This window comes from Bufo gargarizans, chromosome 3 (assembly GCF_014858855.1).
Source record: "Bufo gargarizans isolate SCDJY-AF-19 chromosome 3, ASM1485885v1, whole genome shotgun sequence".
Taxonomy (NCBI): Eukaryota; Metazoa; Chordata; class Amphibia; order Anura; family Bufonidae; genus Bufo; species Bufo gargarizans.
Window position 1 is genome coordinate 204,314,350 of NC_058082.1, and position 60,948 is coordinate 204,375,297.

At 44.8% G+C, this 60,948-nt stretch overlaps 1 protein-coding gene across 4 annotated transcripts; it reads left to right on the forward strand.

Annotated features, from left to right (window-relative positions):
• The first annotated feature begins 38,134 nt into the window (after positions 1-38,134).
• Positions 38,135-60,105, forward strand: LOC122933112 (probable uridine nucleosidase 1). Of its 4 annotated transcripts, none has more exons than XM_044287895.1 (7): positions 38,135-38,199; positions 45,832-45,882; positions 50,829-51,027; positions 52,596-52,775; positions 54,723-54,834; positions 56,822-56,958; positions 59,746-60,105. In XM_044287895.1, exons 3-7 carry the CDS (start codon positions 50,845-50,847, stop codon positions 60,052-60,054), a joined length of 921 nt encoding a protein of 306 aa, XP_044143830.1. In that variant the 5' UTR covers positions 38,135-38,199; positions 45,832-45,882; positions 50,829-50,844; the 3' UTR covers positions 60,055-60,105. The 4 variants fall into 4 exon arrangements, with proteins under 4 accessions (XP_044143830.1, XP_044143829.1, XP_044143832.1 ...); XM_044287894.1 differs by lacking the exon at positions 38,135-38,199 and adding an exon at positions 41,851-42,159; XM_044287897.1 differs by lacking the exon at positions 38,135-38,199 and adding an exon at positions 44,467-44,827 and having other exon boundaries at positions 50,841-51,027.
• Positions 60,106-60,948: the final 843 nt, after the last annotated feature.

Below are 60,948 nucleotides of genomic sequence, written 5' to 3' on the forward strand. Positions count from 1 at the left end.
TGCGATCTGACACTGATGTTCCTTGAGCATGAAGTTCACCTTGAATCTCTTTAGAAGTCTTTCTAGGCTCTTTTGTTACCATTCGGATTATCCGTCTCTTAGATTTGTCATCAATTTTCCTCCTGCGGCCACGTCCAGGGAGGTTGGCTACAGTCCCATGGATCTTAAACTTATGAATAATATGTGCAACTGTACTCACAGGAACATCTAGTTGCTTGGAGATGGTCTTATAGCCTTTACCTTTAACATGCTTGTCTATAATTTTCTTTCTGATCTCTTGAGACAGCTCTTTCCTTTGCTTCCTCTGGTCCATGTCGAGTGTGGTACACACCATATCACCAAACAACACAGTGATTACCTGGAGCCATATATATAGGCCCAATGGCTGATTACAAGGTTGTAGACACCTGTGATGCTAATTAGTGGACACACCTTGAATTAACATGTCCCTTTGGTCACATTATGTTCTGTGTTTTCTAGGGGTACCATCATTTTTGTCCATGCCTGTTTCATGAGTTTATTTTTTTACATAATTCTGTTGAAGCATGGTTGAAAAACAATGTCTGACTTTCATTGGTTAACATTTATAGAATTTTAATTTATTATTACTTTTGTCAGATTAAAGTTATTTCTGTGACCATTGTGACTTTTTCTTTCATTGACCAAAGGGTACCAACAATTTTGTCCACGTCTGTATATTACATAGATTCATTACATACAGTGATCTATTCCGTTTATTTATTTTAATGTTCATGAATATAGCTTAATGAAAACCCAAAAGTCAGTATCTCAGAAAATTTAGATTAAAAAAGTTCAATATTGTAGACACACTTTAATCAGCTAACCAACACTAAACACCTGCAAAAGGTTTCCTAAAGGAAGAGACCCTGATGCCACAGACGATTGACGGAAGGGAAACGTTCCCTCACGGCAATTGTCAGATAGCTAGCAGAGGACACCGCTGCTATTACATGCAGCAATGTCCTCTGTGGCATGGGGAGGAGTAAACACAATACCATCACTCATCCCTATGTAGAGCAGCGGTGTGCCAGCGGCAGATCGCTATTACACATCTTGTCGCCAGCACCATTGTGATTTTTAAGCATTTGGAGGCAGTATTACACTACTAGATGATTGCTTACGAGCGTTCATAGGAATGCTTGTTAGCGATTGTCTGCCAGAAAATCTGGCAGTCTAATACACCCTTAAGCCTTTAAGTGGTCCCTCAGTCTGGTTCAGTAGGCTACACAATCACAGGGAAGACTGATGACTTGATAGTTGTCCAGAAGACAGTCTTTGACACCCTTCACAAGCATGGTAAACCTTAAAGGCAATTTTTAAAGAAGCTGGCTGTTCAGAGTGCTGTATCCAAACATATCAATGGAAAGTTGAGCCGAAGGAAAAATTGTGGTAGAAGTTGCTTGAGGTCAAATGTGAAGTTTCCACAGTCAGTGATGGTTTGGGAAGCCATGTTATCTGCTGGGGTTGGTTCTAACACACTACACTCTTCACTCCCAATGCTGCAGTATATTTGAATAGAGTTATTTACCTGGTCACATGACCCGCCATCAGTAACCAGATTTCTAAAACTATGTTCTTTCGGCAAACAAAACCAAAGTGGAGATGCTTGACCATACTGCACAGCACCATGTTTGGTGAAAACCAATCACAGCATATCAGCACAGACACCTCATACTAAATGTCAAGCATGGTGGAGGAAGGGTGATGATTTGGGCCTGTTTTGCACCTTGCAGTCATTGAATTGTCCATAAACTCCTCTGTTTACCAAAGTATTCTAGAGTGAAATGTGAGGCCATCTATCCAACAGCTAAAGCTTGGCTGAAACTGGGTCATGTTACAGGACATTACTCTGAAGAACATCAGCAATTATACAACACAATGGCTGAAAAAGAAAAAAAATGACACTGTGTAATTTGTTATGTGTTGTCCATCTGATGTTGTTTTTACCTAATCTTAAGACCTATAGATCAGATGTTTATTATGTCCTGAAATGTAAAACCATAGAATTGAATAAGGCTGTACATGTTGTTCACATGACGGTACAAGATAAAAAAAAGTCTTATTCAATGTGAGCTCAAATGTGGTTCTATGCCAACTACTAATATTTAAGCACTTTAAGAGTACTTTCACCAAAAGGGCTCAATGCTGGAAAAGAACTGATCAGTTATATCCCCATGCATTCTGAATGGAGAGCATTCCGTTCAGGATGCATCAGGAGGTCTTCAGTTCCGTAATTTTGACTGATCAGGCAAAAGATAAAACCGCAGCATGCTACGATTTTATCTCCGGACGAAAACTGAAGACTTGCCTGAATGCCGGCATTTTTTTTCCATAGGAATGTATTAGTGCTGGATCCAGCATTCAAAATACCGGAATGCCGGATCCGCCCTTTCCGGTCTGCGCATGTGCAGACCGAAAAGAAGGAGAAAAAAATAAATGCCGGATTTGTTTTGCCGGATGACACCGGAAAGACGGATCCGGCATTTCAATGCATTTTTCTGACTGATCAGGCATTTTTCAGACTGATCAGGATTCTGATCAGTCTTAGGCCTCTTTCACACGGGCGTCATGTTTTTTGCCCGGATAAGAGGCGGGTGCGTTGCGGGAAAATGCGCGATTTTTCCGCGCGAGTGCAAAACATTGTCATGCGTTTTGCACTCGCGTGAGAAAAATCACGCATGTTTGGTACCCAGACCCGAACTTCTTCACAGAAGTTCGGGCTTGGGATTGATGTTCTGAAGATTGTATTATTTTCCCTTATAACATGGTTATAAGGGAAAATAATAGCATTCTGAATACAGAATGCTTAGTATAATAGTGCTGGAAGGGTTAAAAATAATAAAAAAAAGTTAACTCACCTTCTCCTCTTGTTAGCGTAGATCCCGGTCTGTTCTTTAGCTGTGGACTGAATGACCTGAGGTGACGTCAGATCACATGCTCCAATCACATGGTCCATCACCATGGTGATGGAGCATGTGATCTGACGTCATCAAAGGTCCTTCAGCCACAGCTAAAGAACAGACCGGCCTCTACGCGAACAGGAGGAGAAGGTGAGTTAACTTTTTTATTATTTTTAACCCTTCCAGCACTATTATACTAAGCATTCTGTATTCAGAATGCTATTATTTTCCCTTATAACCATGTTATAAGGGAAAATAATACAGTGAATAGACTGTCACCTAGAACCCATGCGTGAAAATCGCACCGCATCCGCACTTGCTTGCGGATGCATGCGATTTTCACGCAACCCCATTCATTTCTATAGGGCCTGCATTACGTGAAAAACGCACAAAGAGGAGCATGCTGCGATTTTCACGCAACGCATAAGTGATGCGTGAAAATCACCGCTCGTGTGCACAGCCCCATAGAAATGAATGGGTCAGGATTCAGTGCGGGTGCAATGCGTTCACCGCACGCATCGCACCCGCACGGAAAACTCGCCCGTGTGAAAGGGGCCTTACAAATGCCATCAGTTAGCATACCTTTTGCCGGATCACTCTGCCGCAAGGGTGAAAGTAGCCTAAGGCAGTAATCAGATGGCTGTATTAAAAGCTATATGAATAGTTTTTACTGATTCAACGCTGCATAATTACTACATATTTGTCCTGATTTACTTCTTGGCAACTTCCCAAAATGATTAATTCATCTCCTGCTTCTTGACTCATTAAAGTCTTCTTTCAGCCCTCAGAAACATACTGTAAAGAGCACATTAGCAGTAAACAAGTAGGCAAGGATACAATGTATCTCATGATTACTCACACTTAGCTTGGAAGCATCTATATCAATGGTAGATACAGTCCTGATCAAAAGTTTAAGACCACTTGAAAAATGGCAACAAATCATATTTTACATTGTTGGATCTTAACCACCTCCCGACCGCTGTACGCACCGATGCGTCCGGGAGGTGGTTGATTAGTTCCTCCTGGACGCATCGGCGCGTCCTCTCGCGAGACGCGAGATTACGTCACAGCCGGCCCGCGCATGCGCATCGCGGGCCGGCATTTCGCAGAAGAGTATTTCGTCAGCAGCCTGCCGGCCACGATCATTGGCTGGCAGGCTGCTGATTTTTAAAAAACCAATCAGCAGCCATATAACCCCACATATTAGTAAATATGATGGGGTTATATGGCTGCTCCTTCTTTTGGTCGGTTGGTTCCAGCAGAGGAGCAGAGGAGCACATCATTACTGTGAGTACCCACCACACCACATTTAGCCCCCAGATCACCCCAATTAACCCTTTGATCACCCCTTTTATCCCCCCCTGTCAATCACTAGTGAAAGGAAAAAAGTGATCAGTGCAAACTGTCACTTTTTTTTTTCACTGTTATTGACCGTTAGGTTTTAGGTATAGTTTAGGTCCCTTGGTTAGGTAGTTAGCGATCAGTTAGCGCCCAGCCCACCGCACCGCAGTCCGTTATTCGCTGATTAGCGTATCGCTAATCAGCATTTGTACTTTTATAGTATCTGGAAGTGATCAAAACTGATCACGGTCAGATCTATAATTGTACTAGTGTCACTTTAGTTCGCCCTCCACCCAAAACGCAGTGTTTGCCCGATCAGGCCTGATCGGTCGCCCACACGTGCGTACACCCACGCCCGCCCCACCGCAGTGACAAAAAAAAATTATTTTTTTTTGATCGCTGCACATTCACTTTACACGCACTGCGGCGATAAAAAAATCTGTTTTGATATTTTTTATCAACCGCAGCAGCCTCCGGTACTTCGCTAGCCTCCCATTTGTAAGACAGGCTTGCTTTTTTTTTCTTGGGTAGTCTCAGGGAATACCCCGAAATTTAGTTGCCCACATGTCTAACAGGGGGTATTCTTCTGAAGAGGCCTACAGGCTTCTGACCCAGTCGGATGAGGAGTGGGAACCCTCATCTGATGAATCCAGCGGGTCAGAATACGAACCTGTAGAAAGCAGTGGCTCTCTGACCCAAAGTTCGGACGAGGAGGCCGAGGTCCCTGATAGCACCAGGCGTACCCGGCCCCGTGTCGCTAGACCGCAGGTTGCGCAGGATCCGCTTCAAGAGCAGCAGAGTGGGGCTGGTGCTGTCGGATTACGTGGTGAGGCATACACCAGCAGCCCAGCCCTTCCTGGACCTAGTACCAGCACTGCCGTACAACCTGGTGAAGTAGCGAGCACCAGAAGGGCAGTTGAAGCTGGTACGGTGGCACGTGCAGTAGTGACCCCGTCGCAGCCACCGCAAAGACGTGCCCGTAGAGCCCCTAGAATCCCAGAGGTGCTGGCAAACCCTAATTGGCAGTCCCCAACTTCAGCCGCACCCGTAGTTTTCCCTTTCACCGCCCAGTCTGGAGTTCGTGTTGAGACGGCTCAGATCGATTCGGCCCTGGGATTTTTTGAGCTGTTCTTGACTGCGGAGCTTTTAGACTTAGTCGTGGCAGAGACAAACAGGTATGCCACACAATTTATCACCGCTAACCCGGAAAGCTTTTATGCCCAGCCTTTCCGGTGGAAACCAGTCCAAGTTTCCGAATTTAAAACTTTTCTGGGCCTCCTCCTCAACATGGGCCTGACAAAAAAGCATGAATTGAGGTCATATTGGTCCACGAACCCGATTCATCACATGCCCATGTTCTCTGCTGCTATGTCCAGGACACGATTTGAGGTCATCCTGCGTTTCCTGCACTTTAGCGACAACACCGCCTCCCGTCCCAGGGGCCACCCTGCTTTTGACCGGCTCCACAAAATTCGGCCCCTCATAGACCATTTCAACCAGAAATTTGCAGATTTGTATACCCCTGAGCAAAACATCTGCATAGATGAGTCCCTAATACATTTTACCGGGCGCCTTGGCTTCAAACAATACATCCCAAGCAAGCGCGCCCGGTATGGGGTCAAATTGTATAAGCTCTGTGAAAGGGCCACAGGCTATACCCACAAATTTCGGGTCTATGATGGAAAAGATCAGACCCTGGAGCCGGTCGGTTGCCCTGACTACCTGGGGAGCAGTGGGAAGACAGTTTGGGACTTGGTGTCACCCTTATTCGGCAAGGGGTACCATCTTTATGTGGACAATTTCTACACAAGTGTGGCCCTCTTTAGGCATTTGTTTCTAGAACGGATTGGCGCCTGTGGTACCGCGCGAACTAGTCGCGCGGGCTTCCCCCAACGGCTCGTTAGCACCCGTCTTGCAAGGGGGCAGAGGGCCGCACTGTGTAACGAAGAACTGCTCGCGGTGAAATGGAGAGACAAGCGTGACGTTTACATGCTCTCCTCCATTCACGCAGACACGACAATACAAATTGAGCGAGCAACCCGTGTCATTGAAAAGCCCCTCTCAGTCCACGACTATAACCTCCACATGGGAGGGGTCGACTTCAATGACCAGATGTTGGCTCCGTATTTAGTTTCCCGACGCACCAGACGCTGGTATAAGAAGGTGTCTGTATATTTAATTCAATTGGCTCTGTACAATAGTTTTGTTCTCTACAGTAAGGCTGGGAGAACTGGATCCTTCCTCAAATTTCAGGAAGAGATCATCGCGAACCTCCTGTATCCAGGAGGTTCCGTGGCCCCATCCACCAGTGTAGTTAGCCGTCTACACGAGCGACACTTCCCCAGTGTCGTTGCTGGTACCTCAAACCGACCGCCACCCCGAAAAAAATGTCGTGTCTGTAGCAGGAGTGGAATAAGACGTGACACCCGCTATTTCTGTCCTGACTGTCCCGACCACCCTGCCCTATGCTTAGGGGAGTGTTTCCGAAAGTACCACACACAGGTACACCTAGCATAGGGATCACATCTCACCAGGATAGGCACACAGGGCTATTAGGGCCCATTCACTCACAGCTGCTGCAAACGTCTCCTTTCACATGGGACAAAGTGCATAACGCACTTCGCCACATCTTTGGGCGATTTGCGCTTTGCACATTGACCCATGGGGAAGGAGAGGTTTGTTCTATAAAGGTAAAAAAAAAAAAAAAAAAAAAAAAAAAAAAACAGGTAAGCAAACAGGTTAATGTTTAGTTCCAAAAGTTAAAGTTACATGTTCTGTTCCAAAGTTAATAAAATTATTGCGTTGTGGCCTGGTTTTTTCTTTTTTTGTCTTTTTACCTTCCAGGTGGACCAACCGATCTACTAGCTGCAGCACCGATGTGCATTCTGACAGAAGCATTGCGCTGCTGTCAGATTACACGCAAGTCGGTGTATGCGGCGCTGCAAGACGGGATTTTCTCCTCTGCAGTGACAGATACGTTTGCCGAGGCATACAAGCTGAGGAGGAGGCGGCGTTCCTATGCTTTGGCAAGCACTTTGTATATATATGTATAAAAAAAAATCCCGGCAATGATTTATTCATCCACATCGATTGATGCGAATGGAGAAATCTGGTTTGCCAGGGCATACGAGCTAAGTGGGTATGGAAGTAGGGCGGAGCTCCTATGTCCTGGCAGACGCCTTTCCCCTCCATTTTTTTTTTTTGGCAGAGATTTTTTCATCCACATTGATCGATGCGAATGAAGAAATCTGTGCCGTTCATTTTTTTCTTTCAGCCCAGAGGCTGAACGGAAAAAAAAATCTCATTACCTGTATGCTCAATATAAGGAGAATAGCAGAAACTCCTAATGCTGGCCATACATGTAATGATTGCGGAGACCCTCAAATGCCAGGGCAGTACAAACACCCCACAACTGACCCCATTTTGGAAAGAAGACACCCCAAGGTATTTGCTGAGGGGCATATTGAGTCCATGAAAGATTGAAATTTTTGTCCTAAGTTAGCGGAAAGTGAGACTTTGTGAGAAAAAACAAAAAAAAATCAATTTCCGCTAACTTATGCGAAAAAAAAAAAATTCTATGAACTTGCCAGGCCCCTCATTGGATACCTTGGGGTGTCTTCTTTCCAAAGTGGGGTCACATGTGGGGTATTTATACTGCCCTGGCTTTTTAGGGGCCCTAAAGCGTGAGAAGAAGTCTGGGATCCAAATGTCTAAAAATGCCCTCCTAAAAGGAATTTGGGCCCCTTTGCGCATCTAGGCTGCAAAAAAGTGTCACACATGTGGTATCGCCGTACTCAGAAGAAGTTGTGGAATGTGTTTTGGGGTGTCATTTTACATATACCCATGCTGGGTGAGATAAATATCTTGGTCAAATGCCAACTTTGTATAAAAAAATGGGAAAAGTTGTCTTTTGCCAACATATTTCTCTCACCCAGCATGGGTATATGTAAAATGGCACCCCAAAACACATTCCCCAACTTCTCCTGAGTACGGCGATACCAGATGTGTGACACTTTTTTGCTGCCAAGGTGGGCAAAGGGGCACATATTCCAAAGTGCACCTTTTGGATTTCACAGGCCATTTTTTACACATTTTGATTGCAAAGTACTTCTCACACATATGGGCCCCTAAATTGCCAGGGCAGTATAACTACCCCACAAGTGACCCCATTTTGGAAAGAAGACACCCCAAGGTGTTCTGTGAGGGGCATGGTGAGTTCCTAGAACTTTTTATTTTTTGTCGCAAGTTAGTGGAATATGAGACTTTGTAAGAAAAAAAAAAATAAAAAAAATCATCATTTTCCGCTAACTTGTGACAAAAAATAAAAAATTCTAGGAACTCGCCATGCCCCTCACGGAATACCTTAGGGTGTCTTCTTTCCAAAATGGGGTCACTTGTGGCGTAGTTATACTGCCCTGGCAATTTAGGGGCCCAAATGTGTGAGAAGTACCTTGCAATCAAAATGTGTAAAAAATGCCCTGCAAAATCCGAAAGGTGCACTTTGGAATATGTGCCCCTTTGCCCACCTTGGCAGCAAAAAAGTGTGACACATCTGGTATCGCCGTACTCAGGAGAAGTTGGGGAGTCATTTTACATATACCCATGCTGGGTGAGAAAAATATCTTGGTCAAATGCCAACTTTGTATAAAAAAATGGGAAAAGTTGTCTTTTGCCAAGATATTTTTTCACCCAGCATGGGTATATGTAAAATGACACCCCAAAACACATTCCCCAACTTCTCCTGAGTACGGCGATACCACATGTGTGACACTTTTTTGCTGCCAAGGTGGGCAAAGGGGCGCATATTCCAAAGTGCACCTTTCGGATTTCACCGGTCATTTCTTACACATTTTGATTGCAAAGTTCTTCTCACACATTTGGGCCCCTAAATTGCCAGGGCAGTATAACTACCCCACAAGTGACCCCATTTTGGAAAGAAGACACCCCAAGGTATTCTGTGAGGGGCATGGTGAGTTCCTAGAATTTTTTATTTTTTGTCGCAAGTTAGTGGAATATGAGACTTTGTAAGAAAAAAAATAAAATAAAAATCATCATCATTTTCCGCTAACTTGTGACAAAAAATAAAAAGTTCTATGAACTCACTATGCCCATCAGCGAATACCTTAGGGTGTCTACTTTCCGAAATGGGGTCATTTGTGGGGTTTTTCTACTGTTTGGGCATTGTAGAACCTCAGGAATCATGACAGGTGCTCAGAAAATCAGAGCCGTTTCAAAAAGCGGAAATTCACATTTTTGTACCATAGTTTGTAAATGCTATAACTTTTACCCAAACCATTTTTTTTTTTATCAAAGACATGTAGAACAATAAATTTAGCGAAAAATTTATATATGGATGTCGTTTTTTTTGCAAAATTTCACAGCTGAAAGTGAAAAATGTCATTTTTTTGCAAAAAAATCGTTACATTTTGATTAATAACAAAAAAAGTAAAAATGTCAGCAGCAATAAAATACCACCAAATGAAAGCTCCATTAGTGAGAAGAAAAGGAGGTAAAATTCATTTGGGTGGTAAGTTGCATGACCGAGCGATAAACGGTGAAAGGAGTGTAGTGCCGAAGTGTAAAAAGTGGCCTGGTCATGAAGGGGGTTTCACCTAGCGGGGCTGAAGTGGTTAACAAGGTTCCAAGTAGAGCTTCAACATACAACAAGAAGAAATGGGAGTGAGACAAAACATTTTTTGAGCATTCAATTAATTGAAAATAACGATTAAACTGAAACAGGCTATTTTTCAGCTGATCCAAATTTTAGGACCCCATGCCTTTAAAAGGCCAAATCTGTGCAAAGATGTGGATTCATTGTCATTTTCTGTCAGGTAGTCACACGTTGGGATGGCAAAGGCAAAAAAACTCTCAGTTTTAGAACGTGGTCAGGTTGTTGAACTGCATAAGCAGGGTCTCTCACAGCGTGTCATCGCTGCTGAGGTGGGACGCAGTAAGACAGTCATTTGGAATTTCTTAAATGATCCTGAGGGTTATGGAACAAAAAAGTCAAGTGGAAGACCCAAAGAAATTTCATCAGCACTGAGCCGGAGGATCCAATTGGCTGTCCGTCAAGACACTGGACGATCCTCGACCCAAATTAAGGCCCTTACTGGTGCTGACTGTAGCCCCATAACCATCAGATGGCATCTGAGACTGAAGGGCTTCAAAAACAAAAAACATCTTTAAAGACCTCATCTCCTTAAACGCCACAGAACTGCCCGTTTGGACTTTGCAAGAGAGCACCAAACATGGGACATTCAAAGGTGGAAGAAAGTTTTATTCTCTGATGAGATGGTCCTGATGGTTTCCAACGTTACTGGCATGACAAGCAGATACCACTTGAGATGTTTTCTACGCGCCACAGTGGAGGGGGCGCCATAATGGTCTGGGGTGCTTTTTCCTTGAGTGGAACAATGGAGCTTCAGGAAGTGCAGGGGCATCAAACGGCCACTGGCTATGTCCAGATGTTGCAGAGAGCATTTCTTATGACTGAGGGCCCTCGTCTGTGTGGTAACGACTGGGTTTTTCAACAGGACAACGCTACAGTACACAATGCCCGCAGGACAAGGGACTTCTTCCAGGAGAATAACATCACTCTTTTGATCCATCCTGCGTGTTCCCCTGATCTAAATCCAGTTGAGAACCTTTGGGGATGAATGGCAAGGGAAGTTTACAAAAATGGACAACTGTTAAAGACAGTAGGTGGCCTTCGTGCAGCTGTCTTCACCACTTGGAGAAATGTTCCCACTCACCTCATGGAAACGCTTGCATCAAACATGCTGAAACGAATTTTGGAAGTGATAAACAATAACGGCGGAGCTACTCATTACTGAGTTCATGTTTGAAAGTTGGATTTCTGTTTTGGGGGGGTTTAGTTTTTCTTTGGAGGTGTGGTCCTAAACTTTTGATCAGCTGAAAAACAGTCTGTTTCAGTTTATTCGTTGATTTCATTAAATTGAATGCTCAAAAAAAGTTTTGTCTCACTCCCATTTCTTCTTGTTGCATGTTGAAGCTCTACTTGGAACCTTGTTAAGATCCAGCCATGCTAAATATGATTTTTTGCCATTTTTCAAGTGATCTTAAACTTTTTATCAGGACTGTATCTGCTAGTAGCAAGATTTATTAGAAAAACCATTAAAACTCATTTTATTTGTATTGTCAGAACACTACCACCATGTACAAGTGTAAGTGTCTCATGAGATCGAGACTGATACTGTCAGTGACAAATGTAGAATTTCACCAAATCTGACAGGAATAGAAAAATGTCACTTACCTGGAGCAAAGTAAGTTTTCATGTTTATCTATTCATCAATTTGCCTCAATTTTATGTAAAAAATTACAGTGTAATTCTGTTTATTAAATATGAAGCATTTATGTTATATACACGAGAAGTGGGGTCCACTTTATTGATGGCATATCTACAGGGTGTGGTGCTATCTCCATTGAAGTGGACAACAAGGGGGATTATAGGATACTGAAATTTCATTTAAACTTTGACATATTGTACTGTGATTATGAATAATACACTGGTCCTCTAAGGCAATGGCCTCAGATGCGATGCGATATACAGCCTCAGGATTCAATCTCTCAGTGATGTTCAGCAGCACACACAAAATCAGAGTGCACCGTTCATGGACAGCACACATGCAATTTTCTGACAGATAACAACTAGTCAGTGTTTTCAAGGATTTCCTTTTAACCAGTCAACATCACTGTTTTTCATCAGAATGCTAAATACATAGACACATAGCTATAGTTCACCTGATTAAAAAAATGAAAATTAGGCCTTTGGTGCAATGAGGGTGTCATCATTGCCATTGTTTTACCCAAGCCCCGCTCCTTTTTATGGCTAGCCTCTCCCTGGCAGCTTAGATTAACCGAGCCAGGCACTGGCAAAGCAGAGAGGGAGGGGCTAGCCACAGAAATCAGCTTGGATACAACAAGAGCAATGGTGATGCACTCATTGCAACTAAGGCCTTATCTTCATATTAACAAAAAGTATCATCACGAGAATGAAGCCTCAGAACAACAAAGGAAAAACTGTTTTTCAATCAGGTGAACCACAACTAAGTGCAAACCACTGGATAGGGAGGTCACTATTGACAGATTCCCTTTAAGGAATACCGCCATAACAGTGCCAGACAATGCTCTCCATTACAGTGTCATCCTTAGTGCCCCATAACAATTCCAGCTAATGCCCTCCATTACAGTGTCAGGGCCAGACAATGCTCTCCATTACAGTGTCAGGGCCAGACAATGCTCTCCATTATAGGGTCAGCTATAATGCCCCCATAACAGTGTCAATCTCCCATGACATGGACAGCTAATATCCTCTATTATAGTGTCAGTCACTGTGTCCACATAACAGTGCCAGTCAATGTTCGGTTTCCTGTAGCTCCTTCGGACTGCTAAAAGTAAGAACTTGCTTTGTCTGTAATAAATTTCTTATTTTCATTCAGTCCTCAAGATGACATTTAAGGAGCCAATTACTCGTTTTCTAAAGAGTTATAATTTTAACATAAAATGGTTGTAAAATTCACCAGAACCAACTCGCATAGTATTTTCAGAAACCAATGTATTTGCTACATAATCATGATTCAGTGCATGATGAGGGTTTTTATGCCAACCAACCAAGCCCAGGCTGGTCAACTTGTGAACCTGGACACTGAGCCAATCAGTGCTCTGGCTCAGTGCCCAATCCCAGAGCTAGGCAAGGGATTTAAAGAGGTTTTCCGAGATATTTTTATTGATGACCTATTCTGTGCCACCGCAGCTTTCCCTTCATTGTTTAGCTGTTTGCTGTCGACAATCAGGGCCAGCCTTTGGGGTGGGCGGGCTGTGCGGCCGCACAGGGCGCCATAGCGACAGGGGCGCCAGTGTAATGGCGGCGGCTGGGCACAGGGAGGAAGCGCTCATCTCCAGTCATCTGTATCGCCGTCCTCAGGAAAGCGATACAGATGCCTGCCTGTGCTGCGGTAGGGGAGGGAGAGGAGTGTCCCTTTCCCTTCCTCTGATAGGCTGCAGGCACTAGGCCGGCAGCCTATCAGAGGCCGGCGCAGGCGGCGTGATGACGTCATCACGCCGCCTGAGCCATACAGCGTGGGACACAGGCCAGAAGAGGCCTGCATCGCATCAAAAGTCCCATCAACAGTAATAATTCTCTGCCAGAGCATACTTAGTAGTAATAGTGCCCCATCAATGCCCTCAACAGTACTAATGACCCCACTGTGCCCCAAAAGTAATAGTGCCTCCCATAGTGCCTATACTAGTAATCCTGTTCCCTATAGTTCCCCATAAAGCTCACCATAATGCCCCCCCCAGTAGTAATAATTCTCCTTATAATGTGTGACAATAGAAAAATACTCCCTTATAACATATGCCAGTATAAAAAATGACCTCTTATAATGTGCTCCAGTACTAAAAAATTCCCCTGTGTGTCAGTGCAAAAAATACCGCCTTATGTTTGCCAGTACAAAAAATGCCCCCATAATGTGTGCCAGTACAAAAAATACCTCCTATTAGTGTCCCCAGTACAGCCATTGTCCCCATAGAGCCCCCATAATGTGTGCCAATGCCCCTTACTGTGTGCCAGTACAGAAAATATCCTCTTAGAGCCCCAGTAGAGCCAATGTCCCCATATTGCCCCAATAATGTGTGCCAGTTCAAAAAATATCACTCCTAGTGCCCCCAATTGAGCTAATGTCCCCATAATGTCCCCATAATGTGTGCCAGTAGACAATGCCCATATATAATGTCCCCAGTAGATGTCCCCATATTGTTCCTCTTCCCCCTTTCCCATAGTGCCCCTCATAATGTGTGCCAGTATATAATGCCCATATATAGTGCCCCCAGTATATCCAGCCCCAATCCCCATTTTTAACCAGGCCCCAGACAATGTTGTACATAAAGAAAAAAATGTGCACTCCCCGACTTCCTGCAGCTCCGCTCCAGAGCAGAGGCTCCATTTGATGCTGCTTCCAGTACCCAGCATGTAAACTTCCATATGGAATTGACATGCCCTATTGCAGCCATTCAATGCATTCACCTTTTCTCTTCTGCTCTGATCCAGCCCACGGCTCTGTTCCATGTTCCTCCTATTCTTGCTGTGTAAACATCCAGATGGGGTAAAAGGCACCACTGCAGTCATTCACTGGCCAAAGCAGGGATGTGTCCCAAGAGTTACGTGACACAGCAGTGATGTGCCTCTTGAGGACAGAGGCACATCACTGCTGAGGCCAGTGAATGGCTGCAGTGGTGCCTTTCACCCCATCTGTATGTTTACACAGTGAGGATAGGAGGAACATGGAACAGAGCCAGGGACCGGACCACAGCAGAAGAGAAAAGGTGAATGCATATTTGATTTTATGTACAACACTGGCCACTACCTAATTAAATGGGGTTTGGAAATGGAAAAACCCAAGCGGGCCACCACCCTTCCCTTAAGTAATAATCAGCACAGCCAATTCAACATAATACACCAGGAGGATTTGTCAGCCCTATTGATTACATTAACTTTTATCAACTGTAGTGGTAAGATCCAGCCACTAGATGAGGCTGTTGCACAAGAAATGGAGACACTGGACTGCTCTATGGAGGAAGCGGTGCAGAAGAATAGGTCAGACCCTTTGATGTGATATTAGCAGGATGTCACCGCCAGTCCTGTGAGAAGGTCTTGCAGACGTTCTTCTCTATCTCTTGTATGATGTTCTTTGTTTTGGTTTCACTTTCTCATCTCCTTTCCTTCTGCCAGGTGCCACTTATTCAGACTAATCCTTTTCCTGTATATTCCCTCCCATACTGCCTCACTTTGCGGTTTATATTACTTCCTGGATGAAGTGGTCATTGCTGGAGGTTGTGTCTGCTGTTTGTTCAGATAAGTCCTTTACTTTATTGTATTTCCTTGCTGGCTTGATTCTAGGTGACCCTGACTCCGTCCGTATTAAGTGCAGGGAGCCGGTGGTCGCGTCCCCTCACTATTATAGGGTTTTCCGGTGTCACACAGACTTAGGTACGTGGGCATGCAATCGTCTACTATAAAGACCTTTGCATGGGCATAGCAGTCAGGGAGAGCTCTTAGGGTTTTATAGGGCTCACCGATCTGCTCCTTAGTTTGGGATCAAGCCAGTCGCTCGTTTATTTATAAGTTCCAGCTTTCTGCTAACTTCATCCGTGACACAGGTTGAGGAAGCCTGTATGTAAAGAATGGAGCAGCCATCTTAGGGGAGTTTGGGCGCACAAAGCCACATGGTGTGCACTTATCTTCTGGCTGGGGGTGAGCCCTAGAAAGGCCTGTGAAAGAAGATAGAGTCCCTGCTCCAGTGACAAGGAAACAGGCATCCAAGAGAGTGCCCTTACATGAAAGTAGTGCAGGGACACCATGAGCTGCACATCCCCCCAGCCAGGGGTGAACCAACATAAGGACCAAGTCACTAGTGATGCCTCAAGGTACATGAGTGTGGTGTCCTGATGTAGAGTCCCTGGCTAGGGAGGAGTAGCCACTGAATGAAAAAAAACCCACACAATTTGTGTACCCTCTGTATTTAAGAGACTGGGAATGTTTGCCATGATGCAGTGTTACAAGAGACGTGCTCCCCTTTGGAGTGACTATACATATAAATGTGCACAGTAAAGTTGTGCTATACGTGATTAAAGTGCCTTAGTTTGCCTTATTTTTGCACCATGAAAAATGACTCTTTAAGGCAAGGATGGCCAACCTGAGGCTCTCCAGGTTTTGCAACACCACAACTCTCAGCATGCCCACACTGCCTACAGCTATCAGCCTACAGCAGGGCATGGTGGGAGTTGTAGTTTTGCAACAACTGGATAGCCGCACGTTAGTCATCCCTGCTTTAGGGTGTGCTCTGCCCTACCACCTCCATCCACGGTGGGGTTCCCTTTATAGAAGAGGCAGAGGCATAAGGATGTTGCACTCAATGGTTCTAGGAGTCTGAGTTAAAGGGGATAAATAGCAATGTAGTTGCCGCTCAAAGTTGCTGGGCATATAGCAGCTTAGAGAACCTAATTCATAGCTTCCCCAGAGTCCCATATACAGCCTCCTCTGTGCTACATACTTAAACATTAAAAATATCAAATATCAACATTAAAAATATATATATTCAGAGACTGTGTTCCTGATAATTTTATGTCTTCGCCATCAATTATGTTACATTTGCAATAGCAAAGAAAGAAAATGTACATTCTGTTAATGATGGGGATTTGCAGTAGATACGGTATAATATAGTGTACAGAACATTGCTTTTTCTAGATGACATTTGCCACAGTCTAAGGTTATATGATGACATGTATGGCAGCAGTGACATCTACTGGTCAAACTGTGAAATCACGTCTGAAACTGATCAAACAGAAGGTCACCTTTTTTATTTCCAAGACGAAAGTACTTAAAGTCGGTTAAAAATAGCGTACTTCTTTATGCCGTCATATTTCATATAAATGTGCAAGAAATTATTAGGAATGGAAGTTCACCTCAAAAAGCATAATGAGTTTTACTCACAATTTATTACAGACAAAATATTTGAGAGCTTATATATATATATGACATGATCAGGACTCGTACTGCATTTTCACATGTGAGAGTTTTCCAAAAATACACTTTATATGACAGGAAACTTTGTATATATTTCCAAAAGTAATTTAATTAACTAGAAATGTCCCATATGAAGATCTTTAAAGCTGTCAGATGTCACATTGCACATTTTAAATGGAACTGATCTAGAACTACAGTATTATACATTTTCTGTTCAAATGACTCGTTGACCATATGATAGACATAGTTATACTAAGCTCTCCATAGCAGCAGCGACCTTCCTTTCTGGCTAATAGAGGGATATAAAACATTTAGTGTATTCCTATGGAGCCCTGTCATCTTCAGGCCTCCAAAGCAACTACAGCTGTGGCATGCTGGGATTCATCAGTGGGACCCAGCCTAGAACAGCGAAGGAACAGCTTCCCCGATTGTCACAATTTGCCCATGGCATCTGATGGGTTACTTGACGATCTCAGACAATAGCCCCAGCTGTCTGCTGAAACAGCAGAAACCTGGCCGCTATGGACCCGCTCTGCTTGTTTAGTAGCAGTTCTGAAATGGTTTGTTTTTAATGTGGTCCTAATAAATATGGTCCTATAACCTTTTACTATTCCTAACCCTAATACTAATTCTAATACTGACTCCTAACTGTAATACTAACAATATTGGCCCTAATACTGGCCCTAATATTAATCCTAACTATAATGATCCTAACCCTAATACTGGCCCTAACATACTGTACTAATCCTAACCCTAATACTAACCCTAACCTTAACTACAGCCCCCAATACCTCATGTACTGAACTTAGTGATCATAATATATGGCTGTCCACATATATCCACCCACTGCATCTTTTATACCTTGTATCTGATGTACAAACCGGATTCCCAAAAAGTTGGGACACTAAACAAATTGTGAATAAAAACTGAATGCAATGATGTGGAGATGGCAAATGTCAATATTGTATTTGTAATAGAACGTAGATGACAGATCAAACGTTTAATCCGAGTAAATGTATCATTTTAGAGGAAAAATATGTTGATTCAAAATTTCACGGTGTCAACAAATCCCCAAAAAGTTGGGACAAGTAGCAATAAGAGGCTGGAAAAAGTAAATTTGAGCATAACGAAGAGCTGGAAGACCAATTAACACTAATTAGGTCAATTGGCAACATGATTGGGTATAAAAAGAGCTTCTCAGAGTGGCAGTGTCTCTCAGAATCCAAGATGGGTAGAGGATCACCAATTCCCACAATGTTGCGCAGAAAGATAGTGGAGCAATATCAGAAAGGTGTTACCCAGCGAAAAAATTGCAAAGACTTTGCATCTATCATCATCAACTGTGCATAACATCATCCGAAGATTCAGAGAATCTGGAAGAATCTCTGTGCATAAGGGTCAAGGCCGTAAAACCATACTGGATGCCCATGATCTCCGGGCCCTTAAACGACACTGCACCACAAACAGGAATGCTACTGTAAAGGAAATCACACAATGGGCTCAGGAATACTTCCAGAAACCATTGTCAGTGAACACAATCCACCGTGCCATCCGCCGTTGCCAGCTGAAACTCTACAGTGCAAAGAAGAAGCCATTTCTAAGCAAGATCCACAAGTTCAGGCGTTTTCACTGGGCCAGGGATCATTTAAAATGGAGTGTGGCAAAATGGAAGACTGTTTTGTGGTCAGACGAGTCACGATTCAAAGTTCTTTTTGGAAATCTGGGACGCCATGTCATCCGGACCAAAGAGGACAAGGACAACCCAAGTTGTTATCAACGCTCAGTTCAGAAGCCTGCATCTCTGATGGTATGGGGTTGCATGAGTGCGTGTGGCATGGGCAGCTTGCATGTCTGGAAAGGCACCATCAATGCAGAAAAATATATTCAGGTTCTAGAACAACATATGCTCCCATCCAGACGTCATCTCTTTCAGGGAAGACCCTGCATTTTTCAACAAGATAATGCCAGACCACATTCACAACATAATGGCTGCGTAGGAGAAGGATCCGGGTACTGAAATGGCCAGTCTGCAGTCCAGATCTTTCACCTATAGAGAACAATTGGCGCATCATAAAGAGGAAGGTGCAACAAAGAAGGCCCAAGATGATTGAACAGTTAGAGGCCTGTATTAGACAAGAATGGGAGAGCATTCCTATTTCTAAACTTGAGAAACTGGTCTCCTCGGTCCCCAGACGTCTGTTGAGTGTTGTAAGAAGAAGGGGAGATGCCACACAGTGGTGAAAATGGCCTTGTCCCAACTTTTTGGGGATTTGTTGACACCATGAAATTCTGATTCAACATATTTTTCCCTTAAAGGGGTTGTCCCACTTTGCTGTTTCAATCTTACCAGCAGTAAATGTCCTGATAACTTCCTGGTTCTCAGGCAGTTGAGTGAAGGCCACGCCTCCTCATGACTCACCCTCAGAGCTCAGTCCGTGCTCGTTCATGTGGATGAGTCATCCACATGGAGCCTGCAGAGTATGTAAAGCCCATCCCCCTGCTGGGGAATCACTCAGTGACCACTGACCAATGCTAGTGAACTAATGGAGTAACTTGTGGCTGTCCTGCATTCTAATACACTTACACATAAAACCTGTGTTACAAACCCATTCTGTGCAGCAAAAACAATAAATCACTACAGCCCAAATGCATGTTAGCTAGTAGCCATATGATCTGTGCTAGATATAGATAGATATATTCACTGACTTATTACCCAGCTTTCCCGGTGTACAATATTATTACAGACTTATTACCCAGCTTTCCCGGTGTACAATATTATCACTGACTTATTACCCAGCTTTCCCGGTGTACAATATTATTACAGACTTATTACCCAGCTTTCCCGGTGTACAATATTATCACTGACTTATTACCCAGCTTTCCCAATGTACAATATTATCACTGACTTATTACCCAGCTTTCCCGGTGTACAATATTATTGTACACCGGGAAAGCTGGGTAATAAGTCAGTGATAATATCTGATACCGGGAAAGCTGGGTAATATCACTGACTTATTACCCAGCTTTCCCGGTGTACAATAATATTGTACACCGGGAAAGCTGGGTAATAAGTCAGTGATAATATTGTACATTGGGAAAGCTGGGTAATAAGTCTGTAATAATATTGTACACCGGGAAAGCTGGGTAATAAGTCAGAAGTCAGTGATAATATCTGATACCGGGAAAGCTGGGTAATAAGTCAGTGATAATATCTGATACCGGGAAAGCTGGGTAATAAGTCTTATAGACTTATTACCCAGCTTTCCCGGTGTCTGATATTATCACTGACCTATTACCCAGCTTATATGGAACTCGGCCACATATCAGTGTATTACCCTATCTCTTCACCATTCTTTATATGACATATATTGATAATCCCCACCTCACCAATCACTGAGAATGCACCAGCGCATACCTAGCTCTGCTACATATCCATTTTATGTCAGTCCTACACCTGTACTATCTCTCCACCATTCTTTATATGACATATATTTATAATCCCCACCTCACCAATCACTGAGAATGTACCAACGCATACCTAGCTCTGCTACATATGCATTTTATGTCAGTCCTACACCTGTACTATCTCTCCACCATTCTTTATATGACATATATTTATAATCCCCACCTCACCAATCACTGAGAATGTACCAACGCATACCTAGCTCTGCTACATATGCATTTTATGTCAGTCCTACACCTGTAATATCTCTCCACCATTCTTTATATGCCATATATTGATAATCCCCACCTCACCAATCACTAAGAATGTACCAGCGCATACCTAGCTCTGCTACATATGCATTTTATGTCAGTCCTACACCTGTAATATCTCTCCACCATTCTTTATATGCCATATATTGATAAACCCCACCTCACCAATCACTGAGAATGTACCAGCGCATACCTAGCTCTGCTACATATGCATTTTATGTCAGTCCTACACCTGTACTATCTCTCCACCATTCTTTATATGACATATATTGATAATCCCCACCTCACCAATCACTAAGAAAGTACCAGCGCATACCTAGCTCTGCTACATATGCATTTTATGTCAGTCCTACACCTGTAATATCTAAAATTCATATGGTTGCCCCCAGCCTCCATAAAATACATATAGTTGCCCCCAGTGTCCATAAAATACATATATTTGCCCCCAGCCTCCATAAAATACATTTAGTTGTCCCAAGTGTCCATAAAATTCATATGGTTGCCCCCAGCCTCCATAAAATACATATAGTTGCCCCCAGTGTCCATAAAATACATATATTTGCCCCCAGCCTCCATAAAAAACATATAGTTGTCCCAAGTCTCCATAAAATTCATATATTTGCCCCCAGCCTCAATAAAATTCATATATTTGCCCCCAGCCTCAATAAAATTCATATATTTCCCCCCATTGTCCCAAAAATTCGTATGGTTGCCCCCAGCCTCCATAAAATACATATAGTTGCCCCCAGTGTCCATAAAATACATATATTTGCCCCCAGCCTCCATAAAATACATATATTTGCCCCCAGTCTCCATAAAATACATAGTTGCCCCCAGTGTCACTAAAAACCCTATATTGTTGCCCCCAGTGTCCCTAGAATTCATAGAGTTGCCCCCTGTGTCCCTAAAATTAAGATAGTTGCCCCCAGTGTCACTAAAAACCCTATATTGTTGCCCACAGTGTCACTAAAAATGCCCCCTTTATTGTCCAATACTCGATATTCGGTGGTGAGTGGGCAACTAGATCTTATACTTACCTTTTATGAAATATCCAGAGCCTCCGACGTCCGTCCTCTCGCTCCGCAGACTCTCCCGAACTGTTCGGATGTTCGCGCATGCGCTGCGCTATCTCCGACACACGGGATAAACAGCGCATGCGCGAACGTGCGCGTACTCAGAGGAAGGGAGAGGCGGCACGATAATTTGTAGTGCCGTTGTGCGCAGGCGCGGCACAGCGATTCGGCCGGAGGAAAGTGGCCGTATCCCAGGGAGACAGAAATCAACAATGGAATCGCTTTTCAAGATTTTTTGAAGGAAAGGTAGCTTTTGGGTTATAAGATGAATAGGAAGATTTGTTGTTTGGGGGTAAATAGGTTAGATAAAAGCTATTTTATGAAGTGGGACAACCCCTTTAAAATGGTACATTTTCTCAGTTTCAACTTTTGTTCCGTGATTTATGTTCTATTCTGAATAAAATATTAGAAGTTGGCACCTCCACATCATTGCATTCAGTTTTTATTCACGATTTGTATAGTGTCCCAACTTTTTGGGAATCCGGTTTGTATCAATACACAGCTTTATATACTATATATCTGTACCCACTGCATCTTTTATACCTTGCACCTGATGTATCAATACACTGCTGTATATATCAGGGATGAGGTATTACAGTGGTTACAGATATACAGAATGTACAGCATTGTACTGCTGTGGGGTACGAGGTATAATTTATACCTTGTACCACACATCAGTAGACTGCTGTTAATACTATATATCTGTACCCACTGCATCTATTATACCTCTAACCTGATATATCGATACAGTGCTGTATATGCTATATGTCAAATATGAGGTATAATAGATGCCGTGGGTACAGATATATAGTATATGCAGTAGTGTACTGATATGTGAGTTACAAGGTATTATAAATGCAGTGTATGCAAATATATGGTATATACAGCAGTGTACTGATATATGAGGTATAATAGATGCACTATGTACAAATATATGGTATATTTGTGGTCGTGGCAACCAAGAGAATGCACCCCGTCCCACCTGAGACTACCCTGCCCCTAAGCGGTTAGAGTTATGCCGCAACCGCGCCGTAGTAGGGACACCTGAAAGAGGGCATCCCCTTTAAGAGTAGTGGATAGTAAGGGTGGATGGGTGGGGAAAACGCTGTAACGACATACAGAGTGAGAGGGACGCTGGCTGTTAAAGAAGGCAGCCATGCCCCTCCCACAAATACAGGCCAATAAATCGGCCTTACACTTGTGGTCGTGGCAACCAAGAGAATGCACCCCGTCCCACCTGAGACTACCCTGCCCCTAAGCGGTTAGAGTTATGCCGCAACCGCGCCGTAGTAGGGACACCTGAAAGAGGGCAAAAGACATACCGAGTAGCAGGAGTAATTATTACAGCAATCACAAAACCAGACTTTGGAAAGCCATTGACATCTTAGTTTTGGGGTAAGGTATATAGTGGCTAAAAACACGAGGGGCGCCAACGACCCAACTTCTGGATGGCATGCGCTGGTACCCGATTCTTGTAGGCTGTGGATGCTGCACCTATACGAATAGATGTCCTGAGATCGTAGCTGGGTCGCCGCCCAAACTGGCAACTGAGGAGCGTATGTGAGACATGAACTGGTGAGAAGCGAGCGGTACCACCCCGAATGGCAATAGTGGACTATCTGGCCTGAACCTGCAGCTGATGAAGAACTCTAACAGGGCACCATCGATGAGACATAGGGAACTAGGACGTTGGGACTGGGGGACCTGTCTGCGAGGTCTTGGATGTCCTCAGCAGCAGCACGTAACCCTCGGGACCCTGGACCAACTGGCTGACTGTGAGAAACTTGCTACTATCCCCAGGCCTCAAGAAACCATAGAAGGCTAAATAAACAGCGGATTTAAGCACCAGGCTGGGCAAAACCCCGAAAGGTTCCTATCCAGAATGTCAGATAGTTTACGAAAAGCAGTCCAGTACCAGCTTGTCTGCGTACTTGGCCTCCTGGTCCGCATCTGCTCAAACCCCTCAACGTAGCTTTGACAGCATGCACAGAGAACGCCGATGCCCGTTCAGGATGACTGACAGAGAGGAAATGCTGCACCCCCGACAAGTACGACTTCACCGTGTTATGGGACAGCTTGAGCTCCGAGTGGCAGTAGCCAATGAAGGCAAGGATGTATTCAACAAAACTGGACTCCCTTTGAGGGCATATTCCCTAAAACCTGCAAATGCCCCCCACCCAGTGCGATACGCCCTAGTTGTATACGGCGAAAGGGGCTTGGCTAGTAAGGAGTGGGCCGTCTCTAGGTGACCATTTAAACCAGTATTAGTGACTCGTGAAGGGGGACGGTAGCGCCCACAACATCCGCCTATGGCATGACCTGCAGAAAGGGAGATTAGCCCTTGATAAAGCATCAGCTGCCACATTTTGAGAACCTGGCACATGCGTACTACTAACACAAAAATGATGTCGCAAGGAGAGTTGAACTAGACGTCTCAAGAGACATATGACATAAGACGACTTAGACAACCCATTGGTTAAGATATCTACCACTGCAGCGTTGTCGGTTACAAACAAAATAGTGCGATTTACCCAGCTGCTGCCCCAAACACGGGCGGCCACCACAATGGGGTACAGCTCGAAAAGTGCTGAGGTTTGCAGGAAACCTGGGATTTGTCTCACCTCAGCAGGCCACTCGCCTGCGACCAAGTGGGTGCCAAAATAGCAGCAAAACCTGAGCTAGCAGGTCTCTTGGGGGAGACCGGGACACCTAACTGGGAAAACAGCTCAACAATCTGCCCAGCCCTAAGGGGGCTGACCCTGGCCTCTAGATCAGCAGGAAGTAATGAATAACAAATTCAGAGTTTACCTTATATTCTAAAACCCAATGGAGGCCTGAGCCAACTGATGAAAGAGCCACGGGCTGCTCCTAGAACAGAAAGTGAGTTTGGTGGAAAAGTAGTATCGGACCTTCCACTTATCAATAGAAGAATACCTCATGCCCACTTCCTCTGAAGGAATGAGGGAGTTTAAGACTAGGGACGTGGTAACCATGTGGGGCTGACAGGTCGATGATAAGTCTCTCCTTCTTGCTAAACTTACCTGTGACCACCCCATCGGGACTAACTCTCCACCTCTGAAAGGGGGGCACTTCAAAAAGACCGATCAAAACCCTTTTCCAACTCGAACAGACACCCAGAAAGTAACACCCAGAGGGTGACCATGCACTTACCTGCTCAGAATACCTACGGACTGACAACCGCAGAACGGTAGTAACACAGCACGACCTGGACGTGAGACAGTGCATGAGATACAAACCAAGCTTCCTCCCCCCTCCCCGACGTGTACCCCTACTACCTTGCCGATGAGCCAAAATTCAGGATGTAACTTGAGACAAGGTTTGGACCTAGAAACAAAACAATTAAGGCATCAACACTGGATTGTGCACATGTCGTGAGGAAACCCTGCGAATGTGTAAAACGTGAATGATGGAACAAGAGCAGCATTTTTAATTTTTTTAATTTTTTTACAAATTAACCCTTTACTAATTAAAATTTATTTAACCTGGAAACCTAGGGAGGGTAAAATACCAGGGCAAGCCGCATCTACTAAGCCCCCGTACTGGCTTAACACTGACACCAGCGAACCTAGGCTTGGATTGTGCATTCGTCGTAAACATTAACCCTGGATTGTGCATTCGTCGTAAAGAACGACGCAAACAAGTAAAAAAATAAAAATAAATTTTTGTAATTTTTTTTTTAGATTTTTTTTTTTTTACCATTAACCCTTGCCAATAAGAATTGCCTAACCTGGGGGGAAAGCTACCACCACAAGCTGCGCCTACTAAGCCCCTGTACTGGCTTGACACTGAGACGAGTGAACCTCGGCTCCTGACCAGCAATCCCAGCTAGGATTTACTACGGTGGACCAGGTCTGTAGACCGTGCAGTACTCTGTAACACACCCCTCCCCGGAGACCTAGTACTCACCTGTATGGACTAATTAATCCCCCGTGCCTAAATGACCCTCTTGGCGACCTTGTGTGCAGCCGGCAGAAGGAAGCTAGCCACCGGCTATGACCTGCTCCCCCTGAACGGCCTGGTTCTCTCATCCCTGATCCCTGCCTCACTAACGGCACGGCGGCCCGTGTCAGACTTTAACAAAGATAAGGAGCGGGGCCACGGTGTCCCCTGTGTCCCTACATGATAACCGCGTGGGGAGCCATGCAGATCCCTGGCAGAGTGCACCAGTGCGGGGGAACCCCCATCAGCCAGGGGCCGACCCACCGCCGGCTGGACACCCGTACCGCGTGGGGAGCTGCGCAACTCCCTGGCACCATGAACCGGGCCAGGGGGAGCCCTTCATACACCGTGGCCCCCGCCCCCTATCAGCAAAATTTGTGTGCCGCGTGGGGAGCTCATGCTGCTCCCTGGCAGAGTGCACCAGTGTGGGGGTGACCCCCATCAGCCAGGGGCCGACCCACCGCCGGCTGGTCACTTCTGCCGCGTGGGGAGCAGTGCAGCTTCCTGGCATTATGAACCGGGGCAGGGGGAGCCCTACTTCCATCAGGGGCTCAGCCCCCCACCGGTTTTGAAGTCGATGCCGCGTGGGGAGCCACGAAGCTCCCTGGCAGAGTGCACCAGTGCGGGGGTGCCCCCCATCAGCCAGGGGCCGACCCACCGCCGGCTGGTCACTCCTGCCGCGTGGGGAGCAGCGCAGCTCCCTGGCATTATGAACCCTGGCATTTTGAAGTCGATGCCGCGTGGGGAGCCACGAAGCTCCCTGGCAGAGTGCACCAGTGTGGGGGAGTCCCCATCAGTCAGGGGCCGACCCACCGCCGGGTGGACACCCGTACCGCGTGGGGAGCCGCGCAACTCCCTGGCATTATGCTACGGTGCGGGGGAGACCCCCCTCACCTAGGGGAACGAGCCCCCCACCGGCCGGACCCTAACACTGTGCGCTGCAGAGAAGCAGCTTCTCACCCTCACCGACGTCAGGATATCCAGGTATGCTGAACTCCTCTCACTGGGAAGCCAGATGTGGCTCATCAAACGCTGTAACGACGTACAGAGTGAGAGGGACGCTGACTGTTGAAGTAGGCAGCCATGCCCCTCCCACAAATACAGGCCAATAAATTGGCCTTACACAAAGCAGACAAAGCAGACTTTTTTCAACGCTACGTTGAAAAAAGCATTAATCCTCGTGGACTTAGACTTAGAAAAAAACCTACCACTCTTTACTCAGACACTTTTGCAATCCAGTGGCATAATATCCTATCTGATTGTTCCTTTAAACTCATGGGTCTGATAGTTTCACATGAGGAAGAAGTCCTAAACCTGAGAGAGGAAATGAAAGCCACACAAGAATCAATCACTCCTTTTGCTAACATGGATACCTTTAAGAAAATGGATGCCAGATTATAAAGGGAACACGGTTTATAGTTGGACAAAAATAAGAGCAAAGACACCGCGCTCGATTATGAGAAAAAGCTATCGCGGAAAAAAATTATTTAGCTCAACAGATCCAGATTCATCTGATTCCGCTCCAGAGTCGCTGAATGTACGAGCCTGCGATACACAACCGGCCACACAAAGCGTCTTTTTTTAACAAGACGCCTCTATGAAAAATAGGTAAAAAAACGCAGGGCCAGGCGCAAGCATGCCAGGAAACAATCGCTACCCATCGCGCTCAAAGAAACCGTGAGTAAATCACAAGTTGTGAATATTTATTCACGATCTCTGAGTCAATCACAGATCAACGTTTTATCCAAAGGTCTCTCTTTCTCTCCTACCGGTCATTTCAATTTATACCATACCATCATAGATGTTAACTGGCTCGTAACCTCATGTTGAAAAAAAACTTTGCCCGAAAAAAAAAGCCCCTGAGTGCTCCTAGTATTGCGGCTTTTTCTTTTGAAGAACTTGTAAATCTTTCCCATATGCAACAGTTTCGTCCTCTTCAAAATGAAAGAGATAGTGATGATTTTGCTCATAATTTTGTCACCTTCAATTGCGACTTTTACCCAGTGCAGTCGCGTTCTTTTTCATTCGATTGTTTTCAAGAACTTATTGAGAGGGACTTTGTCGCCTTAAATGAGGAAATATTTTCATTTGATAAAATTCACAAATGCGATAATCTATGTCATGGGGAGAAAATATCATTCAAAAGCATCAGCTCCTTTAAGGCTATTGTTATAAAACAAGCAGATAACAGTGGTCTGTGGTGGTTCTGGATAGTAATATATACACTCACCTAAAGAATTATTAGGAACACCTGTTCTATTTCTCATTAATGCGATTATCTAGTCAACCAATCACATGGCAGTTGTGGTCCTGGTCAAGACAATCTCCTGAACTCCAAACTGAATGTCAGAATGGGAAAGAAAGGTGGGCTACAACAGCAGAAGACCCCACCGGGTACCACTCATCTCCACTACAAATAGGAAAAAGAGGCTACAATTTGCACGAGCTCACCAAAATTGGACTGTTGAACCAAAGTCTCGATTTCTGTTGAGACATTCAAATGGTAGAGTCCGAATTTGGCGTAAACAAAATGCGAACATGTATCCATCGTGCCTTGTTACCACTGTGCAGGCTGATGGTGGTGGTGTAATGGTGTGGGGGATGTTTTCTGGGCACACTTTAGGCCCCTTAGTGCCAATTGGCCATCGTTTAAATGCCACGGGCTACCTGAGCATTGTTTCTGACCATGTCCATCCCTTCATGACCACCATGTACCCATCCTCTGATGGCTACTTCCAGCAGGATAATGCACCATGTCACAGAGCTCAAATCATTTCAAATTGGTTTCTTGAACATGACAATGAGTTCACTGTACTAAAATGCCCCCCACAGTCACCAGATCTCAACCCAATAGAGCATCTTTGGGATGTGGTGGAACGGGAGCTTCGTGCCCTGGATGTGCATCCCTCAAATCTCCATTAACTGCAAGATGCTATCCTATCAATATGGGCCAACATTTCTAAAGAAAGCTATCAACACCTTGTTGAATCAATGCCACATAGAATTAAGGCAGTTCTGAAGGCAAAAGGGGGTCCAACACCGTATTAGTATGGTGTTCCTAATAATTATTTAGGTGAGTGTATATATAAAAAAAAAAAAACCTCGCTATGTTAGAGGATAGTAATACTTATCTTGAACTTGACACAACCCCACCCCCAGTATCAACAAGAATTACTGCGCCTTTTGTCCTATGGCTTTATAAACAACTGGATTTTATGTTTATTCAACACCCAATTATCGCAATTTTCCATTCCTTACCTAAAATTCATAAGGGTGGCTTTCCACCAGCCATGAGGCCAATAGTCACAGGCATTGGCTCCTTTTCTGAGAGGCTGTTCACTTGGGTAGATAGCATCCTGCAGCCTTTAGTTCAATCTCTACCTGGTTATTTGCAGGATTCCCGAGCGTTATTACAAGCGTTTTTTTATTTCAAATGGGAACAGCATTTTTCTTGGATTACAGCAGATGTTACATCTTTATACACGGTGATTCCCCATGATTTAGCTATTGTCTCCTTTAGCTGGTTTTTGAATATTTATTCTGATTTCTCTACAGCTTTTCAGGATTATATTTTTCGGGTCGTGTGGTTTCTGCTAAAACACAATGTTTTTATGTTTGGCAAGCGTTTTTCTCTGCAATTGACAGGGGTTTCCATGGGGGTAAAATTTTCGCCCTCTATGGCAAATATTTATATGGCGTGGTGGGAGTGCCATTCATTATTTTCGCCAAAGAATCCTTGGAGTGGCTCCCTGAGATGGTACGGCCGTTACATCGACGACCTGCTGTTTGTATGGTCGGGCGATTGTGCGGCCGTGCCCTCTTTTGGGAGATTTCTCAATAATAATAAGTTTTCTATGTCACATGGTACTTCCACCACTGCTTTCCTTGATTTGTCCCTTGAGGGTGATTTTGTCACACAGCAGGTTTTTTCCAGCACGTTCCGCAAAGATACGGCTGGCAATACCACTCTCATGGCTACATCTTGCCATCCCCCGCATGTAGTGCACAATGTTCCTAAAGGAGAGTTTATTCGGCCCAAACAAAATTGCTCCAAAGATGATATATTTAAAAAAGAGATGGAGGTTGTGGCCAATAGACTCATAGAATGAAAATATCCCCCTTGGACCCTTAATCGTGCAAAGGCAAATGTATGTACTAAATCCAGAGATAGTCTGGTTTTTCCGGAGACCACACGATCCGATAATAAAACATGTCAGAACAAGTGTTATGATCAGACTGCACAATGTATTCCTTCATTTGTCACCAATTACAGTATTGCATTTTTGCAGATTTGTCGCATTGTCCGAAAGCATTTATCTGTCCTTAATTGTGACAAGCAATGGTCTGACATCACCTCTGTTGGTGTCAAATGCATTGCTCACCGCGCGCCAACTATAGCGCAAAAGATCAGTCTTTTTTCTGACAGCGACAAAAATACTAATAATAAGTTTACTTGGTTGAGACACAAAGGTACTTTTAAGTGCGGTCATCGCATTTGTACATGCTGCAATTTTATACAAATGGGTTCCTCGATATATTCTATGGCCACACATAACAGTTTTGATCTAAAACAATATGTTAATTGCAACACCAGTCATGTGGTGTACTGCATCACTTGTTCTATATGCAGCCTCCAATATGTTGGCTGTACTACTAAGAGTTTAAAAGTGAGAATATGCAAACACCTTTCTGACATTCCACATACAAAAGTTAGAAATGTCTCAGAAGTCAGTCTTCACTTTACGGTTTCACATCAGGGCATCACTGCAGGATTCCAGGTTCAAGCCCTGGAGAGGGTTAATCCTCCCACCAGAGGTGGTGATTATAAGCGGAAACTTTTGAACAGGGAATCCTATTGGATGTTTTGCATGGGTTCCTGTGTTCCAACAGCATTAAACCGTAAGCACAATTTAATCCTGCATTACTAATTCCTTTCCATAAAGTATTTTTGATTTAATATGTACCTTTAGTGCATCCAACTTTATATTGATATTTGGCATCTGACTTGTGTGCTCATTCCTGCTGATCGCAGTCATCTGTGATCCGCAGGATTTCAGATATTTAAGACCCTAGCCAGTCAGCAATAAACCTGCCATGAGTAAGGATCAGTATCAGAGGATCCGAAACGCGTAGACCTGTTTGCTATGTTGGATTTCTAATGTTCTTGTGTGCATTGGAATAAAGAACACCATTTTTTTTGGAAGCTGGACCTGCTCTTTATTTTTCAAGTGTGTGTACATTGTATTCAGATGGCACAGCAAAGAGGCACTATACATAAGGCCTAAGGCTGGGTTCACACCTGAGCGTTTTACAGCGCTGTTCCTACGCGCTGTAAAACGCTCAACAGGCAAAAACCAATGTTTCCCTATGGGCATGGTTCTCACCTGAGCGTTTTACAGCACGTACGAACGCGCTGTGAAACGCCCTACGCCCCAAGAAGTACAGGAGCTTCTTTGGGGCGTATGTCACGAGTCACACCTCTGTTTTTCATTGTACTCATCTGTGTTCAATAGTAAGAATGCGCGTGCAACGAGCGTTTCCAAAATACAAAAATGCCCCAAAATATGCCCGATAAAAACGCCTGTAAACAGCGCTTATCGAATACGCTCAGGTGTGAACCCAGCCTAAAGTAGACTCCTGCTATCTATCTGGTGTCAAATGGAAATGTAACATCAAAGTACAAATACAATAGGTACAGTATAAGAAAGACAACTGTTCTCTGTAGTTACAAGCAAGCTTTGAGGGCATGGAGACTGTGGATTTTCTGCAGTGGAAATTCATATTTCCTTATGAATAACTAAAGCCTCATTCACACATCCGTGTCTGTACTAAAATCCGTGAGAAGGTGGTCAGTGATGCATCCATAGAGCAGTCCGTGAAGGATTTGTGTTGGGTCCGTGTGTCTGTTTTTTGCTGTCCGTGTTGCATCTGTGTTTCACTGACACTGAACAGCTGGAAAAGAAAAATCTCTTCTTAATAATACATGAAACACAGATGCAACACGGATGGCATCTGTGTTGCATCCGTGGTTTTCACGGACCCATATACTATAATGGACGTGATGGCTCCATGAACACGGGCAAAATAGAGCATGCATCCATGCTAAAAACACTGACCCACAGGCCGTGCCAAAACACTGATGTCTGAATACACATTAAAGGGGTTGTCTGAGTTATTTTTTTTGTTCTTTGTATGTTTCTAACTAGGCAAATGTAAGGACTTTACAATTCACTTAATTTATCTCCAGTTGCTGCTTTCTCAGATTTCACTGAGGGTCACATGACCAGTGATGTCAGCTTCTCTCCCTGCTCTGATGATGTTTCGTGCACAAGCCTGAGAGAGCAGATATATGTCTGTACACGAGAAAGCACTGTGCTGGCCACACCCCCTTGCACTGCCGGCAGCTGCTTATTGCTCTCTCTGGGCTGAAGGCTTTACTCAGTAGCTGCAGGCAGTGAGGAGACAAATGCTGGGCACAGGAGCTGACAGAGGAGTTTGCAGAGCATTGCACAAGAACAGGTAGGGGGAGATCCTGTGTGTATCAGCAGTGTCATTGTACAGCTGGGACTTGTAGTCCTAAAAATACACATGCTGCTAAGTATCCCAGCAGGCAGACATGTCACTCGGGGCAGAGATTGTTGTTATTGGAGGTAAACAAAGGGCCAGAAGAAAACCAGGGAAAGTAGGAAATTTATATATTTTTTTTGCCTAAAACTTGCTTAGCTCAATTATATATTGCTGCCCATCAGATTTACAGTGCTACATATTTTTTTCATAACTCGGACAACCCCCTTAAAGTGAATGGGGATGTGTGCTGTCCGTGGAGAACACATACAGCACACGTCCATGAAACACTAATGTGTGAATGGGGCTTAAAGGGCTTCTGTCCCCCCACTAAAGTTTGTTGGCTACTTAAAATCCTCATACTGTGATTTATCAATATATAGTTCTTACTCTTTTTCGTTCAGTAGTTTCTTAAAAAAAACACACTTTTATAATATGTAAATTACCTCTCTACCAGCAACCGCATCCTCCTTTCAAATAAACGCCCCCTCCTCCTGTTGATTGACAGGGCCAGCAAGCACTCTCGTCCTCTGGCTAGCCCGGTCAGCCTTCTAAATCTCGCGCCTGCGCCGCACCGGTCTTCAGTCAGCGCAGGCGCACTGAGAGGAGGACGCTCGCTCGGCCGCTCCATCCTCAATGCGCCTGCGCCGATGACATCACATCTACACCCTCAGTGTGCCTGCGCCAACTGAAGACTGGTGCGGCGGAGGCGCGAGATTTAGAAGGCAGACAGGGCTAGCCAGAGGACGAGAGCGCTCGCTGGCAGTGTCAATCAACAGGAGGAGGGGGCGTTTATTTGAAAGGAGGAGCCGCCCTACTTGCTGGTAGAGAGGTAATTTACATATTATAAAAGTGCGTTTTTTTAAGAAACTACTGAACGAAAAAGAGTAAGAGGACTATATATTGATAAATCGCAGTATAAGGATTTTAAGTAGCAAACAAATTAAAAATGACTTTAGTGGGGTGACAGAAGCCCTTTTAGTCTGTTACAGAGCAAGCTATTACCTCTACACCCCTGTTAAATAATAATATCTAGTCACATCTGCTATTACCCATGTTCAAGATTTACAGCTTTTTGAGAAATATAAACCACATTCTATCACTGAGGTTAAATGTTCCGCTTTACAGCACATACACGGAGCAAAACTCAAAGCGAACAAATACATGGACGTCTAAATACTACGAAGAGGGGAAAGGTCAGCAGCTGCTCTGCTGCACCACGAATCCCAAAGGAGCAACCATCTAAGATGCCTGAACTATGTTAGGCCTCATGCACACAACAGTATTTTCATCTGTGTGCTATCCACATTTTAGGTGCAATGTAGTAGCGTTATATATTGTGAGCTTATGTTACGTGACTACATGTCATCCTGTGGCCTCAGCCTATGGGCTCATTCAGACGGCCGTATGCTGTCCGCAGAAATGCGGATAATTTTTTTTGTGGATTAGATCCTGTTTCATTCACTTCTATGGGGTCCTTCCATTGTACTGCTCAGCAAAAAAAATGAAACATGTCCTATACTTATCAGTGAAAATCAGGACATGGCCCTATTGAAGTCTATGGATCAGTAAAAAAACGGAATGCAATCCGTTATTTTTTTGCGGACATGCTGAACTGTCCGCAAAAAAACTGATCCGCATTTTTGCGGACAGCATACAGCCGTCTGAATGAGCCCTTAGGGCTCATGCACATGAACGTCTTTTCTTTCTGTGTCCGTTCAATTTTTTTTTGCGGACCATATGCGGAACCATTAATTTCAATGGGTCTGCAAAAAAAACGGAAGTTAATCAGTGTGCATTGCACTTCCATATGTCTGTTCCAAGGATAGTACTCTTCTATTAGGGGCCAGCTGTTCTGTTTTGCAAAATACTGAAAGCACAGCGGACGACATCTGTATTTTTTGTGGATCTGTTTTTTTGCGGACCGCATAGGGGCTCATGCACACGACCGTATGTATTTTGCGGTGCGCAAAAACAGATCATTTTAAAAATCCATGATTGCTCAAAATTAAACATAAAAAAATTGATTTTGTACACTCAAATATTGTCATGCCCTGCTCGGACGGTGTGCGGAGCTCTGTCAGATTGGCAGCACGTGTCTAACCTTTTGTTTGTTTTGGAATCATGCTGGATCCGCCTTCCTTCAGGTGCTCTGGGTGGGGTCATTGGCTTAAATTGCCTTCTATCCCAGAGGGCATAGCGGGTTATAGATTTCTGTCTGGCCTTGGATTCAAGGAAGGAAGGAAGGAAGGAAGGATTGTCTGTCCATCTCAGATAAGTTTTGTTTCTGTTTGTGGGGTTTGCGGTCTAGGCTATTTGTGTGTCTTCTGTCCCTTCTCCCCTTTCACCATCTCAGGGATTCTAGGGTGTTTGCAGTCCAGGCACGAGGACACTTCATACCTACCATCAAGGTCTGAATGTGGGCTTAGCAGCATAGGGAGAGAAGTCAGGGATGCGCTAGGAGGTGACCTGTCCCCAGCATCTAGCCTAGACACTTGTGTATTTGGTTGTCTGTGTATCTGAGATCCTGTCCGCAGTGACAAATATGAGCTTTAAAATCATTACAAAAATGGGAAAAAAAAACTTGTGTATATATATAAAAATATATATTAAAAAAAGTTTTAATCACCCTCCTTTTCATATAATAAAAATAAATAAATAGCTAAATAACAAAAAATTTAGACATCAGGGGTAGGGATGAGCGAATCGACTGCGGATGAATCATCTGAAGTCGATTTGCATAAAACTTAATTTCAATACTGTAAGCAGCGAGCCGAAGTGGTACTGTGGACCCGAACCCGATTTCAGGAAAAGTTTTTTTACAGTATAAATCGACATTTCTGAACTTATTATGCGAAGTCTCATAGGAGCCAATACATTCTAATACTGTACGGAGCGCTCGCTCCGCACAGTATTGAAACAAAGTTTTATGCGAATCAACTTCGGATGTTTTATGGGCAATTTGCTATTTTTTTCATTACTTCTCTTACCCCTGAAAAATTTTATAAAATGTGATCAAAAAGTCACTCAGTATCAGTAAAAACTACAGATTGTCCCACAAAAAATGAGCCCCCACACTGCTCAATAAATATAACTATAAAAACAGTTATGGGGGGTCCAGGGGCAGACTGACAACTCATGGGCCCCCGGGCAATAGGAGATTATGGGGCCCTTTGTGTCCCTGCCCACCCTTAAGCCACACCCACACACAGCCCCACCCACATATCACGCCGCCCACATTACCTACACTTGGTACAGAATTTCTCCTCACTATGTTCAAAATAAAAGTTAATTATAGTTAATGGGGTCGGCAGGCATTCTGTCTGCATCCAGCGGTGCCGGATGCAGTAAATTCAGGCAGGCTGTTCTCAGCTGGAACAGCCTGCCAGAATCGCTAACACATATGTGAAGGCAGCCTAATACAGCGCCACATACCTCTTTCATCCAGTGATGTCTCCTTTGATGTAGATGTTCTCTTTCTTCATCTTCTCCATTGACCAGATCGCCATGATGATTTCTTTCAGCCATCTCTCATCTCTGCAGAGTTTGACAGACAGACATCTTAGTTTTCTACTTTTCCTCCCACCTTCTCAACATCCCATCATGCACCCCTAATACTGAGACGCTGTGCCACTCAAAACTATACTGTAGAAACATATAAACCACCTGAAAATATTAGTTACAACAGATAGTGCCCCCTTCAATAATTATTGGTACACAATGCTCTAAAAAAATAACTGCACCCAGTAAATAGTGCTCCTGACACTAATAGTGTAACCATAAAGTCCCCAAAAATAACTGTGCTCTGGTGCCCCCACAGTAATAGTGCTCCCCAAAATCCCAGCAATAGTAATAATTCTGTGCCAAAGTGCACTTAGTAGTAATAGTGCTCCTACAGTGCCCCCAACAGTAATTGTGTCCCAGAAGTAATAATGCTCCCATAGTCCCCCAGTTGTAATAAAGCCCCATTATAATGTGCGCCAGTACAAAAAATGACCCGTACTGTGTGCCACTACAAAAAACACTTAGTGCTCCAAATTGAGCTAAGGTGCCCATAGTGCCCGTATAATTTGTGCCAGTATAAAATACTCCTATATAAGTGCCCTCAGAAGATGCCCCCATAGTGCTCCTCCCCGTCCTATATAGTGCCCCCAGAAGATGCCCCCATAATGCTCCTCCCCCATCCCCATAGTTCCCTTCATAATGTGCCAGTATAAAATGCCCCTATAGACTGCCCCACATAGATGCCCCCATAATGTTTCTCTCCCCCCTTCCCCATAGTGGCACCAAAATGGGTGCGAGTATTAAATTCCCCTCTATAATGCCCCCATAGTGCTCTTCTCCCTCACTTCTTCATAGTGCCCCCCCATAATGCATGCCAGTATATAGGGCCCCCAGTAGATGCCCCCATAGTGCTCCTTTCCCCCACACTTCTCCATAGTGTGCCAGTATATAGGGCCCCCAGTAGAAGCCCCCATAGTGCCCCCCCCATAATATTTGCCAGTATATAGGGCCCCCAGTAGATGCCACCATTGTGATCCTTCCCACCTTCTCCATAGTACCCCCCATAATGTGCCAGTATATAGAAACACCAGTAGATGACCCGATAGTGCTCGCCCCCCTTATCCATAGTGTCCCCCCATAATGTGCCAGTATATAGGGCCCTCATTAGATGCCCCCATAGTACTCCTTCCCCCCTCCCTTCTCCATAGGGCCCCTACCACCCTTCTTGCCATGCTATACTAAAAATAATGAAAACAATAAACACCTCCATGACACTCTCAGTGATGCGATGCAGGCCTGGCCTGTGTCCAGCTCTGTGCGGCTCTGTGCGGCTCTGGCAGCGCAATGACGTCATTGCGCCGCCTGCAGCGGTCTCTGATAGGCTACAGGCAAAACGCCTGCAGCCTATCAGAGGAATGGGCAAGGGAGACGCCTCTCCCCTGCCCTCCACTGTTCATCTGTATCGCCGTCTGGAGGACGCTCATCTCTCCCTGCCCCCTAGTGGCCACGGGCCCTTGATTCATGACCGAGTGCCCAAATGGTCAGTCCGCCCCTGTAGGGGTCAGAATATGATGTTGTAAAAAAAATGTTGTAAAAGTTTTAATTTGTCTTTACATTATTTAGACAGAAAAAAACCTATACATATGGGGTATTGTAATTGTACTGACCTAGAGAATGAAAGGCATGGGTGAGTTTTGCCGCAAACAAAATACTGTGGAAACAAAACCCCTAAAACGGTGGAGGAATTATGTTTTTGTACCATTTAGAATTTTTGTACCGCTTCCATCTACATTGTATGCCATAATTAATGGTGCATTAAAAAGTACAACTTGTCCCGCAAAAAATAAGCCCTCATACAGCTATGTGAACAGAAATATAAAAACGCTATGGCCAAGAAAGATAGGGAAGAAAAATTAAAATAAAAAAATAAAAAAAACTCCAGTATCCTAAGGGTTAATGGACATTTCTGTCGTGTGAATTTAACCTTAGACATGTAACTGACACTATCAAGGCACATATATGTGCAGATTTTATGTTTTGTTTTGTTTTTTTGTCCTAGTTTTATGTGTGGTTTTATAATATTTTAGATTTAGATACATTAGATATTCTGCAAATATGGCTGTATTACTTTCATATGAAATTGTCCTTTTGTGTTTTCCCATCATAGTTAAATATTGCGCATGCAATTACAATACGACTACAATAAAAATCCATAAAGTACAAGGATTGTTCTTCTGCCATTGGAGATGTTAAAGAGTAGAATATCTGGTTTGGAGAAGTGATCAGCCTACAGCACCGTCTCTTGTCTTTCTCCATTCTACTGTGGAGGTTACTACAATAAGGCAGGAACTAAGGAAGGATCAGGAAGTTACAGTCTTCGAATGTGACTGTTATACATTTACAGACAAATAATGTCCCTTGAACTGTGCGTTACTTCATTGTCAATCATTGTGTGGCTTGTAGATAAACATTAATGAGAAATGGGATTAGGAAATGAAGGACGTGATCAGGATGTCAGCCTGCCACCTCCACCCACTGGAGATCCTGAGTGAGGACCTTCTCCTGCTTGGACACACAGGTCTGTACGCTCATGTGATAGCGAGGGTTAATGCATCCAATCTAGTCTTCTCTACTGTGTCATTTTAATGGAGCTTTTGTTTGGATTGTAGGCAAAATAGATACAAAATTGAGTTTGTTTCATAAGTTTTTATGTTGTGAAGGAACACTGGTGTATTTCCTATTCACATACTACTGCATTAAAACTGCACCGAATGAACAAAAAGAGAGGTAAGAATACAAGGCGCACTACTGATACCAGAAAACCTGAGTATGAGGCATCCCTGGTTCGGTTTCCTTTAGAAATGTAAATAGTATCAATTATAAAAGACAACAACAATAAAAACCTATTTCCCCTCCTGTAGTAGACTTCATGCCTACTATTTCCTGTTAGGTTTTCATATGAATGGGTCCATCCTCCGTATGTATGAAGCACTGCTCCTCGGCATAAGGCTTCATGCACAAGATCATTCAGACAGGGATATTGTACCCACGTTTAAAGGGGTTGTCCAGACTACAGATATTGATGACCATCATCAATATCAGATCAATGGGGGTCTGACACCTGGCACTCCACCAATCAGCTATTTGAAGGGGCCACCCAGCCACAACACCTGTGCAAGCACTGCATCCTCTTTAATGTTTACCCGCACAGATTAGATAACCGTGTAGAGTGCTGAGACCCCAAACCAATCCCCAGAACTAGGGGAGAGACGCACTCCTCACTGCACAAGATGGGCCCCATAGAAGTCTATGGGTCAGTCCCGATTCCATCCTCTGCAGCGAGGAGAGAGAGCACAATATGCAGGCGCTTGTCTCTCCTCGTTCTAGAGATCAGTGGGGGCCTCAGCACTCGGACCCCCCACCCATCGAAACTTTTCATATGTCTTTATGAGCTATAAAAAGTTTTTTTTATTTTTAATTAAGTTTGTGATTTGAGGCATTAGGCTGAATCCACACAAGTAGTACTGAGCACAGTTTTTTGCCAAAGCCAGGAATGGACTATGAAGAAAAACGCAGTATAAGGGCCCGTTCACACGAACGTGTGAAGCCCATGCTGTGGACCGCAAATTGCAGTCCGCTATGCACGGGCACCTTCTGTGCGACAGGCGCATGGAGATTGCAGAACCATTTATTTGAATGGGTCCATGATCCGTCCTTTCCGCATAAAGAAAGAGCATGTTCTATCTTTTTGAGGTGCGGAGTCACGGAACGGAACCCCAGAAAGCACTCTGTAGTGCTTCTGTTCCGCATCTCCGGATTTGCGGACCCATTGAAATGAATGGGTCCGCATCCGTGATGCGGAAATGACAACGGAACGGTGCCCATGTAGTGCGGATCCGCAAATGTGGTCCGCAATCCGGGAATGGGACACCAACGTTCGTGTGAACGAGCCCTAAAGGAAGGACTAATATTTTTTGTGTGTGCTCATCTGGCTTAGGCTACTTTCACACCTGTGTTCGTTGCGGGTCCATCTTGTATGTGCACAGAGGGGTCCGCATCGATAATGCAAACGCAAGTATCCGTTCAGAACGGATCCATTTGCATTATTCTTTAAAAAAGAAGTCTATGGCCTCTTTCACACGGGCGAGTATTCCTCGCGGATGCGATGCGTGAGGTGAACGCATTGCACCCGCACTGAATCAGGACCCATTCATTTCTATGGGGCTGTTTACATGAGCAGTGATTTTCACGCATCACTTGTGCGTTGCGTGAAAATCGCAGCATGCTCTATTTTGTGCGTTTTTCACGTAACGCAGGCCCCATAGAAATGAATGGGGTTGCGTGAAAATCGCAAGCATCCGCAAGCAAGTGCGGATGCGGTGCGATTTTCACGCATGGTTGATAGGAGACGATCGGGATGGAGACCCGATCATTATTATTTTCCCTTATAACATGGTTATAAGGGAAAATAATAGCATTCTAAATAGAGAATGCATAGTAAAATAGCGCTGAAGGGTTCTAAAATAAATAAATAAGTAATATAACTCGTCTTAATCCACTTGCTCGCGTAGCCTGGCGTAGGACCTTTGGTGACGTCATGCGCGATGACGATGTTTTGCACTCGCGTGGAAAAATTGCGGGTGTTCCCGCAACGCACCCGCACATGTTTCCACAACGGCCGTGTGAAAGAGGCCTAAGTCAAAACGAATCCATCCTGACTTACATTGAAAGTCAATGGGGGACGGATCCGTTTTCAATTGCACCATATTGTGTCAGTGAAAACTGATCCGTCCCCATTGACTAATTGTAAGTCAGGACGGATCCGTTTGGCTCAGTTTCGTCAGACAGACATCAAAACGCTGCAAGCAGCGTTTGGGTGTCCGTCTCCAGAGCGGAATTGAGGCTGAACGGAGGCAAACTGATACATTCTGAGCAGATCCTTATCCATTCAGAATGCATTGGGACTGAACTGATCCGTTATGGGCCGCTTATGAGAGCCCTGAAACGGATCTCACAGGCGGACACCGAAACGCTGGTGTGAAAGTAGCCTTAAGCTACAAAAAAACAAACCGGACATTACAAAACAGCAATAAACTGCATTTGTTAGGCCCCTTTCACATGGCAGTATTTTAAAGCCAATACCAGGAATACGTCCAAGTCTTCCCAATATAGCTTTTTGTGTTTATTCTCCTCTGCTGGTTCATAGATTGTAAGCTCTTGCAAGCAGGGCCCTCACTTGTGGGCCCCTTTCACATGGGCGAGTTTTCCGCGTGGGTGCAATGCTGACATGAACGCATTGCACTCACACTGAATCCGGACCCATTAATTTCAATGGGGCTGTGGACATGAGCGATGTTTTTCACGCATCACTTGTGCGTTGCGTGAAAATCGCAGCAGGTTCTATATTCTGCGTTTTTCACGCAACGCAGGCCCCATAGAAGTGTATGGGGCTGCGTGAAAATCGCATTGCATCCGCAAGCAAGTGCGTATGCTATGCGATATTCACGGATGGTTGCTAAGGAGATGATGTTATTAAATAGGGATGAGGTCCATTCACTTATTCCATTATTACATGGTTATAATAGAAAATAATAGCATTCTTAATACAGAATGCTAAGTAAAATATCCCTTGAAGTAAAAAAAATAAATAAAAAAAATTACTCACCTCATCCACTTGATGGCGCAGCCGTTATCGGCTTCTTTCTTCTTCTTGCAGGACCTGCGCTGACGTCATCGCACTCACCACATGTTGAGCGCAATGACGTCATCGCAGGTTCTTTTGCAGGTCCCCTCAATGGACATTTTACTTAGCATTCGGTATTAAGAGCGCTATTATTTTCTATATAATGGAAAATAATAAAATCTACAGAACACCGATCCCAGACCCGAACTTCTGTGAAGAAGTCCGTTTTCGGGTCTGGGTACCACATTCAGGTTTTTATCACGCGTGTGCAAAACGCATTGAAACACTTTGCACTCACGTGGAAAAAACTGAACAACGCAATCGCAGACAAAACTGACTGAAATTGTGCACGCACTCGCGCGGGTTTCCCGCAATGCACGCGGACCTCTTCCGCGACGCCCGTGTGAAAGGGGCCATAGTGTTTCAGTTGTATATTAGCCTGTTACAATGTGATGGCTTTTGTTTTGTATATGAACCCTCTGAATTTGTAAAGTGCTGCAGATATGGTGCCGCTATAGAAATAAATATTATTATTTGGCAAAATACTAATCAAAGTACGAAAGTGGCCTAAATAAAATATCCCAGAACTGATCTATGAATTGAGAATGGCGCTGATTGTGCCAGTGCTGCAGCATGGGCGCAGTCCGGAACACCATATAGTCTCCAGAAGTCTTTCTTTTCATAGGTTAGTAAAGCACATGAAGTGTGTGCGCCCTGTAATGCATGTCAGTACAGCATAGTCACCAGTAGGGGGTGACCTGGGTTCAGTTATTGCCAATAGAGGTTAGACTTGTAAACAAGGAAACTTCTTTTGGCATTCAGCTCATATTACATGACAAGGGGACATACAAGCCGGTGAGTGTAAGACACCCCTCCTGTGTAGCATAGGAATCCTCAGCTCTAGTCACAAACTAGCCACCTTTTATAATCCCCAAAAGAAGGACACCACACGCCGGACAGTGGGTGACAATACAACACACAGAATGGAAACTGTAATCTATATACCAGTGTCAGAGGACATTACAGGGAGGAGATGACTACAACTCCCAGCATGTCTAGGCTAATATTATGGGATATCAGAGGAAGGGAGGGGGTATAAGAGGAGAGCATAGGCGTCGCTACAGGGGGACAAGAGGGGGGAAATTGCCCCCCCCCCAGGTTATTCCTTGCCAACCCCCCCCCCCCCCCCCTCCACACACACACACACACACACACACACCTACACACCTGATTCCTCTTTAAAACGCTGGCCACCGCCGCTAGTACATCAGCGATCTGTCCAGGGCTTTAACGCGGGGCAAAAGGGGCAGCTGCCCCGGGCCCAGTTGCTGCCTCTTGAGCCCCGCTGGCCACTGGTGATGTGGGGGGTGGCGGCAGGGCACAGGGAGATAGTCATCTGTATCGCCGCCCTCAGGACAGCGATACAGATGGAAGTGCAGGGGAGGGAGAGGCGTCTCCCTTCCCCGTTCCTCTGAAAGGCTGCAGGCACTAGGCCTGCAGCCTATCAGAGGTCGGTGCAGGAGGCGCAATTACGTCATTGCGCTGCCTGAGGCGTACAGCGCAGGACACAGGCCGGAAGAGGCCTGCATCACATCGCTGAGGTAAGTATAAGTGTTTATTTTTTTATTGGGGGGCACTGTGGGGTTATCTATGGGGGCACTTCTTACTGGCACATTATTGGTGGCACTATGGGGGCAACTATAGGGGCATCTACTGAGGCCACGAAGAAGGGGTATTTTATATTGGGGAAGGGGGGAGAGGAACACTATGGGGGCTTCTACTGTGGCCACAAAGAAGGGGTATTTTTATGGGGGGCACTGTATTGGGTATTTTATACTGGGGCACATTATGGTGGGTACTATGGGGAAGGGGAGAGAGGAGTACTATGGGCTTATCTATGGGGGGCACTACGAAGGGGTATATTATACTTTCAAATTATGGGGGATACTGAGGGCATCTACTGGGGCACTATATATGGGGCATTTTATACTGGTACATTATAGGGGACACTAGGAATAAGGGGGAGAGGAGCACTATGGGGGCATTTACTGGGGCACTATATAGTGGTATTTTATACTGGCACATTATGTGGGGCACTATGGGGACATTAGCTCAACTAAGGGAATTAAAAGGGGGTATTTTTTGCACTGGCACATTATAAGGAGAATTATTACTACTGGGGGGCATTATGATGGGCTTATTACTACTGGGGTCTATGGGGAACATGATTACTAGTATGGGCACTATGGGAGCATTATTACTTCTGGGGCACAGTGGGGACATGTTAGGGGCACTGTAGGAGCACTATTACTACCATGTGTGCTCTAGCAGATAATTATTCCTATTGGTGGGACTTTTGGAAGCACTATTACTGTGGGGGCAACTTGGCACAGTATCAGCTTACCACAATTTTTTGGGGGGGGACATTATGTTTACACTATTGGTGTCAGGGGCACTATTTGCTGGGCGCAGTTATTTTAGGGCACTGTGTGCCAATAATTATTGAAGGGCACTATCTCCATGGTACTACTATTATCAGGGGGTTTATCTGTTTCTGTAGTATAGTATTGGAGAGCACAGTGGCACAGTATTGGGGGTGGTAGGATGATTTGCCCAGAAGATGGAAGGATGATGGAAAAGTACTAAACTAAGATTTTGTTTGTCAAACTGCAGAGACGAGAAATGGCTGAGAAATGGTGGTCTGGTCTGAAGGTCTGAAAGGAGAAGATGAGGAAAGAGAACATCTACATCACAGAGACGTTGCTGGATGTAAGAGGTATGGGGCGCTGTGTTACCCTGTATCTAGGGGTGGATGGAGGGGTTAGTAGTACAGTACTATCTACACATTGTAAAGAAAAAAAAAAAGAATCTGCAAAATACTATATATTTGTGTCAGCAGTTGTGCTTTTTTAATTTTTAGAATAATGATACAGCCATTTTATTTGATACTTTTGTGCTGATTCTTTTTTTTCTCTATATACTCTATAGTCACCAGAACCACAACAGCTAAACGTAGTAGTTCTGGTGTCCATAGCATGTCTCTGCAAGCTTTTTAATGTAAACACTGTCTTTTCAGGAAAAAAGGCAGTATTTACATTACTGCCAATGAACACCTCTAGTGGCCACTCATCATTACTAAAGTTTACTACTCTACGAGGTGTGTGGATTATTATTATTTTTTTGTGTGTGTGTTGTGGTGGAGGGGGGCCCAAGTAAATTCTTGCCCAGGGTCCAATTAATATTAAAGACGGCCCTGGATCTGTCATTTTTTCCAAACTGAAAGTACTGCCCATGCTGCCCACCGGCAGTCAGCAGCCAAGTGAATCTTACCCTCAGCTGCTATTGGCTGGGAGAGAGAGGGCAGCACTGCCATTGGCTGCCTGTGTATTTCAGCCTAGCAGGGCCTGCAGAGGCAGAAAAGAATGTGACTTTGGGATTTAACATCAGGAAACATCGTTGCGCGCCCCTCCCCCCGCCACCACGCCTAGAGGAAGAAGGCATGAGGACAGAGTACATCAGAACTGTAAGTATCTTTTCTATCTGCGATGCACCCTGCGTTACATGCACCCCTGACCAGCGCCCCCTGCGTTACAAGCACCCCTGACCAGCGCCCCTTGTGTTACAAGCACCCCTGACCAGCGCACCCTGAGTTACACTTAACCCTGACCAGCGCACCCTGAGTTACATGCACCCCTGACCAGCACACCTTGCGTTACAAGCACCCCATACCAGCGCACTCTGAGTTACACGCACCCCTGACCGCCGCATTCTGCGTTACATGCACCCCTGACTAGCGCACCTTGCGTTACAAGCACCCCTGACCAGCGCACCCTGAGTTACACTTAACCCTGACCAGCACACCTTGCATTACAAGCACCCCATACCAGCGCACTCTGAGTTACACGCACCCCTGACCGCCGCATTCTGCGTTACATGCACCCCTGACCAGCACACCTTGCGTTACAAGCACCCCATACCAGCGCACTCTGAGTTACACGCACCCCTGACCGCCGCATTCTGCGTTACACGCACCCCTGACTAGCGCACCTTGCGTTACAAGCACCCCTGACCAGCGCACCCTGAGTTACACTTAACCCTGACCAGCGCACCCTGAGTTACATGCACCCCTGACTAGCGCACCTTGCGTTACGAGCACCCCTGACCAGCGCACCCTGAGTTGCACGCACCCCTGACCGCCGCATTCTGCGCTACACGCACCCCTGACTAGCGCACCTTGCGTTACAAGCACCCCTGACCGCCGCATTCTGTGTTACAAGCAGAATAAGTAGTATTAGTTGCACCCACCCACAGGGTTATTTCACAAAAGGGCGAATTGTTTGGCGAAGTCAGGAGAAGTGAACAATATAGGACAACAGCTGATTTGAAAAAAATTCTCCCATTCAGCTCACTTCCCTATTCAGTTATGTTGTCCTAGATAGATTGTTTTGTGAATAAGCCTGTGAGCGTCTGATCATTGGTCTTCTTTAGTGACATGTTTAACATATGGGATTATTTACACTTTCTCAGGTCTGAAGCAATACCGTGGACGAAAGGAAAACTCTTGAAAGCTTGTCTTGGGTTAGTACAATCAAAAAGGTTATCTCTGCATACCGCAATACTCTCATATTTTGTAATCTTATTTATATATATTTAAATAGCTTTTTTTTTTTTCAGTAGTATGATTAAGTGGTGAAAATTATTAGTGCCCCCCATATTTGACTGTGTATCTTATGTGCCCCCCCCCCCTATATATTGTTCCTAGAGTCGCCACTTGAGGAGAGAACTACAACTTCCAGCATTTTCAGGTCGTTATTATTGGATATCAGAGGACACTTTAGGGAGTATATATGAGGAGAGGACTAGATCTCCTAGCGTGTCCAGACCATTATTATGAGATGTCAGAGGATATTTCAGGGAGGGTGTATAAGAGGAGAGGACTACAACTCCCGGCATGTCCAAGCCATTTTTATAGGATGTCAGAGGACAGTTCAGAGTGGGAGTATAAGAGGAGAGTAATATAACTCCCAGCATGTCCAGACTGTTAGGCTAGGGCTACACGATGACATGTCACATGACATTTTGTTGCACCAATTCTGTGCAATATATTTTGTTATGCTAGTCTATGGTGTCGCACTGCGACATGCAACATGCTGTGACTGCGACATGACAGTCGCAAAGAAAAATTCATCCAGGATGGATTTTTGTGCGACTGTCTTGTCCTGAGGTTGCAATAACGCCTGTGCAAGCACCATAGCCGCCTGTTCAGGCCATTTTACTCCCTGGAAAAAGACTTGTGCATTTTTACGCATGGTCTTTTTCTAGTCAGGACCGCTGTACTAGAAGCTGCCAGGTCGGCACACATGAAGCCCCTCACAAACTCTCTCACTAGAGATGTCCAGTTCTTGAACGGATCGGTTTTTTGAATCAATTCCTTTCACTGAACCGGAGGAGTCGATTCATCTGACTGATCTGATCCGTGTGAGGTAGCAGAGACTCTAGCAGGTCTTGTGTAACATGATCCTAGAGTGAAGGCTGGGCCTTCCCAACCCACCTTGTCTGCAACCATTTTAATTATATTAATTACCCCTCCCCCAGTCCTGAGTTTTCCCCACCCCCTGGATGCTTGTTTTTTTTAACTCCTGAGCTTCGGTTCACTTGCTTGTCAGCCGACTCAGCAAGTGAATCGAAGATTTCATTCATGAATCTGTTCTTTTCAATGAACTGATTCAAATGAACCGATTATTTTAAAAGATTTGAACTTCCCATCACTGTCTCTCACCAGGAGCAGCTCCAGACTAGATTGTGGTTACAGCTCTATATGTAATATGTATATAGTAGTGTCAGGTGGGCGCTGTGTATGGCAGAGTCAAGGGGGTGCAGTGTATGGCAAAGTCAGGGGGGCGCAGTGTATGGCAGAGTCAGGGGGGCGCAGTGTATGGCAGAGTCAGGGGGGCGCAGTGTATGGCAGATTCAGGGGGGGCGCAGTGTATGGCAGAGTCAGGGGGGGCGCAGTGTAGGGCAGAGTCAGGGGGGGCGCAGTGTATGGCAGAGTCAGGGGGGGCGCAGTGTATGGCAGAGTCAGGGGGGGCGCAGTGTATGGCAGAGTCAGGGGGGGCGCAGTGTATGGCAGAGTCAGGGGGGGCGCAGTGTATGGCAGAGTCAGGGGGGGCGCAGTGTATGGCAGAGTCAGGGGGGGGCGCAGTGTATGGCAGAGTCGGGGGGGGCGCAGTGTATGGCAGAGTCGGGGGGGGCGCAGTGTATGGCAGAGTCGGGGGGGGCGCAGTGTATGGCAGAGTCGGGGGGGGCGCAGTGTATGGCAGAGTCGGGGGGGGCGCAGTGTATGGCAGAGTCAGGGGGGGCGCAGTGTATGGCAGAGTCAGGGGGGGCGCAGTGTATGGCAGTGTCAGGTGGGCGCTGTGTATGGGAGCCTCAGGGGGCGCTGTGTATGGCAGAGTCAAGGGGGTGCAGTGTATGGCAGAGTCAGGGGGGGGCACAGTGTATGGCAGAGTCAGGTGGGCGCAGTGTATGGCAGAGTCAGGGGGGGCGCAGTGTATGGCAGAGTCAGGTGGGCACAGTGTATGGCAGAGTCAGGGGGGGCGCAGTGTATGGCAGAGTCAGGGGGGGCGCAGTGTATGGCAGAGTCAGGGGGGGGCGCAGTGTATGGCAGAGTCAGGGGGGGGCGCAGTGTATGGCAGAGTCAGGGGGGGCGCAGTGTATGGCAGAGTCAGGGGGGGCGCAGTGTATGGCAGAGTCAGGGGGGGCACAGTGTATGGCAGAGTCAGGGGGGGCGCAGTGTATGGCAGAGTCAGGGGGGGAGCAGTGTATGGCAGTGTCAGGTGGGCGCTGTGTATGGGAGCCTCAGGGGGCGCTGTGTATTCGTACTACCCCTTGGTTAAAAATACTCCTCAAAATTCTTAAGAGGAGTTATTTTACTCTTCTGGAAAAAATGTAGTGCGACCTCTGGTGGTGTCGCATTCACAGTGTGACACCATAGACTAGAATAACAAAATATGTCAAGTGACAAAATGTAATAAGGGAAAATAATAAAATCTACGCAACACCTAACCCAAACCCGAACTTCTGTGAAGAAGTCTGGGTTCGGGTCTGGGTACCAAACATGCAATTTTTTATCACGCGCGTGCAAAACGTATTAAAATGCTTTGCACTTGCGGGGAAAAATCAAGCATTTTTCCTGCAACGCACCCGCATCTTTTCCCGCATGTCACTCGCAACGTCCGTGTGAACCCAGCCTAAAACTTTCTCAGGCTCACCACTTCTCCACTGCTGAACTCAGCCACCTCCTGCACTGATCACATGACAGTGACATCATCAGTTTTTTTAATCACCTCTCCTCTCTACTACCAAGCTCCAGCCCCTCCTGCACTGATCACATGACAGTGACATCATCACAGGTCCTTACACCACTTCTCTCCACTGCTGACCTCCAGCCCCTCCAGCCCCTCCAGCATTGATCACATGCACCTGTTTTGGAGACTTTTTAGACCTGTTAGACAGTTTCTGTGAGTGAGTGAATTTAGTGGATGAGGGTATTTGTGTGGTGGTTTTTTTTTCTGCCTATTTATGTAAGTGCGCCTTTTTTTAAGTATGAATTTGTCAAAAAAAAAGAGTCACTTGATTCCAGGAATGGCGTAGTTTTGTTTGTCAGCTTTGTGTGGGGCCATACAACAATTTTATTTAGAAACGTTGCATCTTCTTTGGTTTTGTAGCACAAATTGTTTGCTTTGCAATATGTTTCCAGCAACAAATGAATGGGGCTCAGCTGGTCTAGGCCACCTGATCTATGGTCGTGACGTCTCTGGCCTAGGGTAAGCAGTGAGAAGGCAGCGGTGTTCTGCCAAATCTCTATAGCTTGCCGAAAGTCTATAGCAGAAGTGACATGGTGCGCTGCGCAAGCGCACAAGCGTACTTCAGCGAAGCATTCCTGCAGCCTCCACTGCAGTAGTTCGCACACCACGCGTGCGCACACTTAAGGGTATAGATTTCTTAAAGTGACAGTCACCTGCAGTAAAATACAGCTACATTAATCTACATTAATTTGTACCCTCGCGGGCTCGCTTCGCTCTCCACGCATCGGGCTCGGCATTGATAGTAAAGAAGGAAATGGATGGTAAAGAAAGAGATGGATAGTCTCTTTCTTTACCATCCATTTCCTTCTTTACTATCAATGGCGGCATAGAGTTAGTTTTACTAAATGCCGAGCGCAGCGAGGCCGAGCCCGATGCGTGGCGAGTGAAGCGAGCCCGCGAGGGTACAAATTAATGTAGATTAATGTAGCTGTATTTTACTGCAGGTGACTGTCACTTTAAGACAATGATTCTGATGATTTGTGGAAGTGCGCCTGTGCGCTTGTGCAGCGCACCACGTCACTTCCGCTATAGACTTTCAGCAAGCTATAGACTTTCGGCAGAACAGCGGCACTCGCAGTAGCGCTGGGCCTTCTCAAGTCGATCAGATGCTGATAATGTATCTAGTGGATAGGTCATCAGTGACAAATGATTGGATACCCCTTTTAAATAAAACCATGGAAAAAAGTTATGTTACATTAATTGGCATTGGGAATAGCATGTTTCAGATGTGAGCAATCTGAACCTTTGCCATGGGTAAAAAAAAGTGTAGTTATGTCTATGAGACAATAGTAGCCCATCTTAGCTGTATGGGCAAGAATAGGTAAAATATTTTAGGGTACTTTCACACTAGCGTTATTCTTTTCCAGTATTAAGTTCTGTCCTAGGGGCTCAATACAGGAAAAGAAATGATCAGTTCTATCCTAATGCATTCTGAATGGAGAGCATTCCGTTCAGTATGCATCAGGATGCATCGGTTCAGTCCCTCTTACGTATTTTGTCCGGAGAAAATAGCGCAGCATGCTGCAGTTTTCTCTCCGCCCAAAAATCCTGAACACTTGCCGAAATGCCGGATCCGGCATTAATTTCCATTGAAATGTATTAATGCCGTATGCGGTATTAAGTGTTCTGGAAAACCGGATCCGGTTTCCCGATCTGCGCATGCGCAGACCTTTAAAAATGAGAAAAATAAAATAAAATAAATGGATCCGTTTTTCCAGAAAAGACGGATTCGGTATTGCAATGCATTTGTCAGAAGGATCTGCATCGGGATCCGTCTCACAAATGCATCCGTTTGCGTCCGAAATGCCTGCAACGGAACTGCCTGCCGGAAACCTCTGCAGCAGGTGTGAAAGTACCCTTAGCCACTGAATGTTTTGATTCAAAGACAGCAAGGAAATATAAGAAAGTTCCATAGTGATTTATTACCCAAGACTAGACCCTGCGTTATATAGTTCTAAATATTTTGTAATCGCTCTTTTGACGTCTCTATTTCATGCAGCACGTGGTCTTCCTACCATTGTAGCAGCAGTTCTTGTAGAGCAGTGTTCCACCTAAGTTGACCTTTGCTGTTGGCACAGTGTACAGCATGAGTCATTTATACCTGCAGATATGTAGCATGCGGCTGCACCGCGTCAAATGACCTGTTATGTGCTATAGTCCTTTTTACAGAAGAATGGCAAAGACGCTGCTGCTAGTGGACGTGGACTGTGGTGTGGATGATGCTCAAGCTGTGATGATGGCTCTGGCAGCACCAGAGGTTGAAGTCCTAGGAATAACATGCTGCTTCGGGAACACCACTGTTGACCGCGTCTGTAAGAATGTCCTGAGGGTCCTTCAAGTGTGTAACAGAATGGAGGTAATAATAGACTTGGGTGTTTGCTGGACTTTTATTTTCCATTAGACTCATCAGCAAAAAAAGTGCAGCCTATCCATCAGTTACTACAGGTTATAACGGGCTTCTGCATCTGTGTCCTCATGAGGCTAGGTCTACACGACGACATTTGTTGCGCGACAGATAGGGCGCAACATTTGTCGCGCAAAACAATTTTTATAATGGCAGTCTATGGTGTCGCACTGCGACATGCGACATGCTGCGACTGCGACGCGACAGTCGCAGAAAAATCCACCTCGAATGGATTTTCTGCGACGTTCGCGTCGCAGTCGCAGCATGTCGCATGTTGCAGTGCGACACCATAGACTGCCATTATAAAAATTGTCGCGCGACATTAGTGCAACAAAATGTCATGCGACAAATTTCGTCGTGTAGACCTAGCCTTAGAGTAATTCCCGTTCCTGCACTCTGGCAGTCTTATCACTGGGACACCCGGTCCAATGGCAACCAATCAAAATACTCCTTTAATAGTTTTATTTGTGCTAAGGTCCAAGGTCTCCATGATGATGGGGAACTGCTCCTGCAGGGATACAGGCGCAGAAGTTCATCTCACAGGAGGTGTAGAACTGCAAACACCGATAACCCGCTGAAGAAATACCCTTATTAAAAAAAAAAACGTGTATGCACTTTTTGCCAGCATTTTCAAACACGTTAAAAAAATAAAACATGAATTTGAAGTATTTTTCATAGCCCTTTTACAAGTGTTTTTGGTAATTTTATGTTGTTACATTTTTCTACATGAATTTTTTTTGGTGTTCTTTAAGGCCTGTACGAAAAACATCTGAAAATATGCTATACCTAAAAAAAACATGACTGATCTGAAAATGTTGCTGTTTGCAGTGCATTTCAAATAGACTTTATTGTTTCCTAGCCGCACGAAAATGCTAAAAAAATCTGAAAAACATGTCATTTTTCTGAAACATGCTGTGTGCGCCACCAGGTTACATGGGCTTTATCATTGTCTAATAGTTTTCAATGCGTATTTGAAACTAAGATTTTTCTTCACAAAGAACAGAACAGAACATTTTGCCTTAGGCTACTTTCACATTAGCGTTTTTTGCGGATCCGTCATGGATCAGCAAAAACGCTTCTGTTACAATAATACAACCGCATGCATCCGTCATGAACGGATCCGGTTGGATTATGTCTTCTATAGCCATGACGGATCCGTTTTGTATTGTGTTAGAGAAAACGGATCCGTCCCCATTGACTTACATTGTGTGCCGGGATCAGACTGGCTCTGCTTAGCCAGGCGGTCAGCAAAACACTGCAGGAATAGTGACTGATCGGAGGCAAACTGATGCGTTCTGAGCGGATCCTTTTCCATTCAGAATGCATTAGGGCAAAACTGATCCGTTTTGAGAGCACTGAACGGATCGAACGAAGCCAAAACGCCAGTAGCCTTATTGTGTTTATTGCCCAGAGATCGTGCAGCAGGTACAGGGAAGTGGATTACAGAAATGGTGGGAAGCAGAGATGTTTGTAGAGTTTTGGAAGAATATTCATGTATTATCTGTTTGCTGAATATTCAGATCCCAGTGTTTCGTGGTGCATCTAATTCACTTTTGGCAGAAGTTAATCCCCAGTTTACCCATTTTGGAGGCGATGGGTTGGGAGATGCAGATGATCCAAACAGCCCGGGACTGGAACACTTACAGAAGGAAGATGCTGTGCATGCCCTCGTAAGGATCGTTACTCAGTATGAGGGGCAAGTAAGTAAGATGATACAAGACTATAATGTAAAGTGTGCCTGTTTTAGTCACAATAGTACGGTTCACCATAAGAGGGGTTGTTACTAAGGGCAAGTTCACACGTAGTGCAGTTAACCCTGTATCTGAAAGGCCATGATGCAGTTTTCATGAAGTTGTGGTTTTTACAGGTGAAACACATTCATTTGACATTTCATCTGTAAAAAAAATGAAAAACTCTTGGTAAGTATGAATCTTCGGGTCAGAGAGGCAGGCTGCAGGGAGCATGTCCTTTCTGCTGCTGCTCTCCTTATCAGTGCTTATAGAGCATGTCCTTTCTGCTGCTGCTCTCCTTATCAGTGCTAAGGGGGCATGTCCTTTCTGCTGCTGCTCTCCTTATCAGTGCTCAGGGGCATGTCCTTTCTGCTGCGGCTCTTCTTATCAGTGCTCAGGGGGCATGTCCTTTCTGCTGCTGCTCTCCTTATCAGTGCTCAGGGGGCATGTCCTTTCTGCTGCTGCTCTCCTTATCAGTGCTTAGGGGGCATGTCCTTTCTGCTGCTGCTCTCCTTATCAGTGCTCAGGGGGCATGTCCTTTCTGCTGCTGCTCTCCTTATCAGTGCTCAGGGGGCATGTCCTTTCTGCTGCTGCTCTCCTTATCAGTGCTTATGGAGCATGTCCTTTCTGCTGCTGCTCTCCTTATCAGTGCTCAGGGTGCATGTCCTTTCTGCTGCTGCTCTCCTTATCAGTGCTCAGGGTGCATGTCCTTTCTGCTGCTGCTCTCCTTATCAGTGCTCAGGGTGCATGTCCTTTCTGCTGCTGCTCTCCTTATCAGTGCTCAGGGGGCATGTCCTTTCTGCTGCTGCTCTCCTTATCAGCGCTCAGGGTGCATGTCCTTTCTGCTGCTGCTCTCCTTATCAGTGCTCAGGGGGCATGTCCTTTCTGCTGCTGCTCTCCTTATCAGTGCTCAGGGGGCATGTCCTTTCTGCTGCTTCTCTCCTTATCAGTGCTTATGGAGCATGTCCTTTCTGCTGCTGCTCTACTTATCAGTGCTCAGGGGCATGTCCTTTCTGCTGCTGCTCTCCTTATCAGTGCTCAGGGTGCATGTCCTTTCTGCTGCTGCTCTCCTTATCAGTGCTCAGGGTGCATGTCCTTTCTGCTGCTGCTCTCCTTATCAGTGCTCAGGGGGCATGTCCTTTCTGCTGCTGCTCTCCTTATCAGCGCTCAGGGTGCATGTCCTTTCTGCTGCTGCTCTCCTTATCAGTGCTCAGGGGGCATGTCCTTTCTGCTGCTGCTCTCCTTATCAGTGCTCGGGGGCATGTCCTTTCTGTTACTGCTCTCCTTATAAGTGCTCAGGGGGCATGTCCTTTCTGCTGCTGCTCTCTCCCTGTAACTACCACAGCTTCAATATTGCTGGTGGCAATTGAAGATTTAAATAGAGCACGTTCGACCAGCTCAGTGAGACGGACAAAAAAAATAAGGAAAACAACAGGCAGCAGGTGGCGCTATACAGATACATTTTATTGAATAGCTTGCTGGCTATATTAAATGTCTGATTACATGCAATTACATACGTGTTCAGATCCAGGTGCGGGTTTGAAAAATGTTGAATATGTTTCGTGATACAACCCCATTAGAGGGAAGTTTATCTTGTTTTATGAGTCCATCTGATGTATTATATGTAACTTGGGTTCCAAATATCTCAGGCATTTATTTAAAACTTGAAATAAGATAAGAGATGAGCTGATTTAGAATATGTTGGAAAACCAATTAGTGAAATATTCAGGTTACACAAACATGTTCATCTCATTGTCTCAATGAAGGTTCATCAGGTCAATCAATAATAGCCAATCTTCTTCTGCTCCGACAATAAATTACACTGTGTATGGCTGGATGGACACACTCAATGCTCTGTGGTTGACACATCATGTGAATGTAATTCTTAATATTTTCTTTCCCCCATACCAAATCAAGATAAACCTGGTGGCCTTGGGACCCTTGACTAATCTGGCCCTGGCAGTCAAGATTGATCCAAGTCTTCCCAAAAAGCTGAATAAACTGTGTATAATGGGAGGAAACATGGAAGGTAATGGACTCATTGACTTATAAATTATCGTTAGTCATTATTATATATTCAGTCATGTGCTGCAAACTTAAGACAAATGTTATGCAAAATCTGTCATATTTGACAAAAGGAATAGATAGCACTGCATTGTGACTCCCATTATAACTGGAAGTGATGATGCAAATGTCAATGGAAGTAGGATCACTAAAAACGCAGGTTCCCTATACTAATTCTGATTGTTTCTCTGTATTTTCTCTACCCCTCACCATGGAGGTTCTGCAGTAGCTTCTCTATCTACATTAAAGGGGTTTTCTGGGAGATTAATATTCATGGTCTATCCCCAGAATTGGTCATCAGTATCTGATGGGTGGGGGTCCGACACTTGGCACCCCTGCCATATATCAGTAACATGTAATCATGAATGGCACTGCTTTACACCAGGGCAAAAATACCCATGAAACAGGAGTGGTGCGTAGTGGATATAGGCCTACTCGGACCTGCGGTGGTGCTCTATCCCCCTAATAGTCCACATATAGTCCCAAAATAAGCACAAGAGGTGGCACTCACCGATATTGTCCAAAAATGTCTATATTCCTCATATTCAGTAAATGGCAGAAAGGGTACAGGACGCCACACAGAAGCAGGAAGTGGCAAAAAATATGGACTGCTTCACAAATTTGTGTCATCCTTGCAAATTCGTGGACTGTTCCATATTTTTTGCCGTTTACCGCACCTGTGTGGTGTCCTGTAACCTTCCGCCATTTACTACATGTGAGGAATAAAGACATTTTTGGACAATATCAGTGAGTGCCATCTCTTGTGCTTATTTTGGGACCCCTGCCATACATGATTGGTAAGGTTCCAACTCCGACACACTCACTGATCAGTTTGAAGATGTCACAGCTCTTCGGTGAGTGCTGCGGCCTCCTCACAGCTTAGCAAGCACATCACTGTGCATTGTATAGCACCTGTGCTTGATATTGCAGCCCAGGCCCATTCACTTGAATAGGACTGAGCTGAGCCTAGGCCATGTGGCCAATGACAGTGACGTCGCTGGCCTTGAAAGAGGATGCAGTTCTCACTGGAGAGCTGTGACCTCTTCTAACAGCTGATCAGCAGGGGTGTCGGGAGTCAGAACCCCACCAATCAGATACTGAATGATGACCTACTTTGGTTAAACTATTTGAAAACCTCTTTAATGCTACCTATGATCTCCCCCCTCCACATGTAGACTGAGCATTCTAAATGGCCTGCACAGTGGTGTACAACACCCTCCTCCTCCCTGCTGCTCTCTATCCTGCTGGGAGAAGGAAGGATGATGAAAAGCGATTACCTCAGCCCTGAAGCAGCAGTACAATCGGCTATGTACACAAGTTTCACTTAAACTACAGCAGAAAAGTTACTTAATGGGGTTCTGCAGTTTTTTTTAACTGATGATCTATCCTCTGGATAGATCATCAGCATCTGATCAGCGGGGGTCCGACACCCGGGACCCCTGCTGATCAGCTGTTTGTATCACTGCTGCCTTCTCGCTGTTTACCGCAGGCCCAGTAACATCATGACTAGTATCACTGGCCTGGGCGGGGCTAAGCTACATTAAAGTAAACTGAGCTTAGCCCCGCCCAGGCCAGTGATACTAGTCGTGACGTCTTTGGGCCTGCGGTAAACAGCGAGAAGGCCGCGGCGCTACTGCCAGCGCCTCTGCCTTCTCAAACAGCTGATCCCGGGTGTCGCTGTTTGATCAGATGCTGATGATCTATCCAGAGGATAGATCATCAGTTTAAAAAAACGGCAGAGCCCCTTTAATCTTGCATTTAGAAAGCAAATGAAGAATAAAAAAAAAATCAGTGTAAAGGTATCCATAGCCTTTAAACAATAGCTCATTTTCTGATGATACATTTCTTTTAGAGGGATGAGAGTGTGTAATTAGTTAATCTGGTTGTGTATAGGTTATATATTTGTTTTTGTAACATTTTATATGAAATTGCTAAATTTTATTGTGTTTCAGGCAGAGGGAACAGAACAGCTTGTGCAGAATTTAACTTTTACTTGGATCCGGAGGCTGCCTATATTGTGACAAATGAGTTTACCTGTCCTACGTTTATTGCTGCTCTGGAGTTCACCCAGGAGAACTGCCTTACTACGGTATTCATTTTTTAGCAGATTTTGTTCAGTGATAACAGCCCTTGCATCATCGCCCCTTCCCCCCCCCCCCTTACTGGCGAAAATACAACTTGGGGCAGTAAAATATGGTGTAAGATCAAAGCGGCAAATGTTGTCTTTTCATCAGTTATCTATATTTGCAGGTCATAAACTGTCACAAGCGGGTCAGGCTGTATTCCCTTATAGTACACTACACTTTTTATTTTTTACACTGTCCTTATTGTAACAAAATATGTAAACTGTTTAAATAGTGACGGTTACCTAGGTGTCAAATCTATCTAGAAGGGTGGGTTCACATTACGTTTTATGCCTCCGTTTGACGTATATGTTACAAAAACGCAGCAGACCACGTTCTTGTATCCTGCAGAGTCCAGTAAAAAAAAAAAGTATACTTTTTATTATTATTTTTTTTTTAACAATGGAACTCTATGGTGAACAGAAGCCACGGTATGGTATCAGTCTGAGGCATCCGTTTAACATCTACGGTTTATGTACACATTAGGCTGCTTTCACACTAGCGTTCGGGTTTCCGTTCGTGAGCTCCGTTTGAAGGAGCTCACGAGCGGACCCGAACGCAGCCGTCCAGCCCTGATGCAGTCTGAATGGAGGCGGATCCGCTCAGACTGCATCAGTCTGGCGGCGTTCAGCCTCCGCTCCGCTCGCCTCCGCACGGACAGGCGGACAGCTGAACGCTGCTTGCAGCGTTCGGGTGTCCGCCTGGCCGTGCGGAGGCGTGCGGATCCGTCCAGACTTACAATGTAAGTCAATGGGGACGGATCCGTTTGAAGATGCCACAATGTGGCTCAATCTTCAAGCGGATCCGTCCCCCATTGACTTTACATTGAAAGTCTGGACGGATCCGTCCCAGGCTATTTTCACACTTAGCTTTTTTTTGCTAATATAATGCAGACGGATCCGTTCTGAACGGAGCCTCCGTCTGCATTATTATGGGCGGATCCGTTCAGAACGGATCCGCCCGAACGCTAGTGTGAAAGTAGCCTTAAATGGATGGGATAAACGTGATGTGAACCCACCCTTGTCTATGTTTTCTTTTGGACTATATTTCATAAGTATAAGGATGGGTGGTGACAAAATGGGAGCCTGTTTTGACTACTGAAAAAGTTGTGGAGGTTTCTTGTAATTACTACAGAATGGAGGGGGTCACTGGACACAACTCTTAGGTTACATTTACATGACATCGTAATGATGGCAAAACCACGTTGGTAGGTAGACTTTTAACTGCAATTGGTGGCAGAGACATAGTTAAACCTCCTAGCCAGGTGAAAGTTTATGTCATGGTCCTCACGCTGTATTAAAAATGCCCAGGCAAAGTGGTTTGTCGGAAACTCCTCCCCAGCAACCAGGACCAAGTATATATACACTGTTACTGCCTGTGTAAGGCCCCCTTTCACAGGAACGAGTTTTCCACGTGGGTGCAATGCGTGACGCAAATGCATTGCACCCGCACCACTGAATCCTGACCCATTCATTTCAATAGGTCCGTGCACATGAGCAGCGGTTTTCACGCATCACTTTTGCGTTGTGTGAAAATCGCAGCATGTTCTATATTCTGCGATTTTCACGCAACGCTGGCCCCATAGACGCAAATAGGGCTACGTGAAAATCACATCCGCAAGAAAGTGCGGATGCGATTTTCACAGATGGTTGCTAAGAGATGTTGTTTGTAAACATTCAGGTATTTTTTTATCACGCGCATGCAAAACGCAGTAAATCGCATTGCACCCGCACAATAAAAACTGAGCAACTGATCGCAAACAACTGAATGGCTTTGTTTGTGAAATCACGCAGTTTTTACTGAACGCATCCGGACACGCTAGTCTGCAAGGGGCCTCAATGTGCCACTAAAGGTACAGCTGAGTGGTTATTACTGCTGTAATTCCCAAGATGACCTCTGCCATGACTACTGAGGGGAAACGTTCAAGTGGCATGTAAGGCTAGGATCGCGTATTCTATTTTGCAGCCTAAATGTGGATAGACCATTGCTGGAGTGGATAGAAAAAGTCTACACACCCCTGTTAAAATGTCAGTTTGCTGTGATGTAAAACCATATTATTTTATTTTTATATTTTCAATTGAGTTGTACAGTTTATAGGTCACATTAAAGGTGGAAAAAGTTCTGAAATGATTTATCTTTGTCTCATTTTTTAAATCACAGAAACCTGACATTTTAACAGGGGTGTGTAGACTTTTTATATCATCTGCAGCTGGCCAATTTTTTTCCATGCCTGGCATAAGGTAGGTGAGGCAGAGCCCCCAGTCATCTTACAAGTTACTTAGAATAGCTGTATACATCACACTTTAAATATTAAAATGAAGGCAGCTATGCTGGACCACTGCATTAGAAAGTTGGTCATCATGATCTTCAAGATAAACATCTTGTGATGTTACTAGGGATGAGCGAATTTCAGATTTAGAAATTTGTTTTCGGTTCGTGTTGTGGTAGTTATTGAATTGTGTTATGGATTCCGTTACCACAGACCATAACGCAATTCCATGACAGAATGCCTTTAGAGGCATTCCGTTATTCATTTCATCATAATGGAAGTCTATGGCCTGCATAACGGATCCGTCCGGACTACTGCATAACGGAAACCGGACGGATCCGTTATGCAGGCCATAGACTTCTATTATGATGGAATGAATAACTGAATGCCTTTACTTATTTTGCTTCTCTACATCACTATATAAAGGACTCTAATGTCTTATGTGCTGTGCATCCAAATTAACTTTTTTTTTTTTTTTTTCCAGGAATATTTTAGAGACTGGGTAAACCAGGACACAGAGAAAGCCAGATTTATGAAGAAGATCACAGCAAAGTGGCCTCAGAAACAATATTTTGTCTCTTATGACTCATACGCTATGGCTGCAGCAATTGAGGAGAATATCATCACAGAATATGTGAAATGTGCCGTGAGCGTGGAGCTTCATGGGAGGTATGCCAGGGGGATGCTGGTCTTGGACACAGAGGACAAGTGGAAGAAGGAGCATAAAGTTTTCCTGATGAAGAAATGTAATCTAGATCGATTTAAAGAACGACTATGGAATTCTCTTCTATAATACATAACAGAGGGACTATAAAAAAAAGTAATAAATGTTTCACCAAATTAATTGTTATTTTTTTTTTTTTTTTTATAAACTCCCGCACATTGGTGATAAAATGGTAGTACCATATACAAAGTCAAGTACCTTTGTAAGTACACTATACGGCCAATGTGGACACCCCTTCTGATTATTGAATTCAGGTGTTCTAGCCACACCTTTTAGCAAACAACTGCATACAATCAAGATACATCCATGCAATCTCCATAGACACTGGTAGTATGATTGTACGAAGCTCAGTGACTTCAGAATAATAATAAATGCCATATTTGAAGTAGAACATCTAGGCTGTTTAGCCTTTGTTCACATTATAAGTTTGCATCCCGTTAGTTTTTTCTTTAAAAGATGTGAAAAAGGTACTATTTAAAACAGGAAGCCTATCCTGTGGCTATTAACTTCTGTTGTACATATTACAAGATCCATCTGGACAATGTTCCAGCTAAGCCTTTGTATCTGGTGAGCAGGGTAGCTCAGGACCTGGGCACTTTTTCTTCTAAACTGAGTGATATAAAACAGCACCAAATGATTTGCCATAATTAACTAGGTTAGGTACCGGGTTTAGGGCTCATGCACACGACCGTAGTTTTGGTCCATATCCATTTTTTTGCTGATTGGATGCAGACCATTTATTTTAATGGGGCCGTGTCTGCCTGCATCTGTATGTCCATGCTGCACCCCCCCATAAAAATAAATGTCATATTCTTGTCTTGTTTTGCAGACAAGAATAGTCAGCTCTAGCAGATGGCAGTGCGTACAGATCCTCAAAATGCACAACGGACTGGAAAAACAGCTACAGAGTAAATGTCAATATCCTTAATTGTCTAGGGCAGACTGTGCTCAGTGTCCTCCTTT

Coding starts and splice junctions, on each gene's coding strand:
- LOC122933112 (XM_044287894.1), top strand. CDS start 42,137: ATGACAAGGGGACATACAAGCCG. Junction 45,883..50,828: donor CTCTTGAAAGCTTGTCTTGG/GTTAGTACAATC, acceptor TATGTGCTATAG/TCCTTTTTACAGAAGAATGG. Junction 51,028..52,595: donor AAGTGTGTAACAGAATGGAG/GTAATAATAGAC, acceptor CTGAATATTCAG/ATCCCAGTGTTTCGTGGTGC.